Source organism: Triturus cristatus, chromosome 6 (genome assembly GCF_964204655.1).
Source record: "Triturus cristatus chromosome 6, aTriCri1.1, whole genome shotgun sequence".
Taxonomy (NCBI): Eukaryota; Metazoa; Chordata; class Amphibia; order Caudata; family Salamandridae; genus Triturus; species Triturus cristatus.
The window spans coordinates 552,897,911-552,969,999 of NC_140589.1; the positions used below are offsets into that span (position 1 = coordinate 552,897,911).

At 44.9% G+C, this 72,089-nt stretch overlaps 1 protein-coding gene across 1 annotated transcript; it reads left to right on the top strand.

The window, feature by feature from the left end:
- The first annotated feature begins 20,066 nt into the window (after positions 1–20,066).
- Positions 20,067–47,821, top strand: LOC146817388 (uncharacterized). The gene is made up of 4 exons (XM_085609205.1): positions 20,067–20,196; positions 21,784–21,927; positions 35,753–35,930; positions 46,740–47,821. Exons 2-4 carry the CDS (start codon positions 21,872–21,874, stop codon positions 46,815–46,817), a joined length of 312 nt encoding a protein of 103 aa, XP_085465331.1. The 5' UTR covers positions 20,067–20,196; positions 21,784–21,871; the 3' UTR covers positions 46,818–47,821.
- Positions 47,822–72,089: the final 24,268 nt, after the last annotated feature.

Genomic DNA, 72,089 nt, shown 5'->3' on the forward strand with positions numbered 1-72,089 from the left:
AAGAAGGGATCCAGAAATGCAAAAAATACCTAATGGTAAATGCAGGATAATACCTTTCTTCAGTGGGTACCTTCGGTATGCCTAAAAACAAGTGGATTGTGTCTGGATACAATGGTCTCACCATCCGTCATCAGCCAACATGTTTTTGACTTTAGATTTGCCAGTACTGGTGAGGGGCATTCTTCAGGGCCAATGGGGATCCCTATCTCTATAGCTCAGGCTACGATAGTGAGTAAGAAGAATACAGGTGTCAACAAGAGTCCTACATTGACACCTCAAGATAAAGTTCCTAAAATGTATTAGAACAAAACAAAAGCAAAGTACTTTTATGCAGAATTATTTGACTTACAATTGGCACTCAAGTTGAACATTACATACAGGGTGCTAATGTACATCTGTGAAATACAATTAGTGACACTGCACTGGAGACAGGGAAACACACATGTAGGTCTAGGTGGAAATAGAATCCTCTGTAGTCACACACTGTAGTTATATAAAATAGTTACATAAAGGTAATCATTTTCTCCACTAAAGGAAATACACGAAGCAAAACCCCTGAGTAGGTTCATTATTCTGATAAGACATCTCTAGTTTATAAGGGTCATTGTTGTTATAGGTCCTCAACATCTTTGCTGAAAATTCCATAACAACAAGGAAGCTAGTGGTGACAAGATGGGAGAACTCTATGTTACATTGTCAGGACCTGTGTATTTTTGGTATATAGACAAAAGAGTGCCCTTAAAATATATGTTGTGGCTCACACAACAAGTGATAGTGACACCTCCAAACAATCAAATTTATGGCAACCGATGATGAGATCATTAGTGGCAGTGGGAGGATCCACCCTCCCATTTTTCTTACAAAACACATGGCTCACATGGATTAATTACAGTATCCTTCACATTCACTCCTCAGCAACAAATAATACTTTAATATTTCACCCCCTGATAGTGCTGTGTACAACAAATCTGACTTCTTCAAGAGGCATTCCATATGGGAAGCCTAGAAGTGCTCCCGTAACCTAGCCACTCATTGTCCGTTTATGGAGCCGGCATCGGTATATAGGTAAATACCATCTGACGTCATGGATGTGATGCACGCCCCAATGTGGCTGATGAGAAATGTAGTTTTTTCGGCACGTAAACTTCAATTAATTCAGTTTTATATTCTGCACACGACCTACCTGTTAGACCTGGCACCTTGGTGTGAGTCTCCCTTCCACTTTTTGTCGCTGTGCCTCATGTGTTTTGCTGGTGTTGGCTGCTCAGAGCACTGTGCCACTGCCAACCAGTGCCACAGTGCAAGTGCTCCCTATGTAAAATGTATATGTTGGTTGGATTCCATGATTGGCTTATTTGGTTTACTGTCAGACCCCAGTACAGTGCATCAGGAGTGCCAGGGCTTGTAAATACAAATGCCGCTGGTGGGCTTGCAGCACTGGTTGTGCCACCCCCAGACGCGGCCTGGTAAAATATGTCTAAGGTCTGCCATTGCAGAACCTGAGTGCAGTCTGGTACTGTCATGCTGACTGGCAAGTGCACCCACTTGCCAGTCCCTAAACCTTCCCTTAACTTCATGTTAGTCACCCCTATGGTAGGCCCATGGGCAGGGTGCATTGTAAGCATAAGGTAGGACAAGCCCTGATGTGTGTGGCATGTCCTAATAGTGAATTACAGCCATTTTCATTTTTCACTATTGTAAGGCTACCCTGTTCTCATAGGCCAGAATGGGCTGTTAAGATTATTACATCCTATGATCCTAACAGGCCCAAGGAACATGGTAGAAAATCGAGAGTAGTATGCCTGAAGTCAGAATAATAAGGTACATCTTTTAGTAAGGTTTATTTTAATATTCTGCGTTTGCAAATACCACTTTTAGAAAGTTGGCATTTGCTTGCCAAACCATTTCAGCCCGCCTCTGCGCTGATGTGTATCTGCTGTCTGGCTTGTGTGAGTGACAGGGCTGGGGGATCCCAGAGGGGCAGGGCTAGGTAGCCTGGTGGTGAATAGAAAGATTGACCTATAGATGGGTGGGAGGAGTACACCTGGACGCTGAATAGGGCTGTGCTCTGCCACCACAATGCTGGCTCCACCCCCTGTGGTGCGTCTGATGACTCTGCCCTGCACCCTGAAAGAAGAAGTCTGCATCGCGTCAACAGAGTGCTCCAGAACTGGACTGAACTAGGCAAGGGCCCCCCTGGCCTGGGAGAACAAAAGATTTGCGGTATAAATGTGGAAGCCCTGCTCCTAAGAAACTACATCCTATCCTGCCAAGAAGAAACCTCTGTCCGACGAGGAGGAACCGGGAAAGCTGCATGGAGGAGTACTGTCCCTGACCTGGGGGATTGGCCTGCAGTGGTTGCCTTGCTGCTGAAGAAGAGGAAGAAAAGACCCAAGAAACTTTTATTTGACTTGTGCTAAAAGATCTCCAAGGGCTTGTGAGCGAGCTTACCCCCTGAACGAAGTCCCAGGACCAGTGGACTTCACCGCCATGAGAGAGCGTGGGAAAACGGACCGTTTTCCCTGTGATCTTGAAGAGAACTGCTGTCTACGCCTCGCCGATCGAAGCGTAATCCCCCTGGAAGCCTGCACCCGCTGTCCGGCCCGAACAAAGTGACTAAGGTCCAAAGAGCCGTAGCTCGCACCGCAAAGGAAGGTACCATCCGGCCTGAGCAACGTGACTATCTGGCCCCCTACGAGCAGTAGCTCGCACCGTAACGGAAGGACTGCAACCTGTATTGCTTCTATCCCCCTACGAACTGTACTGCCAGCGTACGCTGCTTCCCCAGCTTTCGGGAAGGCTGCGGCGCGTGTGGTGGTCGTGTACGTCTCCCCTGTGCGGAGCGTATGGTTGTTTGTATCCAGCGCTTCGACCCAAGATTGCCGATCTCACGGTACGGCACGAACGCCGCGATGAGCTGTAAGCACCGTATCTACGCACCGTCCCCTGATCCCTGCACACCCAAGGTCTAACGTACCGTAGTACACAACGCCCAGGAGGACAACGCACCGTATATTGCACTTGATGCCCGCGCAACCTTCGTGACGACCTCACCCGAGACAAAGGTACTGTGCCTGTTCGCACTGTAGGGTGTACGCTCCAGTCCGGAGCGCCTACAGTGTGTGTAAGACCCATTCCCCAAGCCTCTTTTTAACACGTGTGAAGCACATCGAGGGAACGAAGCGCACAGAACCCTGACGCTACGCTAAAGTAAAGAACTCTTTTGCTACCAAGTATTGTGGGCCAGTTAAACGCTATCTGGTCTTGTGCTAAACCTGAATCTATATATAAAGTACTATTTTTGCATATATCCCAGTGTGGAGTCCATTTGTGGGGTTGTCGCTGACTTACTGTCTGTGTGTTCATAAATGCTCAACCATTACGCCTGAGATAACACCTTGTCTGCTCGCGCCAAGCTACCTAGAGGGTGAGCAGGGGTTATTGTTAGAGTGTACACCCCCTTACCATGACTAGAGGAAAGGTTCCCTGCTTGACACAAGCACCTACCTGTGCCAACCAGAGAACCTAGATTCTAACATTGGTGGTCAGCGGTAAGGATTTACGAATTTGCATTTGTGATACATATACAGTGATTGGTGAACGCCACATAGTGAAAGCAGACCAATAGCGCAACCGCATACTTTTTAATTTTCGTTTTGCTTGAAATCGCCATTGTTTGAAGAAATCATGCCTGATTCAGTCATTGTGGAGAGAGCAGCATCTGTCGTCTCTGAAATTGAAGATGTTGAATGGGAAGAGGAGAGACTAGAGAGCTACACCAAGGCCCAGCTGAAGGGCTTCTGTAAAAAGTACAAAGTCCCCATTGTTGGATGTAAGCTCAAGGCAGATCTACTCAAGGCGCTGAAGGCCTGGATTGAGTCAAGGGCACCTGGAGATGTGGTAGTTGTTGAACCAGCAGAAAGTGTCCAGAGCTTTGGCAGAGGCCTGTCGCCAGGAGAGTTGGAAGACAGAAAAGAAACCAGGATGCATTAAATGGAGATGGCAAAACTTAAATTGAATGGGCAACTGGAGCTGGAAAGCAAAAAGCTGGCTCTGGAAGAGAGAAGAATCCAAATGGAGCATGAAATGAAGTTGAGGGAATTAGATCTGAAAGCTAAAAGTTTAGAGTCTACTCCCTCTGGTGGCAGCACACCGTCAGTGCAGGCAGAATCAAGAGTGTACATACCCAAGGATGTGGTAAAGGAATTTTTTAAGAATGATGACATAGGGCAGTGGTTCAAGGCCTGTGAGGTAGCCATGTCTTCCCACCGGGTCCCTGAGAAAGATTGGGGTGCGGGGTTGTGGGGACGGTTCCTTAGTGAGGGGCGGGACACACTGCTAGACTAACCTTCAGATGTTTATAATTCTTATCCTCATATGAAGGCCGCATTGATGACTAGGTATGGGTTGACCCCTGAGTTGTGTAGGCAAAGGTTCAGGGGTTGCACCAAGATTCCTAACAGTACGTATGTGGAGTATGTAACTTTTTTTGCAGAGCACTGGATGGTTGGGTGAAGGGTAGCAAGGTTGATGATTTTCAAGGGCTTCCTGATTTAATGGCATGGGAGCACTTGTCCAGTAATTGTTTTCCTGAGCTACGCCAGCACCTGATTGATAGTAGGCTGACTAACCCTAGAAAGCTTGCTGAGGAGGCGGACCGCTGGGTCAGTACCAGGGTCCACAAGGGTCACGTGGGAGATTCCGCCAAAGGTGGGCAGGGTCCCCAGCAGAAGAGTGGGAGGGACAGGGGTAACCAGAGGGAGTTCCCAAAAAGGCCCCAAAGTAATCCCTAAGGGAACCAAGGGAAAGGTTCTCAGCCTCCCCCACCCCAGAAACCGACCGGTGCCCCGACAGGTCCTCCTGTTCAGAAGGGGCCCATCAAATGTTACAGGTGTGGTAACATAGGGCATTTTGCCTCTGATGTAAAGTGTCCTTCCTATGGTAAACCAGCATCCACTAGTGCTCCACCCCGGCAGATGGCTAGTGTAGCCTTGGGGGAGGAGAGGGCAGTCCAAGGTGGGTGGGGTCCCGCAGAGATGTCCCTTATCTCATTAGGAGACTGTGAGATGGTCCCCCAAACCCAGCTGCCTGATAACACTAAGAAATACAGGCAGTGGGTGACCATCAATGGCTGTAGGGCGGAAGCTCTAAGAGATACAGGAGCCAGTTTGACAGCTCTTAAGTGCCACCTGGTGTCTCAAGAGCAGGTTGTCCCAGGAGCATTCTATCCAGTTGTTGCAGCTGACAACACAGAGAGTCACTGCAAGGTGGCTCAGGTTCCCTTTGAGTGGGGGGGGTCTCTGGTACTCTTCAGGTAGCTGTGAGGCCCGCCATGCCTGTAGACTGTCTGTTAGATAAAGATTTGGAGAGCTCACCTTGGGCTAAGGTGGAGCGAAGTGCTCACCTGGAGATGTTGGGTATGCCGGATTGGGCGTCTGTCACCACATGGTCCATGGCAGCCAGTAGAGGTGCTCAAGAGGTCCTGGAGCCTGAGAGGGAGGCCCAGGGACCGGCTTTAGAGCTTAGGAGAAGGGGGCGTGGGAAACCGGCCCCTGAGATTCCCACGGTCCAGGAGGGAGCAGACCTTGAGGGGGATGCCCTGGAGCCTACAGGGGAGTAGATAACTGAACTGGGGGACCTGCCTGAGCTGACCCATTGGCAGCAGGAAGGAGGCCCCTCCAGGGAGGACTTTTGTATGGCACAGAAAGAATGCCCTTCTCTCGTGGGTATGCGGCAGCAGGCTGCAGACCAGGCCGCAGGTGATCAGTCTGGGTCACATTTCATTTACTGGGAGAAAGACCTCCTATATACAGAGCCTAAGGTTACTGAGCCTGGGTCAGCCCGTGCACTGGTGGTACCCCAGGACTTCAGAGCCTTCCTACTGGGGCTGGCTCACGATGTGCCATTGGCAGGACATTTGGGACAGGACAAGACCTTTGAAAGGCTTGTCACCCACTTTTATTGGCCTCAAATGCACAGGAGTTCAGACACTCACTGCAGGACCTGTCAGACTTGCCAGGCAAGTGGAAAGAGTGGGAGGAAGCAGAAGGCTCCTCTCTAGCCATTCCCTGTGGTCAGTACCCATTCCAGCGAGTGGGGATTGACATTGTGGGGCCACTGGACCCCAGGACAGCCATGGGCAACAGGTTTATCCTGGTCCTGGTGGACCATGCCACCCGGTACCCGGAAGCCATCCCTCTGAGGACAGTGACGGCCCCCGTGGTGGGACGTGCACTGATGGGAATTTTCTCCAGAGTGGGATTCCCTCTAGAGCTGGTGTCTGACCGAGGTACCAATTTCATATCCAAGTATATGAAATCCCTTTGGCAAGAGTGTGGTGTAACCTACAAGTTCACCACATCTTACCACCCCCAAGGAAATGGGTTGGTTGAGAGATTCAACCGTACCCTCAAGGGCATGATAATGGGTCTGGAAGAACCCATGAGGCGTAAGTGGGATGTCCTCTTGCCATGCCTTCTCTTTGCGTACCGTGAGGTGCCACAGAAGTCTCTAGGGTTCAGCCCCTTTGAGCTCCTGTATGGCCACCCAGTGAGAGAACCTCTAAGTCTGGTCAAGGAAGGCTGGGATCAATCTCCCAGGAATCCTCCCCAGAATGTATATAGCTACATGCTGGCCTTCAGGAATCAGACTAGGCGATTCAGGCAACTTGATGAGGCAAATCTGGAAGCCAGCCAGGAGGAGATGAAGCGGTGGTACGACCAGAATGCCCCTCTGGTAGAGCTTCAGCCTGGACAGAAGGTGTGGGTCTTGGTCCCCGTGGAGCCTTGTGCGCTCCAGGATCAGTGGACCGGTCCCTTTGCGGTTGTGGAGTCCAAGAGTCCTGTTACCTATTTGGTGGACTTGAGGTCTCCAAGGAACCCCTTAAGGGTCCTTCATGTCAACCGCCTCAAGCACCACTTGGAGAGGTCCCAAGTGGGCATGCTCTTGGCAACAGATGCTGGGATTGAAGAGGAGACCGAGCCTCTTCCTAACCTCCTGTCAGCCCAGGAGCAAGATGGGTCAGTGGATGGTATCATCCTCTCTTCTGCCCTGACCCCTGAGCAACAGAATGATGGTCGCCAGCTGCTGGGACAATTTTCGGATCTATTTTCCCTGGTTCCCGGTGTCACTGATTGGTGCGTCCATGATGTGGACACTGGGGATAGTACACCTGTGATTCACAAGGCCTACAAGGGGACTGACAGGGTGAGGGCATGCATCAAGGAGGAGGTCTCCAAGATGTTTGCACTCGGGGTAATTGAGTCCTCCAGCAGTCCTTGGGCCAGCCCAGTGGTCTTGGTCCCAAAGGCTGCAGCGCCGGGAGCCACACCCGAACTCCGGTTCTGTGTGGACTACAGAGGACTCAATTCGGTCACCAGGACTGATGCACAGCCCATCCCCAGAGCTGATGAGCTCCTAGATCGGCTAGGGGCTGCCAACTACCTCAGCACGTTTGATTTAACGTCTGGGTACTGGCAGATCGCCTTGACCGATGGGGCCAAAGAGAGGTCAGCATTTTCCACCCAGATGGGCACTACCAGTTCCGGGTTATGCCCTTTGGGATGAAGAATGCCCCTGCCACCTTCCAGAGGTTGGTCAACCAGGTGTTGGCTGGACTGGATTCGTTCAGTGCTGCCTACCTGGATGACATCGCAGTGTTCAGCTCCACTTGGGAAGAACACCTGCGCCACCTCTGGGAAGTGTTGAAGGCGCTGCGGAGGGCAGGGCTCACGATCAAGGCGAGTAAGTGCCAGATCGGGCAGGGTTCCATGGTGTACTTGGGGCACCAGGTTGGGAGCGGCCAGGTGGCGCCCCTTCAACCCAAGATAGAAACCATCCTGAATTGGGAGTCGCCCAAAACCCAGACAGAGGTGAGAGCCTTCCTCGGTCTCACCGGGTACTACAGGAGGTTTGTCAAGGGGTATGGCAACATTGTTGCCCCCTTGACAGCGCTGACTTCTAGGAAGCAGCCCAGGAAAGTGATTTGGACTGACACCTGTCAGAAAGCTTTTGAGGCCCTGAAAGCTGCTATGTGCACGGCGCCCGTGCCCTTGGCTCCCAACTTCTCCAAAGAGTTTATCGTTCAGACAGACGCTTCAGAGCATGGTGTGGGGGCTGTTCTTTCACAGATTAATGAGGAGGACCTAGATCAACCTGTAGCCTTCCTTAGAAGGAGGTTACTTCCACGGGAACAGAGATGGAGTGCTATTGAGCATGAGGCATTTGCTGTGATCTGGGCACTGAAGAAGCTAAGACCCTACCTGTTTGGGTCTCACTTCCGGGTTCAGACAGACCACAGGCCCCCTCAGATGGTTGATGCATATGAGAGGTGAGAATCCAAAGCTGTTGAGGTGGTCCATTTCCGTACAGGGTATGGACTTCATGGTCGAACATCGCCCTGGTACAGATCACGCCAATGCTGATGGTCTGTCCAGATTTTTCTGCCTTAGTGATGAGGCACTCCCTGGGGTAGGTAAGTTCTCCCCACTTTTCAGCTGGAGAGGACACGTGTTAGACCTGGCACCTTGGCGTGAGTCTCCCTTCCACTTTTTGTCGCTGTGCCTCATGTGATTTGATTTGATTTTAAACTTGTAGAGCGCACGAATGCCCAAAGGCGTCTTGGCGCTATTGTTAGATACAGATCAGTTTACTGCAGAGATGCTTAACAGGGATATAGCCAGTTTTGCTGGTGTTGGCTGCTCATAGCACTGTGCCACTGCCAACCAGTGCCACAGTGCAAGTGCTCCCTATGTAAAATGTATATGTTGGTTGGATTCCATGATTGGCTTATTTGGTTTACTGTCAGACCCCAGTACAGTGCACCAGGAGTGCCAGGGCTTGTACATACAAATGCCACTGGTGGGCTTGCAGCACTGGTTGTGTCACCCCCAGACGCCGCCTGGTAAAATATGTCTAAGGTCTGCCATTGCAGAACCTGCGTGCAGTCTGGTACTGTCATGCTGACTGGCAAGTGCACCCACTTGCCAGTCCCTAAACCTTCCCTTAACTTCATGTTAGTCACCCCTATGGTAGGCCCAAGGGCAGGGTGCATTGTAAGCATAAGGTAGGACAAGCCCTGATGTGTGTGGCATGTCCTAATAGTGAATTACAGCCATTTTCGTTTTTCACTATTGTAAGGCTACCCTGTTCTCATAGGCCCGAATGGGCTGTTAAGATTATTACGTCCTATGATGCTAACAGGCCCAGGGAACATGGTAGAAAATCGAGAGTAGTATGCCTGAAGTCAGAATAATAAGGTACATCTTTTAGTAAGGTTTATTTTAATATTCTGCGTTTGCAAATACCACTTTTAGAAAGTTGGCATTTGCTTGCCTAACCATTTCAGCCCGCCTCTGCACTGATGTGTATCTGCTGTCTGGCTTGTCTGAGTGACAGGGCTGGGGAATCCCAGAGGGGCAGGGCTAGGTAGCCTGGTGGTGAATAGAAAGATTGACCTATAGATGGGTGGGAGGAGTACACCTGGACTCTGAATAGGGCTGTGCTCTGCCACCACAATGCTGGCTCCACCCCCTGTGGAGCGTCTGATGACTCTGCCCTGCACTCTGAAAGAAGAAGCCTGCATTGCGTCAACAGAGTGCTCCAGAACTGGACTGAACTAGGCAAGGGCCCCGCTGGCCTGGGAGAACATAAGATGGGTGGTATAAATGTAGGAGCCCTGCTCCTAAGAAACTAGTTCCTATCCTGCCAAGAAGAAACCTCTTTCCAACGAGGAGGAACCGGGAAAGCTGCAAGGAGGAGTACTGTCCCTGACCTGGGGATTGGCTTGCAGTGGTTGCCTTGCTGCTGCATATTTGCGCCATTAATGAACTTTTGACTTTCAGGAAGGCCGTCAAGACCTTCCTGTTTTCTTTGGTTGCCTAGCACTGTCATGGCTCGTCCACTGACTGTTTATGTGCCGTTCCCTTGTCTGGAAGCGCCGGGACGACCCTTTGCTGGGGCAGCTGTGCGCTATATAAATTTGGTTAACATAACATAACAAAAGACCCAAGAAACTTTTATTTGACTTGTGCTAAAAGATCTCCAAGGGCTTGTGAGCGAGCTTGCCCCCTGAACGAAGTCCCAGGACCAGTGGACTTCACCGCCGTGAGAGAGCGCTGGAAAACAGACCGCTTTCCCTGTGATCTTGAAGAGAACTTCTGTGTACGCCTCTCCGATCGAAGCGTAATCCCCCTGGAAGCCTGCACCCGCTGTCCGGCCCGAACAAAGTGACTAAGGCCCTACGAGCCATAACTCTCACCACAAAGGAAGGTACCATCCGGCCTGAGCAACGTGACTATCTGGCCACCTACGAGCCATAGCTCGCACCGTAACGGAAGGACTGCAACCTGTATTGTTTCTATCCCCCTACGAACCGTACTGCCAGTGTACGCTCCTTCCCCAGCTTTCGGGAAGGTTGCGGCGCGTGTGGTGGTCGCGTACGTCTCCCCTGTGCGGAGCGTACGGTTGTTTGTATCCAGCGCTTCGACCCAAGATTGCCGATCTCACGGTACAGCACGAACGCTGCGACGAGCGGTAAGCACCGTATCTACGCACCGTCCCCTGAGCCCTGCACACCCAAGGTCTAACGTACCATAGTACGCAACGCCCAGGAGGACAACGCACCGAACATCGCGCTTGATGCCCGCGCAACCTTCGTGATGACCTCACCCAAGACAAATGTACTGTGCCTGTTCGCACCGTAGGGTGTACGCTCCAGTCTGGAGCGCCTACAGTGCGTGTAATACCCGTTCCCCAAGCCTCTTTTTTAACGCGTGTGAAGTGCACTGAGGGAACGAAGCGCACAGAACCCTGACGCTACGCTAAAGTAAAGAACTCTTTTGCTACCAAGTGTTGTGGGCCAGTTAAACGCTATCTGGTCTTGTGCTAAACCTGAATCTATTTATAAAGTACTATTTTTGCATATATCCCAGTGTGGAGTCCATTTGTGGGGTTGTCGCTGACTTACTGTGTGTGTGTTCACAAATGCTCAACCATTATGCCAGAGATAACGCCTTGTCTGCTCACGCCAAGCTACCTAGAGGGTGAGCAGGGGTTAGTGTTAGAGTGTACACCCCCTTACCCTGACTAGAGGAAAGGTTCCCTGCTTGACACAAGCACCTATCTGTGCCAACCAGAGAACCCGGATTCTAACACTACCTATCCCCCAAGTGAGTAGCCGAATCTTCCCGAGAACACTGAATGAGCATGCCTGCTGCAACGCTTCAGGATCTGTTGTAAAAGATATGTTATGGGATTGACCTCAGATGAGATCATATTAGACTACTGTTCTTTACCAGCTGGATCACATCACAGTAGTTCCTGACGTCTCCTCCTGGGAGTGGGGTCATTGGGAATTTATGCAAGGCTGGGTAGGTGTAGAGCTGCAGCTTGCTTCTTAGGCCTGGCTCTTACCCTGGCTACGAAAACCATTACAGTATGCTGGAAGTCGCCTACCCCCCCTGAGTCTTGACTGTTGGTGGATGATAATCACCTATTGGACCACTGCTGAGATTAAGGCATTGCATCAAGAGGATGCCAGGAGAGGTCTGTCACTGTCCGATGGTCTTGGCATGAAAAAGCTGCTTTCCAGACTTACTGAGTCATTAAGCTCATTCTCTAAATGAACCGCACCCACGGGCCCGTAACTCACGTGACCATGGAACATTTCAGACGAACATAGGTGGACTATGCATTGGCCAGCTTAGATGTGAATATATAGTTGTTCACGGTGAACTAGACATTTGTGCACAAGACATTTGAGAAATATGTTCTAGGAGAAGAAGTATTGTAATGGATGGCCCTTGTGTATAATATTAGTGTGACCCATCTGGGAACTGGGAAACAAGTCTCTGACAAATAGGAGAACCAGCGGGAAACTAGACAAGGGTGCCAATGCCCTTCCTCCACCACCCCAATATTTGTATTGTAAATATGAACTCCTTCTGCAAATAATTCAATTTATACATATAGAGCTCGGAATATTGCTTAAGACCAAAATGATGATAATATCACCCTATACAGACGGCAAACTGCTAACAGAAGGAGACCCAGAAGAGACAATGCACCAAGTACACAATATATTGTGGGAGGTAGAAACATAATCAGGTTTAATTTATATTTAAATATGTCAACAGTGTACACTCTGAGTGGCATATAACTGGGGAAAGAAGTTAATATGCCCCTTCAAGTGCATCATCTCTATTTCAATATTTAGGGATCATGATGAGGAGAATGTGAGATTGTAAATACATATAATGAAGGGGCAATGCTCACAGCAATGGAAGTTATTATAACCAAATGGCTGAGATTCCCAATGTCCTTAATGAGGAGCGTTGGACTAAGTAATGATGGTTACTCCTAGAAAGCTGTAAATACTGCAGCACATGCCTGTGAGCATCATTAAACCATGCTTCCATAAACTGGATGAATTACCGCAGCTACTATACTAGGAAAAAGGAAAGGAGAGGATAGCGCTGGATGTACTTGAGCTACTGTGGGAAGAAGGCTCTATGTTTATTCCCATTTTCAGTGCATATTTTTGGCTACCCAGTTGCAGTATGTAATACCTTAGCTGAATAGGGTGAGTAAAAGACCAAGAGCCAAGTGTACAACCTTTTTCTGCGGTCGCAAAAGAGGTGGTCTCCCATTTGCAACCGCAAAAACAGTCCTGGCATGTACAAATGCTATTTTGTGAGTCACTGACTCACAAAATAGTGTTTGCGACTCTTGCTAGTAGGAAGGGGCGTCACTTCCTAATAGCGAGTCTCAATGCAATGTACTAATTGTTTGCGACTGCATCTGCGGCCGCAAAACACTCGCAATTTACCACCTACTTCAAGTAGGTGGTTAATCATTTGCAAACGGGAAGGGGTCTCCAGCAATATTGGCTCACAATATTTCAAAACCAAAAAAGCCAGACAGAAGTTAATTAACTATAAAGATGTACACAAAGCATATGTGAACCCAAAACTGTTGCTTAGTACGAATCAGACGTATGCTGACACATGTCCTAAGTGTAAAATTGATGTAAGTACATAGATAAATATGTAGTAGGGGTGCCCAGGAGTGCGCAGTTTGAAGGGGATAAACAGGTGACTCTGGCTTTCCTAAGACCCATTCAACTATATTTTTAGGGTTAGTACCAACACGTAGGAACATGAAATCGATCTCCAAAAAAGTGTAATTGGTGATAGTGGTGGTAGGTAGTTAAAAACACGGATTAAGGCTATGACTGATGATTAAACACTGGGGAAAAGACAGGATTTAATGGCTAACCGCTAGATGTGGGATGTGCAAGACAATTCATTATAGAATCAAGGGGAATGATGACGTGGAAATAGATACTGGTAGAGCTGGAACAAAGCATCTTTGAAGAAGATGAAGAGTGAGCAGAACAGCGTAAATGACACTTAATGAATACATATTGGAGTACAGAATAGATGTTGATTAGAACAAAACGGAAGGTGATTGCCAAATAATATATAGCACTTGATTGGTGATGAATGTGTAAAGGGACTGGGAAGTGAGCTCCTCAGAGTAATTGGCGGGGGAAGAATGGGAATGAGGGCATTCATTGTATGTTGGTGAAATTCAATAAATAATTAAAAAAAAAGACCGTTAGGTACCCTTTGTAAAAACAATACCATCAATTAAATAATTGTTTTAAGGATCATTTAGATGGAAATATATACGATTTACATTTACCACATCACAGGCAACTGACTGTCACAAATAATTTTCAGTGCACTATTTCAGGTTAATCTGTTTTGATGTTCTCCCTTTTTGCATTAAGTTTCACATTTCTACATACTCTGGGGTTCACACTACAAGTGAGATTAAAGAACAGCAGGCATATTTTGAAAACATAAAAGCAATTTCTCACATTGATTCTTGTATTCCATTTTAAGGGAAAGTGACAAAAAATGGACATATTCTAAGTCAGTGGCATGTTCATAAAAAAGCATTAAATATAGCCACATACTGGTAGGTACATATCACAGATGAACTGCCATAAGGGAAGAGGAATCATGACAAGCAATATTTGGCTGTTTCACCGCCATTTAATTAATTCTTTTTTATATTACATGATACTGCACACATAGCATTGTGACGTGTTCCTATGCGAGGAAGAAAACATATATTGATATTTTTCCAAAATATAAATTTAAATGTAAATGCCTTCGAGCCAGATGTTTATGAAATGTCAGTAGTAAGCACATTTTCCGGCTCTTTTACACTGAAGAAAATAAATGCAACTGCACCCAGTTTAGATTCATCTATGAGATGATAGGCCAGGATTATTTGCTGACTTAAGTATCAAAATAAAGCTTTCACTACTCTTTCAATATATTTCAACAAGTGAAGCCCATAGAAAAGCCAGACTGTCATCCACAAATAATATTTATGCAATTGCAACTTAAATCGAATCATTGTCACTACCCAGTGTATCCTATTATTATTATTATTATTATTAGTAGTAGTAGTAGAAGTAAGTACCACCACTACTATTAATACTACTACTACCAATAATAATAATATTAATAATAACAGAAGATAAAGTAGCACCCTTGAACAAAAAAACAATATTAACTTAGGGCATGACCTGATCCTCCACATCCTTTCAGCTGTGCTTGTTTCACTTCGCCCACTTGTAGGACTTCCCTGCTTGGTGTCTTGCATTCTCACAGAGAAGCCCAGATTTAGTGAGCAATTTCATTTCATAAGTCAATGGTAATTACATTTCCAAATGCAGAAATGGCCCGCAGGGATGTAAAATGAAATACAAAACTTCACATTCACAGACCGCCACTGCAATGCAAATTTCTATTGCATATTGCTTTTTCAGGAAATTCAGTTTTGTAAATTGCTAGAAGTCATCTGCAGATTGAAAATTACAAAAACTTTTAACACAAAAAAAGAGCAAAAAAGAATGGCATTGGCAACGATCTTGAGGCAAAGAAGGAGGGAGATACTTTTAAGACAAAGGAGAACTATTTGGGGAGCATAGAAAGCAACGTGGATTGTAGATTTAACAGGACGATTATCTTTGGGATCATTGGTGAACTTGATCCTAGACAAAAACGACAATTCTTTCCTGACAACCCATGTGTAGTTGTATACTGTACTTCCTGACCTTTGTCAGATCTCATACGACAGTTGCCATAGCAAGTGTAATTATTTTCTGATGTTGTGCTACAGATCTTCAGCATACACATGCCTTCCACAAAAAAAACAGCAGCTTTGCATCATACCAAGGTGACCTTTTGACATAGCACATTTTTCATATGTATTTGAATGTAAAAATGGGACCCACATACTTACCCATTTCTCAGCAAAAGATGACTATACGTTATGGAATGAGACAGGAAATCTCTCACTGAACATCCAGGTGGTTTCTGTAAATATCATCACTGATTTAGTGGGGCATTATTATGGTAGTGCACATGATTCAGGAATGCTACACTAGTGTCCTGCAAGTCATCTTTGCTGAAGATTGTGTCCTAAAAGTGCAGCTAGAGTTAGACTTAAGATCAACGTTGGGTTCGGGGCTGACTTAGGTTTAGAGTTTAGGTTATGCTTAGGGATACTGTGAGGATTAGGGCTAGGTTTACATTTGGATTTTAAAAATAGGGATACGTTTAGAAGTAGGGTATGTTGAGGGTTTATGGAAGTTGCAGAGCTGGAGCTAGGTTTAGGAATAGGCATGGAATTGTGTATGTGGTTATGTTTTTAGCACGGCCTGTCTATTTTGTCTTTATATTTCCTATGATTTATGTGGTCTGTCTTTACAAGCAATATTTTGACACACAACATAAATTGAGAAGCTGTTATGGTAAAATTAATATTTTTGTAGGCGACATTTTATAAAGCACACTGATATCCCCAGAAGGGATCTCCTAGTGTTGAAACAAAAGCCAACAAGTTATGGACCTGGAAAACCAGCAAAGTAAATTGGTGTAATCTGTAACTAATTCCAAAGGAAGACCATGCTATAGTTTGCAGCAAGTACATCAACTTGCACCTCTAATTACCCCACATATTACATCACTCACAACATGTTCTATACCATCATTGATAACATTATTGAAACACTTGAAATTACATTATTGATGACACCACTGTGCATGGCAGGGGCATTAGTTATCTTTGCTTTAGGGGATGAGTTATAGCTACTTGAGATAAGTACTAAAACATAATGTTGTCACTGACATTTTCACCTATAATGTCACTTTAACCTTTTTTTTCAGCGATTTGTTTTTTCACCGAAATAATTAAGGTTAATGTTTACGAATGAATGTTATAGTTAGGTGTTGTATTGAGTTAAAACTTTTATTTTGAAAATGAAAAAACACTGAGCTTCACCAGTTACAGTGTGATGAGCTAAATATAACTTGTGCCCCCATCATCCACCGCTACTGACCTCACATATTACTTCACTCATGACATGCTAAATTACATCATTGATGGCATCACTAATGACATCATCCAAGCTACTGCTGCTCAAATTACTCAATATAACACTAGATTAGAACACAAAGTAGTGGCTACCAACAACATAGGTTGACTGTTTGTATGTGTGTGAATGTAGCACACAGAAATAGTGTAGTCCTGGAAACAAATATGATTCAGTATGGTAAAAGTGATATGGTGCACAGTTTAACCACCCGTAAATTTAAAAATGCAAATAATGCTTTATTTAAAAACAAGGTAGAGACTGTGCGTAACTATGTGAATTGCAGATGTTCACTGCAAACAGATTGCAGTTTTAATCAAAGTCCTGTTGCCAAAATGTGTGATTAAACACTAAAGCTTATCCTTTCAATATATTTTTCACCTGGGGATTTCTGTGCAGATGCTGACGTCAAAGAGTTGCCATGTTGTGATATTAACAATTTATATCTAAACTGTATATTTATTAGGCGCAGATATTTATTTCCAGATGTTCAGTGAACATTTTGAGACATAATACATTGTTGAAGAATGCATAGTGTGTGACTGTGTCACAAACGACTCAAGTTGCAGTTGGATTGTAAATGTTGTTCTAATGATGACTTCCATTCTGCTCATGTCAGAACTATGTTTCAGCAGTTTTTGCAAAAAACAGAAGGTTGTGCATTAGACCTAAATGTGCATGCTTTATCAGTAGCTAATGCATAGAAGTGAAGCCATTGATCCAAAATGAAGATTAAGTATTTAACAGGCACATCTCATTAAGTAACAAAGTGACCAAACACTCTTTTGACCAATATTTAAGGTGAAATAAATTGCTAATCACATTAATGCATACAGTGAGATTACATTTCTTATGTACCTGGATTCTAATAAAAATTAGAATGATATCAATGAAATGAAGTGATTTCACAGACAATGCCCATTAGCGCTACAGAAGTAATAGAAAATTGGGTGTATCTGTACCTTGTTGAACGCTTTCCAGTTTGAAAAGCTTATTACAAATAGTGATGTCAATAAAGTGAGTATTTTTAATTAAGTCTAAAAGGTATCAGGCTTATGGAACTAGTAGAAAGCTTTGCTTTAAATGCATTTGCATGATGTTTTTTTTCAGATTACTGTTAGCAAAATGTTTTAAGTGCTGGGTATGACTGTGCGAATTGTGAATCCTTGCAACCTCTGGTTTAAGTCAAGAGTCACGTTTTTCACTGTTTAAAAGTCTCCACGTTTAGCATGGCTCTGTGTCAGAATGACATTTTTTACAAAATCTTTTAGCTTGCTTATATGTTATCAAAAGCTACATTAAAGAACGGTCATTAGTCGAGTCAGTTCTTCATAATTGCTGCTATTTTACTTCCCGTTAGCCTTCTGAGCATGAGCTGTTTGCAAACTATTTGCCCTATTCACCGTATTTCTAATCTTGGTGTTCTCTTTACTCATTCCAGCCTCCTTCTTCTCCCCTTAAATATCTCCCATCTCTGTCTGACTCCCTTCACTTCAGTACTTGCACTTTGAGTCTATGCTGGGGCTTGTGGTTACCTCCATTAGAGTCACAGCTCTCCTTCTGGATTCCAACAGCTTTATGGACCTTGCTTCAAGAATCACAATTCTCACAAGACAACCAGAGACCTTTAAAGGACCTTATTATACTATGCTCGACCATAGCAATCAAGATCTTTGAAGTCAGGTTTCTTAATGAATATTTGTGCAACTAACTTGGGCTTCAGCCGAGGTGGTACTCGCCTGTAAAGCTTCTCCTGTCTTGCTTCTCATCTTGGCTTTTACAACTTGTATTCATCAGCTAGATATTCCAGTTAAATCGAAACCCACAACCTGGAAGTAAGTCTTACTGCACAAAACACATAATACCGCTACTATTTGTAAATACAAGAGCACTGTGCGTTAAAGACTAAAAACATGTCTACAAAGGTTCAATGTATGGAGGCATATGGCTGTTTTATGTCCATCTATTCTGAATGTAACATGGAAGACCAACTGGAGGAAATGCAGGGAGACAGTTGCCTGAATAACACTGATAGCCCCATTATTCTTCTCTTATTTGGAGCTTGCATTTCCACAAGATAGTTTGGATACAACACTAACACAGTGCAAAGCTTAGACCTTTCTATTGTAAGGTGGCTTTGTTATCTGTGTTAGAGTTTTGAATGCTAGAAGTTAAGAAGTAAGACATTCATAGATTAACCACTAAGGGGAGTGGTCTTGTTTCCATCTATTCCTGATCCAGACTCACAGTGTGGTGTAGAGTTAGCATCCCCGAGTTATTGGTTGAGAGATTGCTGCCTGAACCCATCTCTTGCCCTTTCGTATTTGGTCCCAGGCAGCCCACTTTTATTTTACTAATGAGAGAGGGTTGGGAATACACATCACTTACACAAAGACATGAATAGCACAAATTCATCTTGACAAGATCCACAGCATTTGCTTCAGGATATGTAATTTAGTTTCCAACCTCAAAGTTGAGAGACTAATACAGGACAGAACATGGAACTGTTTATTCAGCAGGATTTAGGATTCCAGTGGTATAGATACGTATTGATCCCCTTGGTCGGCTTTGACTTCAGACGACTGCCAGCATGGTGAGGCCAGGATAGGGAGTGGGTGTGGAGTGTTTCATGCAAAGAATCAATGTGTGGTGCAGGCGCACTAAGATTTGAACAAATGTGGTTTTAGTATGTAATGTTTTTGTAATGGCAATTAATGTGATAAAATAAATGAGATCGTTTTTTGTGACACCTTTGCAGGGGTATATTTCACATTTAGGCACTCGATAGATATATTCTTTCTGTATAATATTCAAATAAGGGTCAATTTTAGTACTATGAGGTATAGTGTCCTCAACCCTTGAGAGGTTCCAGGCATACAATCCCTAAATAAAGGGGATTGATACTTTGCACAATTGCTGTGATCGTGCTGAGTACTTCATTGGAAAAGAAGCATGTGTTCTGCTGTATGCGCCAGTACTGTGTAACAAAGATCTTCAAGGCCCTAATGCAAGGGAGGAAAAAGGGTCCATCATCTTCATGTCAGACATCAAAAAACCCTAATTCAATGCATGGGGGCTCACAACTCTTGTCCCCAGAGCCACTGCACCTGCCGCATCATAATAGCTTTGCCACTGAATCCTTTTGGCCTATGATAAACTGTAACAAAAGAGGCTTGAAATTAGATTTCTCAAATGCAAGGACTAAGAAAATTAACATCATGCGCACTTTGAACACTAAAAACATTACACAGTTGCAGTGGTGGCTCCTCCATTTGGGGCGTGGTGGCGTCGTCTCACTGCTTTCTCGCAGTGCTAGAAGGCAGAAATATAACATGGTAAAACTACCATTTTATGTTTCTGCTTCTTGCACGGCGAGAAAGCAGAAGTGCCTGGAGTGCCTGGTTGGGGGCCGGCGAGTGGGCGGTCCTGCTCGAGGGCAGGGGGGAGTGGCTTTGCCCACTGTTGTGGGTACTGACTGTTTGGTCGGCGCCAGGGCCGAACAAAGCAGTCATGCGCACTCCCCCTTTTTCTCTACATAGGCTGCTGCATGCAGCCTACATAGAGAAAATGGCCCGGCTGGGGAGCTCTCCGCTGCGCCTCACCGATCACAATGCTGCCATTGCAGCTTTGTGATTAGCTTAGGAGAGCAGGAGGAGGGAGGCTGCCTAAAACGCTGCAGGACTCCAGAGCAAACAGGACCTGAGGCGGGGGACCGTGATGCGGTCTCAGAGGAAGCAGGAAAGGTACGTTTTTTATTTTAAATATATATTATTATTATCCCACTTTGCTCCCCCCCCCCCCCCCCCCATGAACCCACCCAACCGTTTTGCCAGCCGCGCCTGCAGGTTACACAATATTTGTTCCAGCAGGTAAATACAGCTCTTTACAGCCTCTTCGTTGATGGCCTAGGTTACTTCTCCGCCTCTGGTACAGACGTGGATCTTTTCATCTCACATAAGGTGGCATCTGGCCTGACGGGCACCGCCTCGGAGCTGGGAGCGGAGGGGGCTTCCTCTTCTCAGGCAGGGAGCTCGGTGGGCCCCATGTGGTAGTACTCACATCCTGCACGCTGCTTCCCCTGGTCTCAGCTGCCATCTCTAAATTGAGACGTCCAGGAGAGAGGCAGGCGGGCACTGGCTTCCAAAGCAGCGGGTTACAAGCGAGTGGCTGTCAGCAGCGCCAGTCTCCCAGGGGGGCACGGGAGGCCATGCTGTGACTGCACGAGTGTGCGGCGCTCCAACCCGAGACCGGCCACAGCCTGAATTTAGCACTAAAAGAGGCTGCAGACAGCACAGCCGGTACCGAGAGAGGCCAGAGCCTGCAGTCAGCACTGAGAGAGGCCACAGACAGAACAGCCGGCAGCAGAAGCTGCAGTTACATTCAGAGATAGGCAGCAGGCATGCACAGAGAGAGGCTCCTGCCATCATGCATACCCAGCATTGAGAGGAGCTACAGGTAGATTTCACAGGCACTAGAAAGGCAACAGCAACACACTGAGAGAGTCAGGAGCACCATGCGCGGGCAGGATGCCCGGGACCAGCCAGAAACTGAGAGGGTGCAGGCGACACAGGCAGCACCATTGAGACAGACCCCAGGCAGCTACCACAGGCAGAAGAAGCCTCAGCCGCATACTACGCATACTATGTGAGGCCGCAGTCTGCACAGGCATCCAGCACTGAGAGAGGCCGCAACCTGCACAGTCACCACTGAGAAAGGCGGCAGGAAACTTCCAAAGGCAGCAGAAGCCGCAGCCACATACTGAGATAGGCCCAGAGAGGCCGCAACCCGTACAGTCAACATTGAGGAAAATGGCAGGTAGCTTTCACAGGCAGCAGCCACATACTAAGCTAGGCCGCAATTATTGAGAGAGGCCGCAGGCCGGCTGCTTCCACAGGCAATCATATACTAAGAGAGGCCGCAGCCTGCGAGAGGCTACAGCCATCATGTTGCAGCCACATGTATGGGGGGGGGGGGGGGCAGCAACAGCCTGCACAGGGAGCACTGATAGAGGTACAGCCAGCACTGAGAGAGGCTGCAGCCATGGTACACAGCCAGCATTGAGACATGCCACAGGCAGCTTCCACAGGCAGCAGACACACAAACGAGAGAATCCAGAGCCAGCCTGCGAAGGCTGTATGCCGCAGCAATAAAATGAGATGTACGTGACAAGTAGGGTCATGTGTGTTTGGAAAAGATGTGAATGGCAGTAACTCCTAACGGTACTGCCACCTGCTTGATGCGTGACTGACTGTGTCCCAATCCGAATGGCGTTTCACTGACATTGGGAGGCCAATGATTATATGGTTATACTGTGCCTTATACTCCGACAGGACTTTGAGAGGCACCAGCCCGACCTCCGACTGTCACTGCCCCAGGCCAACTAGCATCTAAGAAGCACCGATCTGGTCAATGTGACATATGAAGGCCTCAGCCAGAGGCGGCACGGGACCCGGCCCAGTAGCAGAGACGGTCAGGTAAGTTTTTAATTTTATTTTTACGCCCCCCTGCGTCACCCCCCCCCCCCCTCCACTTCCTTCTGCGAGTATTAAGAGCCACGACTGACGCCTCCAGCTGCAAGCACGGATATATTTCTGAATATTAAACCATTGTTCTTGTACCGAACTCATGTTCCCTGTTGAAAGCGAGTCCTAGACGCCGCTATCAGTTGATAGGGGAGAATTCTAAAGGCTAAAGTCTGCCTGAGAGCGGCTGGCAGCGGTCGCGCACTCTGCAGACCACTGTGCAGTGCTGTGTTGTGAATGTAAATGACTTTATTTCACTGTTTTCATCATCCTGTGAGCATTTCATCTTGATTGAAGACACATCAGTGTTTCAGACATTATAGCAATTTAAAGAGCCTGCAAAACTTTTATAGGCATTAACTGCAGCTGCAGGCAGTAGACGTGGGCTTAGCCTGGACCCTATCCGTACATGTGCTGACTGGTGTGTGCGTGTGATGTGAGTTTCTATGAATAGGATTGTACTTTGTGAAAAAATGCTAAACTATCACCTCTGAATCCCGAATATTATCTGTCTTTGATCATGCATGTTTGACAGATGCGGTAGGTCCAGTGTCCGACTCACGGCGCTGGAGCACAGTTGTAGTGTGTTTGCAAATTGTGCTCAGCGATTTTTACAGGGTGGGAAAGAAACAGAACAACCACAGCAGTAAAACGAATCGGAATAATAATACATCCTAATACGAACAGCGAAATCAATAACATTAACTACAACAGAGAGACTCATTATGCTAATAATAGCATTATACCAACAATGCTGTACTGAGTGATAGAAGGCCGTGGGCTCTGTGTTACTTGGCCGAGGGATATGGTCCGCACCTTGTGAGGGTTAATACTTCAGCAAGAGTACCCACGGATTGCTGTAACTTCTTACGAGCGCCATGGCCAATCAGAGCGCAGCCCCGTGGAGCGCATTGCTTGCATTCCGCAGCTAGTTAAATATTACACAAAGCTCAGTCTGGGAGGGAGTGCTGGCCCAGCTCCAGGTCACTTGAGCAGGCACCTGCTGGCATGCACCTGAGAAGAACTGCAGGGGCCACTGGGGCCTTGAGGCGAGGACCAATGCCATTACTAAACATGTTCAATGGTAGAATCTGCAATGGCAATCTTGGTTTTTCTAATCTTAGCAGTGTGGGTGCTGGCTTCATAGCAGTACGTGTAGTTACTGAATGCTAATAATGTGTGAAACAGCGCTGGGAGGCCTTAGGGTAGCCATGTGCTATACAAATAGAATTTCATTCATTCATTCAACTGGAACCTGTATATTTGGTTACCTGCACCTGTCATTGCATCACACACTGCAAAGCAGGCAGCTTCAGTGGCTGATTGGCACATTGAGCTGTCTTCTGTCGCAATGAGCATCAGTGAACGTTCGGTCTGTGATGTCACATGGGCTGTTCTGTGGTATGCTGGTGTATCATCATACTATTAAAAGCAAACCACGTTATTAATGCACATGCAAAATGTTGGGCATTAGATACTGACACAAAGTTTCCAACTTTTGAGATGCAACTAGGCTGACTGTATTAGCATTCTCACTGGCATTTTCTGTGGCACCAATGCTCCACCACTTTGCATCCATTTTTGTATTTGGCACAACATTTTTATAAGCAGATGATTTTCCGCTTTGGAAATATATAGCTCCTAGGTAATGTGGCAGACCCTGAATTATTGCAATATTACATGCTGTCCCCCATAGACCTGACTGAATATTGTATGGCTTCAAGCCAATATATTTGAATAATTGTGCTATAATTTTCACCAATTAGACCCATTTTTATAAAACCAACTTTGTGGCAGTATCTATCTGTTGGTATATGGCATCCCCTTATTAATGTAATAACTGCACTTTTACAATTGCTTTATTAACCTTTTTGCTTCTCAAATTTGCTTGAAAATGCACCATTTACCCTCTCTTTTTTCAAAATTGTCTCGACTCAGAGAACCCCCCCCCCCCCAACCACCCTTGAGATGTTTGTGCTCGCTCGCTGCGCTCGCTCACCACAGTGCACTCCGACAGAACGTTTACACCCCACCACTGTCAAATGTCACAAGCCACAACTGCACATTTGTCCCCTGTCTTAAAGCCTTCAGTTGGCTGCTGGATGACTAAAGGAGTGAAAAGAGTTAATAAGTGGAAAAGGTAACTGAGCGCCTAGAGGCCCATTTTACTGATTGTTCTTACTGCAGCCTTCAGCGCTACTTAAAGCAGGCATAGCATTGTCAATTCCGAGGGTGGTAGATACTATGCTGCCCTGCCTCTAACTTTAGTTCACGCCTGCAGTTATTCCACTTTCTATATAGTCATAAAAGCATCCACGTTTTATCGAGATTGCTCATACAATAAAATTGGCTTAATCCTCGGAAACAGTCAATGGCATGTTATTAATGTCTGAGTACCAACCTGAATTCTTACCTGGGTCATCTTAATACCTGATGACAGCTAGGAACACGATTCTTGCCAAAGTAAGCAGTGCTGCTCCATGCATTTATATAAATGAAGGAGGAAGATACCAAAAGAAGGGAACTCGAATCCTTAGGTGAACAAATCAAAGGAGTGGTCATCTGAAAGCTGGAAAATGAAAGGCACTTTGATGTCCACCAGGCCTACACTGGCTTTGACTAAAATAGAATAACAATAAGCTGCAAACTTTAAGACCCCGTTCTGTACTTTCTAGCAATGCAGCACGCCTTTTATATTCTGTGGTGGTCCGATACAGGCAGGGCCCAGACCGGTGCACCATCTGCATTCATTATAGAATGCGCTCCAAAAAGAAAGGGAAGTATGTCAAGATACATTTTTTTTATATCGCCACTAGTAACAACATTGTTTACCTACTAACTTTCAAGCCGAAATCGGTACTTTTCTTCATTTGGAAGCAGGAAACATAACTGAGAACATATGCTCAAAAAAATTAGTAATAAAGCATTTGACTTTTTCATATTTTAAAAGCACTGTGATCAGGTACTTGGCGTTATTTTCACATGAAGATATATCAAGTGGGCTATTAAAACTCAGCATCAATACAGACCAATGATTGGAATTTTAAAAGGGGGATAATTATCTGTTAGAAAGATATGTGTAGGTTGCTTACAAAATGCTTTTTCAAAAACAAGGAAGAAATAATTGCGATGGTTTATCATTTTAAATTCTCTATGGTGAGTCATACAATTACTTACATGGGTTTATGGAAACTATTTTCAATTGCAATAATTAAAACTAGCTTCTGTAAAACATTAGCAAAATCATCGTATTAAAAGTATGATTTATTAAGGTGATTAGGGATAAGGTATTGAGTGGCTGCTTACAAGTAGGCCTGGGCGGAATTTTAATTTCGCTAGAGTGATCGGAGCAGTTTTGATAATTCTGGGTTATTCTTTGATGTGGAATTACCAATAATAATGCAATTCCGACCTGTCGCTTAATTAAGAATAATTTGCCGGGAAAAGTCCTACTACAAAAGCACATTAAGGGCCTTATTACGAGGTTGACAGGCCGACCTCCAGAGGACCGTGTCCATCTACTTCATGCCGCCGCTGCTCCGGCAGACAGCCACCCATCATATTAAGAGTTAAGCAGTCCCGAACACACACATCGCTGGATCGCCACTACATGGGATTATCTCTGGATTTCTTTTCCGATTTGGATTTTAATACCTGCTGAAGTTAATGTGCATATAAAATCGCTGACTGTTTCATTACAGAATACGATGATTAGCCTTGAGAAAGCCCTGGCATATGTCGCCACGGAGGGCAAAACACGTTGTCGGCTGCTCTATCTCTCCAACAAAAATGGATTCTTTTGCATATATGAAATGATAAAGTGACTGTTGCCAATAAAATACTACCTCTTCAATTCAAAACGTCAATGGTCACTCTTTGTGTTGCCAAACTGGAATGAATCCTTTTTTATTGACTGCGAGGGAAGGAGAAACACATGCTCATTCTTTCATTTTCACAGTCCCAAACACACACCACCACCCTGGAGATCCTGTCAGTGGTTCTGCTGTGGAGTAGACAGCCAATGCCAGTTAGTCAAAGATGGTCTATAGCTGATGTGCGAAGAACCAAATAAAAAAAAATCCAGAAAAATACTAGTGGCTGGATCTAGATACCACACCTCTGAAATCTCCTTACAAGTGACCACACCTACAAACCACACTATAAACCACACCCCTAACTTGACCTACATCCTTTGCCATTTCAGACCGAACAGCCATCTTCATCACAACCATAAATACTCTTTCATCAATAATTTCGAATGTTTCACTCATTAAGCACCACCACCACCCCCCTTTAAGTCCATATGCACAATCTAAGCCATTAAATATAATTTTGAACTCACTACCCTAACATTTTTTTTCCCCTTACTATGGTCCCCAAAAAAACAGCCTTCAGTGGAGTGGAATTAACAAGCACAGTGGATGAAATCCTTCAAGTTGAGCCCCAAATATTTGGTACCCAAGTCCAGCCTATTCCTCACATCACAAGATCGGAAATGTGGGAGAGGATAGTCATATACTATGAATGCTCTCACATGCACACACAGAACAACTTTAGGAAGAGGTGGAACCACTTCCAGAGAAGGTTCATAAGACGTACAGTCACCACCTTCTGGAGGCATGGAGAACTGGTAGAGAGCCTCCTTGTGCACCATTACGACTCATGCTCTGGAAGGAGAAGGTCTTGGCCATCCTACACCCTGGGGGCTTGGAAGGAATACAGGGGGGAATGGACTCTGGTAAGCCATACTACAAGAACTGACACAATATCACAAAGTCCTGTCTGCAATCAAATAGGCGTTTACTGTCAACATTTACATCCACTCTGTGAACATAGCACGTATATTACATCTCAAAAATTGTTGCAAACTACACTACAGATATTAATTGCAAAAATTGTATCATATTTCAATTGGGTGTGTAAGTGGAGCATCAATTACTACAAGAATTGAAGAATGTAATGTGGGATCATGTAAATGTGTGTTCAATCAAAGATCTGTTCAATATACGGCTTTGGTACAATACTCATCACAAAAGTTACGAATTACTACATCTACAAAGAGGTATTCTCTCTTCACTACCTCAAAGCATGCTACACTCCTCACCCCCTTTCTCACCTGGCAGCCATCTTGCAACTGAACTAACTCCACTCAAGGAGCTGAACTTTTCCCAGCATCATCTAAAGGTATATTCCCTTTAACACGTCAACCATGAGGCCTTGTCTCTTCACACCAACCAGCATGCTACACTCAGCACCCCACTTCTCACCTGGCAGCCATCTTGCTACTGAACTAACGCCACTCAAGGAGCACAACTCTTCTCTGCCTCAGCTAAAGTTACATCCCCTTCAACACATCTACCATGAAGCCTTGTCTCTTCACCACCACACAGCATGCAACACTCATCACCCCCTTCCCACCTGGCAGCCATCTTGTTACTGAAGTAACTCAAATCAAGGAGCAAAACTCTTCTCCTTCTCAGCTAAAGGTCCATTCCCTTCAACACATCTTCCGCAAGGCCCTGTCTCTTCACTACCACAACATGCTACACCCCTCACCTCCCTTTTCACCTGGCAGCCATCTTGCTACTGAACTAACTCCTTTCAAGGAGAGTAACTTTTATCTGCCTCAGCTATGGGTACATCCCCTTAAACCCATCTACTATGAGGCCTTGTCTCTTTACCACCACCCAGCATGCGACACTCATCACCCCCCTTCTCACTTGGCAGCCCTCTTGCAACTGAACTAATTCCACTCACGGAGCACAACTTTTTTGTTCCTCAGCTAAAGGTACATTCCCTTCAACACATCCACCATCAGGTATATTCTCTTCACCACCACCCAGCATTCTACTCTCATCATCCCCTTCACACCTGGCAGCCATCTTGCTACTGAATTAACTCCACTCAAGGAGTAAAATTATTTTCCTTCGCAACTAAAGGTACATCTCCCTCAACACATCTACCACAAGGCCCTGTCTCTTCAGTACCACACAGCATGCTACACTTCTCACCCCATTTCTCACCTAGCAGCCATCTTGCTACTGAACTAACTCGACTTAAGGAGCAAAACTCTTCTCCTCCTCAGCTAAAGGTATAACCCCTTCAAAACATCTACCACAAGGCCCTGTCTCTTCATTACCACACATCATGCTGCACTTCTCCCTCCCTTTCTCACCTGGAAGCCATCTTGCTACTGAAATAACTCATCTCAAGGAGCGTAACTTTTATTTGCCTCAGCTAAAGGTACATCTCTGTAAAGATTACACGAAGTGTAGTTTGATCTTCAAAAGGATTTATTATCCAGCAACAACCCAGCTGAGCTTCCAGCTCAACAGTCTCTCTAATTCAACCCCAAACATTCCACCTTAGGCTGACATCATACATTCCATGATGTCATCCAGCAATCTCTCTACAATCTCCTTCAACCCATCTACCACGAAGCCTTGTCTCTTTACCACCACCCAGCATGCTACACTCATCACCCCCTTTCTCACCTGACAGCCATCCTGCTACAGAACTAACTTCACTCAAGGAGCACAAATCTCATCCATTAACAAAGTCTCATACAAGTGACTGCATCTGCCATAAGGCCTTGTCTCTTCACCAGCACCTGGCATGCTGCACTCCTCACCCCTTGTCACCTGGTAGCCATCTTGCTAATGAAGGAACTCCACTCAAGGAGTAAAACTCTCCTTCTCCTCAGCTAAAGGTACATCCCCTTCAACACATCTACCACAAGGGCCTGTGTCTTCACTACCACACAGTATGCTACACTTCTCATCCCCTTTCTCACCTGGCAGCCATCTTGCTACTGAACTAAGTCCTCTCAAGGAGCATAACTGTTATCTGCCTCAGCTAAAGGTGCATCCCCTTTAACCCATCTACCATGATGCCTTGTTTCTTTACCACCACCCAGCATGGTACACTCATCAACCCCTTCTCACCTGGCGGCCATCTTGCAACTGAACTAACTCCACTCATGGAGCACAACTTTTCTGTGCCTCAGCTAAAGGTACATTCCCTTCAACACATGCACCATCAGATCTTGTCTCTTCACCACCACCCAGCATGCTGCACTCATCATCCCCTTCTCACCTGGCAGCCATCTTGCTACTTAAGTAACTCCACCTAAGGAGTAAAACTCTTCTCCTCCTCAGCTAAAGGTACATCCCCTTTAACACATCTACCACAAGGCCCTGCCTCTTTACTACCACACAGCATGCTACACGTCTCACCCGCTTTCTCACCCGGCAGCCATTTTGCTACTGAACTAACTCCTCTCAAGGAGCGTACATTTTATCTGCCTCAGCTAAAGGTACATCCCCTTCAACCCATCTACCATGAGGCCTTGTCTCTTTACCGCCACCCAGCATGCTACACCTGGCAGCCATATTTCTACTGAAAGAACTTCACTCAAGGAGCAAAACTCTTCTTATCTAATAACAAAGTCTTATCCAAGTGACCACATCTACCATGAGGCCTTGTCTCTTCACCATCACCCAGCGTGCTACTCTCCTCACCCCCCTTCTCACCTGGCAGCCATCTTGCTACTCAAATATCCAACATGAAATTTGGCACATTGAGAAATTTACAGAAATGCAATCTGAGGTAGCCATCTTAGGTCGTTGCTGTGTCATGCACACAAACCCAGAGTTATGTTTTCCTGAGCTACACAATAACCCAACCATACAACTAAGAAATGTGTGCCAAACAAGACCCTCTGATATCCTTCACTGTCAAATGAGCCCATGCTCAAAAGTCTAAACATTAATTGAGGACAAACTAAGTCATCAAAGCTCAATTTTGACAGCCTAGCAAACAATATGCCACATTGCATGTACAGATATCCCTTGGAACCATACCCTGTCAGTGTAGGTATTTGTTGAAGACTCACTGAGGAAACTGCAAAATCAAGGGAACAAGATTTTCACCTTTGTAAAATTATGAGAAGAAATATTAGCAGATTGACATTATTAACGTTGAAGATGATTTATGTCACTAGTTTCAGATATCAGTTCTTTCGCACTTTAATGGACTGGACACATATGTCCTAGGTGTACTCATATTAATGTTGCCATTAACTTTAATCTCCATTTGAATCCATTGCTGACCCAGCAACTGCTGCGGAGCAGATGGAGGATAGTCAGCAGAGTCCCTCCCAATTTCAAGACACAGATAACAACAAATCCCTCAGTGACTAACATGCTCCTGAAGCATTGGACGTCGACGAACAGCCTAACACATTTGGGCAGTCTGGGCAGACCTCAACAGCTGGCCACTCTGGGACCACTCCTCCCAACACAGTGGAAACAACTCTGACAACATCTGTCCCAACAACCGCTGTGCCTAGCACAGAGATCACCCTTTCCTTCGCCCCATTTATGGCTTCTCAGACAGCCACCATCACCCCAGTCAGTCAGGAGCCGGGACCCAGTTGGAGTGTACAGTCTGTGTGTAGGCCAGAGGGCAGTGGGGCTAGAAGTCAGAGGAGGGCCAATGTGGATCCCCAGCATGAGTCCACTGATGAGATGGGTGCCCAGGATGCCATAACACAGGTCCTGGCTCTGTACCAGGGCTCTCAAGTTGCATTGGGCCAGGTTGTCACCAAAGTCAGAGAAAAGATGGAGTTGCATCAGTCTACATACCAGGAGGTCACGGCCATCCGGGGTCATATGGCTGACCTCAACGAGATAGCAGGCCTATGCACTGAGGTGGCAGTGGTCTGCACTGAAGTGGTCGGCCTACGTTCCGAGGTGACCTCCATGGTAGGGGTGCTGAGGGATATCAACAGCACCTTCGGCAGGGATTTCCCCAACAGCTCCTTCTCCCTGTGTGCCAAGCTCATCATCACCAACAACCTCTGCAGCTGCCACAGGAAGGGAGGCCCTGACAGAGGAGTTTACGCCCGCAGACATGCCAAGCTCAGCAGCTCCTAATCTCCTCTCACCCAGAAAGAGGGGACGTCATTGTAAGACTTCAGGAGGGAAGGGTGGCAAGACCAGAACCACCGGCAGAGAATCATCTCGCCACTAATGTCGTTGCTGTGTGTGCCACAAATTCATGTTGTTGACTCGACCTACCTGTATTTCCCACTCTGATGAAGTCATTTGGACTTTCGCACCCAGAATTTAGGGACCCTACTTGAATGTTTTCATCCACCATGATTGTATCCTCCACTTCAAATATTTGTCACACTCCTATCACCGTTATTCTCAAAATCACTTGATATTTCTGATACTTGTATTCTCATTCAAATAAATTGAGATATGCCCCAATAATCATACTGTCCATGGTATTCTTACTAACATTGTTGTATGTGATGAATCATCCATGGTCAAATAACATGTATATTTGTAAAGAAATAATTTCTTACTCCTGGAAATATAGTTGGGTCTGCATAACAACCATGCTATCCCCTCTGTACAGTGGTAGCTCAGATGAGGATAGACACACTTGTTTCACTATCTACATCATTGAATCTGTACAAACACAGACTGTCTAAATGTGTGTCAAGTCAGCTATACATCTTCAGCAGGACTTGCTGCAAAAGCTAAAATCTGTATTGGCACTAGTTTAACATCTTTGTATCGGAATACCAAAGTAGTCACAAACTCACTTCATGCCAAGAACAATTCATTAATTAAAAAACATTTGACATGCACATGTGGTTTGCCTCGAAGATCATTTAATCAAAATAACAGATAGAAATTAAGTACACAGACACATGTCTGCACTACCGTCCTTGACCCCAGGAACTTAACAAATATGTGTTGCCTACATCTGGTGGGATAACACATTGTCATTGTCAGTCATCTGTGAAAAGAACACTTAACACATTATGATAGGACACAGAAACAGTCACATGCAGGTCATAAGCAATGAGTAATGAGGCCATCTCCTCAGACAATCCACAGAGATCCCTTTACACAAAATCTGAACAGGAAAACTCCCCAGAGAATCTTGGTTAATTTCAAAATTTATACACTAAAATAACGAGTGTTATCTGAAGCCTTAAAGCTGGTAGTTTCACAAAAGGGAATTGGGCCTTTCCGATCAGGTCAGACCTTTCGAGAATTACACAGGATAGACAGTGGGAGCTGGGGATATTTATGCCAATTTTAAGACCTTTGGGTGCAACAGTACAGTTGAGATTCCCAGCCTCACTTAGGGTTATGTGGAAAAATAAATTGTCTAATTTTAGAGACCCGAAGGAGGTTGGGATTTTCATTGATCAAATTAAAGCTCAGGTATAACTGTTTGTTTGTTTATTGCAAACCGCAGAGGGGGAAGTGAGCTCTTCAGGGTAACATTTCCATCATACCAAAATGTCATAAGGGAGGGTTCCCTGGGGGGGTCGGGGGGGGGTCACATGAGAAGCAAATTAAGGTTGTATTTCACTGGGTGGGGAGCATATTAGGGGGGGAAAGTCCTAATATTTCTACCATTTTAAAGTAAGTTGTAAACAAGAGGGGCTTAGGCCATGAACAAGTTTTCTTTTTTGGTGGACCTAGACGTTGGATTTGATATACCTAAATGCCTGTTTTGACTCCAATTAGAATTTTTACATTGAACGTTAATGGGCTCAGAGTGGTGGGTAGGCAAAGAAGAATCCTCCAATACCTTTGCCAATCAAATTACGATATTATTATATTACAGGAAACACATCTCGCTATTGATGAATGGAGGCGGGTGTTTCCAAACATGGATTGATGGTTCACTTCATACCACCCAAACATGTTGTATAAGAGGAGTAGCCTTTATTTTTAAAAAAGCGTCTAAAGTAACTCTTGGGCCTTTTAAGGTAGATAATAAGGGGCGTTGGATTATCACTGATATCAAAATTCAGAATGATTGAGTGGTTTTAGTGGAGTACTATGGACCAAACATTGATGATGATTCAGCCTTAAAAACTATCTATAACCAATTAATGCAGTCTAATCTGCCGGTCATCATCGGCGGTGATTTCAATATCCTCCTAAATCCCTCACTTGATAGGTCTAATGGGGCAGGATTAGTATCCACTAAAATGGGCTCTTTAATTAGAGCCTTGATAGATGATCTCAGCCTCATAGATATTTGGAGAGTAACGAATGGGGGTGTAAGCGGCCCCTTAAGCTATACATTTCATAATAAAAAACATGGCCATCATTCAAGAATTGATTTGTTTTTAGTAGACACCAGGCTGACAAATAGTGTTAGGTCAGTAACACATATCCCAGAACACCTCTCAGATCATTCAGAGGTGTTGCTGGTACTACAAATAGTAAGACATTCGGCAACAGGAAGATGGACCTTTGATAGAGCCCTTCTCTCTGATGCTTCAGCGATCGACCAACTAAAGAGCGACAATCTGTCTTTTTTTTAAATTAATGAACTCTCGGCTCCTTTACAGGTAATATGAGATGCCTATAAGGCATGCATCAGAGGCAGAGTGATAAGTCTTTCAGCCAAAATACATAAGGAGACCAAAGAAACGTTAAAATCACTGGAAGCCGATATTGCCAGAGTGCTGAATAAGCAAGCTTCCAACCAAGATAATGCAGAGTAGAGGGAGGAAAATTCTGAGGTTATATTCAAGAGGCATGCTCTGGTTGATTACTTAGATAATATTACTAGAAGGAGATGGGAGGCTAGCAAGCTAGCTAATTATGAATATGGAGAATGGTACGGGAAACTCCTCGCCTGGAAATCTCATACCAATCAAACAAAGAATATAATTAAGCATATACTAAACCTAGACTCAGGAGCGGTGTTGTCAGATAATACTAAAATGGAAAAAGCATTTGAGTCTTATTTCCAAGCACTATATATAGAAGATCAGGTGGTTTCTGAATCTCGAATAAAAAATTCTTTGGATAGAATAACTCTACCCTCTTTGTCTGGAGATCAGGCCTAACAGTTGAATGAAAACATCTCGTTAAAAGAAATAAAGGCTACAATAAAACACCTAAAAAGATGTGGAGCAGCAGGGTTGGATGCTATACCTAATGAGTTTTATATCGCCCTTAACGAGACCCTAGCTCCTATTCTGGAGAAGTTATGCGATAGTATTTTCTCCAAAGATACTCCAATTCCTAACTCCGGGGATGAGGCAGCCGTTACTTTTGATTCTGAAGCCTAATAAAGACCCCAAAAAAGTGAGTCCTATAGGCCCATCTCCCTGCTGAATTGCGATTATAAAATCTTTGCGCAAATTGAATTGAACACCATGATGGGCTATCTGGTCCATCCTGACCAGAAAGGGTTTATTAGGGGCCACCAGCACCATGATTTAACCCATGAGCTGATTGGCGCAATTGACATTGCTTCAGTCAACAAGATTCCTCTTACTATCTTTGCATTTGATGCAGCCAAAGCCTTTGATAGGGTGAGCTGGCCTTGCCTACGCCACACAGCTCAGTCCCACAGCAAGGATAGTAGTTAATGAAAATGTAACTAATTTAGTTAGGCTGGAGCAAGGAACTAGACAGGTATGTCCTCTTACCCCATACTTTTCGATCTTTACATTGAACCATTGGCCTGTAACATCAGGGCAAGTGAAATCTTTGCTCCAATTGAATATGAGGGATGGGTGAAAAAACTAGCACTCTATGCCGATGATTTGATGATTTTTACAGGGGAAAGTCCAACCATCTGCCAAAATTGGAGCAGCTTTTGTTGGATTTTGGGAAGATTTCTGTGTATACAATTAACTCACAAAAAACAGAAATAATGTCTTGGAAATTACAATCTAGTTTCCCATTAGTTAAACAGCAAATAAGATACTTAGGTATACAAATCACACAGGACATTAAGAGACTGGCCCAGGTTAACCTTGAGTTAAAAAGGAAAGAGACAGGAACCTTATTAAGATCATGGGATAGTATCCCACTGTCAATTTTTGGTCGTTCCAACCTAGTTAAAATGTCCATTTTGCCAAAATGTACTTTTATTTTTGACGCAATTCCGTTATTATTTAGTTTGAAAACATTAAAGGATATACAAAGTGATATAAATTGCTTCCTCTGGTCCAATAAAAGGTTAGGATTGCGTGGAGGAAACTAAGATGCCCAAAGCAGGATTGGGGTATAGCTAGCCCCGATCTCTGTGTTTACTGTTGGGCATTCCATTTTAAGAATGTGAGACATCTCTTGTTTGACTCCTCTTGTTTTCCCCCCTTTCTATTAGCCATGTCCAAAAATATTCCCCGGGGGAGGGATTGGCTTCTCTTTAAATTTGGGCATCCCAAATACTTTAAAAAAGTGAAATTAAAGGTTTTGAGGTCGGCCTGTGAACTATGGTATCAGCTGAGGAAGATGCTCAGAATTCTGTACTACTGTTCAAGCGGTCCTATTTTGAACTCTCCGGGTAAGCCTGTGTGCCTCAAGGATAGGTTGTCAGTCTCACTTTTGGAAGAAGGCATTGTCAAATGGGGTCAATTACTGCAAGACAAAAAATTACTCCCATGGGACTTCCTCAGTAATTTTACGAATCAAAGGTTGTCCAGATTGAAATGTTATCAATTGCCTAGCTGGCCGATAAACTTGGGCAAGGATGGAGTTGCGAATGAAGTACTTGAGAACAAGTTGCTAGCCCCACTTAACCAATGTTAAGAAGTATCTAAAAGGTACTGGCTCTTAGTTAAAGGACAACCCCTATTAATACCTATGGACGAACCCTGGAGAAGAGACCTGCCTCTCAGCAACGTTACATCTTATTGGCAAGTATCAATATGCACTTTATGGAGTGTTGTTAAAGCTGCCCCATTGAGAAGAAACCATCTCTTTACACTTCATAGAGCTTATTGGACCCCGAAGAAGCTTACCAAGATAGGAGGTGGAGGAGTAAAGGTCTGCTTGAAGTGTACCTCGGGGTGTGTAGACGACGTGCACATGTTTCAACAGTGTCTTCAGATCCAGAGCTTCTGGCACCACGTGGGTAAGATGATCGCAGAGGTACTTGGCCAAGAAATTAAGGTAAGCTTGGTTTTGGTCATCTTTGGTATCGGGCCTGAGGAGAGTATTAGTTGCAAGCTCTCGCAACTCCAAGCCTCACTTTTATCTGTCTTAATTCTCTTGGCCAGAAGAGAAATTTGTTTAAAATGGGTATCCCCCAATCCCCCATTATTATTGGACTGAGTTGTATCTGTTAAAAGAACCCATAAATGGGACTTGGGATGTAGGTCAAGGAAAATAACTACATTTTTTTGGGCCTGGGAGGAGTGGATCAGCAAATTTGATACTTCAACTTCCTAAAAAAAGAAAAAGTCCAATGATTATGAAATAAGTGAGTTTAAGGGACGGAGGTTACATTTAGGGAAGGAGGTCATGCTCTTAACCGCTATATTCCCAGGAGTCTTGTGGTCGGCTATTCCAGGAGTCCTTGAGGAGATAAGAGTTTCACAAGGTGGTATTTCCCTTCTGTTTGGACCTAGGAATGTGCCATTGACTGCTTTAAGACAACTTACTTATTTATGAATGAGGATAAAAAAAAAGAAAATGAGTAATGAGGCCATGTTAAGTCAGATTTACATTATCTTGCCTTAACCCAAACATTTGTTGTGACACATGATGGCACACATATTGCTTTGGGAACAGCACACCATGAGACAAAATACCATGAAAAACAAGGTCCTTGCCCAACCATTGTAGTACAAGCTGTCCTTATGAAGATGTGACACATCCATCATCTATGACACAGTCCCAGGAAAAATCTGTGGCCACTCCGTTTCCTCAGAAACAGAAAACCATTTCAGCTGAATTCACAAATAGATTATGAACATATGAAGACGATGTGGTGCACAGACCTACATGTGAACAATACTGTGATCAGTTGTGTAATAAATATATACACATACCCTGTTGGAAACCGGGCAACCGGGTTAGCAGTCACCAGGTTCCCAGCACAATGGTAGCTTGGCTCGAGCGGTTGGGGATCAGGCACCGTGTTAAGCGTACGTCACACCCTCACAATAACCATGCGTTCATCCGTTCCAAAAACGACACTACACCGTAAAAATTATGGAAGACAAGATGAAAATATATATGTCTTTATCTTATTTTCTCTTAGTTGCAGGTTTCATAACATAAATACAATACAATAGGATTTTCCTTTAAAAGAGCAGGTCAAATAAACAATGCTTCTTTGGGATTTCAATAAATAGGTTCAGGGCCTCATTAAGCAAAGAATAAATAGATGTGCAATAAATACAGACGGCAAATAAATACAGTCAGACAATAAATACAGTGCAAGAATAAATTAGTGTGAAGACAATAAATAAAGCACCCTCAATAAATAAGGAAAAGCAATCAATGACAGTTACAGATCAGATCACTTTCATGAGGTAACTTGGTCTTACTTTGCCCATACACAGCTCGTGGTCATTTGGGTGGCATGGGGGTGTCCCACCTAGATTGGTCAAGGCTGGGGCCTAAGCTGAGGCAGAACAAGGGTAACCTAAAGATCTGGCCCTCTAAACTGCACAGCCCCTCACAGATGTCACTGCACCAGTCTTAGTTCACCCCTGGCACTCCCAGGCTGGTTCTAACACCCCTCTAGCCCCTAGAATGGTCTTTTAGGGCTCCGCGGGGCCTCAGACGCCCCCTCTACCACTTACTGCCCTTTTCACGATGATCGGCTCCGCTCGGCACCGTGTCGACGCCGTGAGGCGGCTCCAGATCGATGTCGCTGGGCGGCCTCGACTCGATGTCGCTGGGCGGTCTCGACTCGATGTCGCTGGGCGGTCTCGACTCGATGTCGCTGGACGGTCTCGACTCGATGTCGCTGGACGGTCTCGACTCGATGTCGCCTTCCGGCGTCGCAGTGACACGGTCTCCCCGCTTCCGGGTGTCTCCGGAGTGCGATCTCCACTCCCGACCTCCGGCGCGCTTCACCTCGGTTTCCGGCGACTCCGGTGGGCGGACTTCACTCCCCCGTCGACGCCTCACCTCGACCTCGGGTGAATCTCCACTCGACCTCCGGAGCCTCTCCACGACCTCCGTCGGCGCCCTTACCTCGACCTCGGGTGAATCTCCACTCGACCTCCGGCGCCTCTCCACGACCTCCGTCGGCGCCCTCACCTCGACCTCGGGTGAATCTCCACTGGACCTCCGGCGCCTCTCCACGACCTCCGTCGGCGCCCTCACTCGACCTCTGGCGGCTCCGGGTACGACGTCTGCTTTCTGTCAGCGCCGCTTCTCTACCTCAGGCCCCAGGTCTCCAGGCTTCTCGACGTCAGGACTCCAGGACGACACCACTGAACAGGTCAGGAACTTGCTGTTCTTCCTCTTTAAGGCCTGTTTCAAATGTTCAGTTCCTTAAGATGGTTCTTCTGGTCTTGGTCCCACACAGGGCTTTAGGCTGGGCTTGGTCAGTAGGGACTAGCATCAAGGGTGGGTTTCTGGACCCCACTCCAAGCACTGGTTTCCACCCCTGCTGCCTTACTCCGACCTCCTTCTATATCTGTCCTCTCTCTTCTCCAGTCAGTTGCCAACTGCCACTCTGAGATAGCCTCCCAACATTCTAAACTGCCTCCCACTGTCACAGGGTTCTAGAATGTTACAGAAGGTTCTAGAAACATCCAGTGGGTTCTGGTGATGTCACAGGTGACAATGGGTGGCCACCATTTTGTGTCTCAGGCCCTCAGACAGAAGTTCCAGGGGTAGGTAAAATGGCTCCCTGACCCTGCATCAACACTAAAAAGTCTAGTGGTTCCCAAAAAGGAAAAATTATAACAGGGTTTGAGGCAAAAGTGGGACAAAATAAATAATGATGAGGAGGGACCACCCAAAGGGCTGACAGGTCTAACACGCGTCCCCCCAGCTGAAAGTGGGGAGAGCTACCCAACCCCTTGGGAGTTCTCATCACTAAGGCGGAAATACCTTGAGAGACCGTCTGCATTGGCATGGTCCACTCCAGGCCGATGTTCCACCTGAAAGTCCATTCCCTGTAGGGAGATAGACCACCTTAGCAACTTGGGATTCTCCCCCTTCATCTGCATCAGCCACCGAAGGGGTCTGTGGTCGGTCTGAACTAGGAAGTGCGAGCCAAACAGGTATGGCCGCAACTTCTTCAGAGCCCATACCACTGCAAAGGCTTCACGCTCTATTGCACTCCACTTCTGTTCCCTAGGAAGTAGTCTCCGGGATAGGAAGACCACGGGTTGATCCAGACCCTCTTCATTGAGTTGCGATAACACTGCCCCAATGCCATGTTCCGATGCATCCGTCTGGACAATGAACTCCTTGGAAAAGTCTGGGGCCCTTAAGACCGGGGCCTCGCACATGGCTTGCTTCAGTTTCACAAAGGCCTGCTGACAAGCCTCCGTCCAGACTACCCGTCGAGGTTGCTTCTTGGATGTAAGCTCCGTGAGGGGGGCCACAATGGTACCATACCCCTTCACAAAGCGGCGGTAATATCCGGTGAGGCCCAGAAAAGCTCGGACCTCAGTCTGAGTCTTGGGGGGTTCCCAGGCCATGATGGCCTCGATTTTCGCCTGGAGGGGTTGCACCGCTCCACTACCCACCAAGTGTCCAAGGTACACTACCGAACCCTGCCCGATCTGGCATTTACTGGCCTTGATCGTTAACCCAGCTTGCTTCAGGGCCTGGAGAACAGTTTGCAGGTGACGCAAGTGATCCTCCCAGCTGTTACTGAAGACGGCAATGTCGTCCAGATAAGCAGCAGAGAAACTCTCCATTCCAGTGAGGATCTGGTTCACCAGACGCTGAAACGTGGCAGGTGCGTTCTTGAGCCCAAAGGGCATCACGCAGAACTGGTAGTGGCCCTTGGGCGTGGAGAAGGCTGACCTTTCCTTAGCTCCATCAGTCAGAGAGATCTGCCAGTACCCGGAAGTAAGGTCAAAGGTACTCAAATATTGGGCAGCTCCCAGCCGGTCAATCAGTTCATCCGCCCTCGGAATCGGATGAGCATCAGTCTTGGTTACTGAGTTCAGTCCCCGGTAGTCCACACAGAACCTCAGTTCCGGTTGGGCACCCGGTGGTACAGCTTTTGGTACTAATACCACCGGACTGGACCAGGGGCTGCTGGAAGGTTCAATCACTCCTAGCTCCAGCATCTTAGTGACTTCACTGTGAATGCTGGCCTTCACCTTGTCTGTCATCCGGTAGATCTTTGACTTCACAGGTGGGCTGTCTCCTGTGTCCACGTCATGGACGCACAGGTGAGTCCTACCCGGAACAAGGGAGAACAACGAAGAGTACTGCCCCAGGACCTGGCGGCAGTCCTCCCGCTGTTCAGGAGTTAGGGACGGGGAGAGAATCACTCCCTCCACCAACCCATCCTTCTCTTGAGACGCAAATAAGTTGGGGAGAGGCTCGCTTTCCACGTCCTCTGCTCCGTCAGTCACCATCAGCAATATGACTTCGGGCCTCTCATGGTGGGGTTTGAGGCGGTTGGCATGCAGCACCCGTAGGGGCTGGCGAGGGGTCTTCAGATCCACCAAGTAGGTAGCCTTACCCTTCTTCTCCAACACCTCAAAGGGTCCTGACCAGCGATCCTGGAGGGCGCTAAGCTCTCCTGGTTCGATCACCCACACCTTCTGGCCAGGCTCCAATTCCACCGGGTGAGCATTGTGGTCCTACCACGCCTTCATTACTGCTTGGCTGGCTTCCAAGTTGTCAGAAGCTTGCTTCCACAACTTAGCCATTTGGCTCCGGAAGGCCAGCATGTAGCTCACCACATCCTGGGGAAGCTTTCTGGGAGTTCTTTCCCATCCATCTCTCACCAGGCTGAGAGGTCCACGCACAGGGTGCACATACAAAAGCTCGAAGGGGCTGAAGCCCACTCCCTTCTGTGGCACTTCCCTGTAAGAAAACAATAGACAGGGTAGGAGGACGTCCCATTTCCTCCGCAGGCTTTCAGGCAGACTTCTGATCATGCCTTTCAAGGTTTTATTGAACCTCTCCACCAGACCATTGGTCTGGGGGTGGTAAGGAGTGGTGAACCGGTAGGTCACTCCACACTCCTACCACATCGCCCGCATGTATGCTGACATGAAGTTGGTCCCCCTGTCAGACACAACTTCCTTGGGAAAACCCACTCGGGTAAAGATTCGCATCAGGGCCCTAGCCACAACAGGTGCAGTAATGGTCCTCAGAGGTATAGCCTCTGGGTACCGTGTGGCATGATCCACCAGAACCAGGATAAACCTGTGACCAGCTGTAGTAGGCGGATCTAATGGACCCAGAATGTCGATGCCCACCCTTTCAAAGGGGGTGCTAACGACAGGAAGTGGTTCAAGGGGAGCTTTCAGCTTCACCCCTGTTTTCCCACTGGCTTGACAAGACACGCACGTCCGGCAGTAGGTGTCGGACGACACTTTCATTTGAGGCCAATAAAAGTGCGGGACAAGCCGGGCAAAGGTCTTGTCTTGCCCCAGGTGTCCTGCCAAGGGGATCTCATGAGCCAATTCCAGGAGAAAGGCTCGGTAATGTTGAGGGACAACCAAGGCTCGTGACGATCCGTGCATGGGTGCCTTGGGTTCACTGTAGAAGAGGCCATCCTCCCAGTAAATGTGATAGTTCCCCTCAACGTTCCCTGCTGCCTGGGCTTCGGCCTGTCGCCTCAGTCCCTCAAGGTTAGGACACTCCTTCTGGCCCTTGCAGAATTCCTCCCTGGTCGGCCCTCCCTCCACGTGCCACTCGGCCGGGATGGGTAGGTTCTCCAGTTCGGTAACATCCCCCTCCGCGGACTCCTGGTCCACCACCTCCGGTGGCCTATCCGTCACACGGGGCGCGGATGCCGAGGCAGGCTCCTCCTGCCCTCGGTTCTTCCCTTGGTCGGCAGCCGGCGGTGCCTTTATTCCAGGCTCCCGCCTAAACGAACTCCCCCTCCGGGTAGTCGCAGACCCTGTGCTGACACAGGCCCAGTCAGGTGTACCCAGCATCTCAGCATGAGTCCGGTATTCCACCTCCTTCCAAGCATTATGCTCCATGTCATTCCCCAGCAGACAATCGACTGGCACGGCAGGGCTTACGGCAACTCGAAGCAACCCTGCAACCCCTTCCCATTCAAATGGAACCTCGGCCACCGGATAGTGGCCCATTCTGCCGTCAGCCATCGCGGCAGGGTGGAGTAAATGGGGAATCACCTGCTCTGGAGACACCAGTTGGCTACGTACCATAGTCATACTGGCTCCTGTGTCTCTCAGAGCCTCCCCTCTTTGGCTGTTGATGGTGACCCACTGCCCATACTTCGTGGTATTTGCGGGCACCTGGATCTTAGGAACCATTTTCCGTTCTCCCAGGGACACTAAAGTGACACCCGCCCACTCCCTTCCCTTATCTAAAGGCATCTCCTCCCCGAGCACTACACTAGCTACTCCGGGGGCCTTTCCTCCGATGGGAGGGGGTGGTCTTTTCGGGCACTTCACATCTCCCTTATAGTGTCCAACACCACCACACTCGAAGCAATGGACAACCCTTGGCTGCTGACTCTGGCCAGGATTAGGGTTTCTGGGTGGGTTAGCCCTAGGGGTGAATCCTGTTCCCTTCCCTTGGAAACTATTTTGGGGGCCTTTAGAGAACTCCGTTTTCTTTTCCCCTCCCTCTTTCTTCTGGGGGGCGCCCTGTCCGGTCTTTTGAAAGTCCCCTCCAGTCCCCCTTGTGGACACTCGGGTACTAGCCCAAATGTCCGCCTCCTCAGCAAGCTTCCGGGGATTGGTCAGCTTGCTATCCACCAGGTGCTGACGCAGTTCAGGGAAACATTTCTCGAGCAGGTGTTCCTTCAACATCAAATCAAACAACCCCTCGTAGTCCCTCACCTCACTGCCCTGTATCCAACCCTCTAATGCCTTCTTTGCATAGTCCAGGAAATCCACCCAATTCTGTGTGCCCAGTTTGTGGCTACCCCGGAACTTCTGTCGGTACTTCTCAGGTGTTAGTCCAAACTTCCTCACGAGCGCCACTTTCATGGGGTAGTGGGTCTGCTCATCCTGCTCTAGGGCCAATAATGTATCCCTGCCAGCTGGAGGCATGTATTTGTACAATCCCCCTCCCCAATATTTCTCTGGAACCCCATGGACTCTTAAAGAGACCTCATAGGCCGCTAGCCACTTGGCGATGTCATCTCCCGCACTATAGCTGGCTACTATGTCTTTTGGCAAATAAGGTTTGGGTTCCCTGGTGATTTCTCTTTCTTCGCTGCCACCATTAGGAACAGTGTGTGCCCCGACCCGTAGGATCTGGAGATCTATCTCCCTGAGCCTCAACTCGTGAGCCATCCTCCGTTCCTCCTTTTCTTTCTCCAGCTTCGCCAACTCCCATGTGAGCTGTCTTTTCTCCCTCCGGTCAGTTAACTCTGCTTCTAATAAGCCGTTGCTAGAGACACTGCTGCCCTTCCTTGAAAGTGTTCCGGGCCCCGCTACTAGGTTCCCCACCTCAGGTTGGTACAAACCAGCCTCCTCGCTGTCAGGCTCTCCATCCCTGTCCTCCTTCTCAACCTTACTTTCTCGTCGTGCCTCCCCCCAAGACCTTAACATGGTCTGGAGCTCACCCTTCTTTGCACCTTGGGGACAAAACACCCCCTCTCGCTCACAAAACTCTCTGAGTTGGGCCACAGTGTAAGTTTCCACATCCTCCAATACAAACTCCATTTTGCCCACTCAGGATAGAAGACAGTTGCTTACAGAAGCTATGCAGGGGGGTACCTTTTGTAATACCTCCTCCCACCACCAGAAGTAAATTTGGAAAAAACAAAACTCGAAATTAGGAAGTCCGCTTGGAGAAAACTCCCAGTGTAGGCCTATGGACTACCCAAAGTTATTGTCGAGTAGACGCAAGCACAGCTCTATCCCACCGCTGAACACCAACCTTATGTTGGAAACCGGGCAACCGGGTTAGCAGTCACCAGGTTCCCAGCACAATGGTAGCTTGGCTCGAGCGGTTGGGGATCAGGCACCGTGTTAAGCGTACGTCACACCCTCACAATAACCATGCGTTCATCCGTTCCAAAAACGACACTACACCGTAAAAATTATGGAAGACAAGATGAAAATATATATGTCTTTATCTCATTTTCTCTTAGTTGCAGGTTTCATAACATAAATACAATACAATAGGATTTTCCTTTAAAAGAGCAGGTCAAATAAACAATGCTACTTTGGGATTTCAATAAATAGGTTCAGGTCCTCATTAAGCAAAGAATAAATAGATGTGCAATAAATACAGACGGCAAATAAATACAGTCAGACAATAAATACAGTGCAAGAATAAATTAGTGGAAGACAATAAATAAAGCACCCTCAATAAATAAGGAAAAGCAATCAATGACAGTTACAGATCAGATCACTTTCATGAGGTAACTTGGTCTTACTTTGCCCATACACAGCTCGTGGTCATTTGGGTGGCATGGGGGTGTCCCACCTAGATTGGTCAAGGCTGGGGCCTAAGCTGAGGCAGAACAAGGGTAACCTAAAGATCTGGCCCTCCAAACTGCACAGCCCCTCACAGATGTCACTGCATCAGTCTTAGTTCACCCCTGGCACTCCCAGGCTGGTTCTAACACCCCTCTAGCCCCTAGAATGGTCTTTTCAGGGCTCCACGGGGCCTGAGACGCCCCCTCTACCACTTTCTGCCCTTTTCACGATGATCGGCTCCGCTCGGCACCGTGTCGACGCCGTGAGGCGGCTCCGGATCGATGTCGCTGGGCGGCCTCGACTCGATGTCGCTGGGCGGTCTCGACTCGATGTCGCTGGGCGGTCTCGACTCGATGTCACTGGACGGTCTCGACTCGATGTCGCTGGACGGTCTCGACTCGATGTCGCCTTCCGGCGTCGCAGGGACACGGTCTCCCCGCTTCCGGGTGTCTCCGGAGTGCGATCTCCACTCCCGACCTCCGGCGCGCTTCACCTCGGTTTCCGGCGACTCCGGTGGGCGGACTTCACTCCCCCGTCGACGCCTCACCTCGACCTCGGGTGAATCTCCACTCGACCTCCGGCGCCTCTCCACGACCTCCGTCGGCGCCCTCACCTCGACCTCGGGTGAATCTCCACTCGACCTCCGGCGCCTCTCCACGACCTCCGTCAGCGCCCTCACCTCGACCTCGGGTGAATCTCCACTCGACCTCCGACGCCTCTCCACGACCTCCGTCGGCGCCCTCACTCGACCTCTGGCGGCTCCGGGTACGACGTCTGCTTTCTGTCAGCGCCGCTTCTCTACCTCAGGCCCCAGGTCTCCAGGCTTCTCGACGTCAGGACTCCAGGAGGACACCACTGAACAGGTCAGGAACTTGCTGTTCTTCCTCTTTAAGGCCTGTTTCAAATGTTCAGTTCCTTAAGATGGTTCTTCTGGTCTTGGTCCCACACAGGGCTTTAGGCTGGGCTTGGTCAGTAGGGACTAGCATCAAGGGTGGGTTTCTGGACCCCACTCCAAGCACTGGTTTCCACCCCTGCTGCCTTACTCCGACCTCCTTCTATATCTGTCCTCTCTCTTCTCCAGTCAGTTGCCAACTGCCACTCTGAGATAGCCTCCCAACATTCTAAACTGCCTCCCACTGTCACAGGGTTCTAGAATGTTACAGAAGGTTCTAGAAACATCCAGTGGGTTCTGGTGATGTCACAGGTGACAATGGGTGGCCACCATTTTGTGTCTCAGGCCCTCAGACAGAAGTTCCAGGGGTAGGGAAAATGGCTCCCTGACCCTGCATCAACACTAAAAAGTCTGGTGGTTCCCAAAAAGGAAAAATTATAACAGGGTTTGAGGCAAAAGTGGGACAAAATAAATAATGATGAGGAGGGACCACCCAAAGGGCTGACAGGTCTAACATACCCCATGTCTGCTTTTTCAGAGGCTCAACATTTTTAAACAATGACACTACACACTAGCATCTTTAATCTCAATAAAAAGGTCATACTACAGCACTTGCACTTGCCTCAACATTGTTTTATTCACTCAAAACATTTCCACAGTCTGTACTATGGGTCCTATTGCAACTGTGAACAACACATTTTACAGATACACTTACCTTCAGGAGAAGTAGTCGCGGATGAGTTCTGGACACAGATCTGCACCTTCATCTTTACCACTATTGTTTTCATCACTTGGCATTTCCCAGCGCCCTGCAGCTGGGTTTCCATTCGCTGCATCCCCTGGGATATACAGTATCTCCTGTCTCAGGGAAATGTTGAGGATGTTGCAGCAGGCCACTGTTATTTGGCATATCTTCCCTGTGAGTATTGGAGGGCTTCACCAGTCCTGTCTAGGCACCGGAACCTGGATTTTAGGAGACCAAAATTCAGCTCCACTGGCCGTCTTGTCCTTCTTTGTACGTCACTGAAGCATTGTTCAGCAGCCATTGTCGGATTTCGGAGAGGCATCAACAACCATGGCCGGTTGGGGTATCCTGAGTCTCCTAAATTTGAAATATGTAGAATGAAAATATTAATTCACACACTCAAATCAATTTGCATGATATCCATGAGTAATCAAGCTACCGCACATCACACTTACCCACAAGCCGTGCACTCTCTGGTTGGAAATGTGACATCAACCTTTGTATGTTACTGTTGTAATGTAACCAATGTCTTGAGAGTTTCCCAATCATTTGTGAATCTGACACATTCACAGAGGTTAAAAACAGATCCAGCTACAGACATGGATTAGGAGGAGAGGAAACTTTATGCTTTCAATTATCAGATCCTGTGTTCAATGCCACCATGAGTGGAGGGACTACTAGCTCATGTTGTAGACATGCATGTGCTCTTGACATTTCTGTATCACAAATTTCATACCAATTTGTACCATAACAAAGCTATTCTTCTATTTCAGCATCTACAGAACCAAACAGAGGAGACATGGGCCGAGATGTTGGGGACTAGCTGGTCAAAGTGCTTCCAGTCGGGATAGTGACAGACCCAGAGGCCAAGAGGGCAAGGGGAATGCCATGGGTGATCCTGACTGGATGAATACATTAAGCAAGTTGGACTCCAGAGCCTCTCCCTTGGTGGTGTTGGTCACCACCGAATCTGGTGCAGTGTCATCAATGTCTGCTACTCCGCCATCTCCCCCCTCCCTTCTGCTCCCCAACCAGTTGCACAGACACACACCCTTCCTGGGTTCCCCATTTCCTCTGCTGGAGGCACCTCTACCCCTGCATCCTGAGCTGCCCTTGGTGAGGCTATTGACCTCCTGAAAAAGATCTCTGTTGGGCAGACTGCACTGTTGAATGTCATCCAGGGTCTGGGCAGCCAACGTTCACAGATGGCTGCCCACCTAGGTGGAATTTACAGTGGGGTGTGAGCCCTACAGGGGTCAGTTCAGGCTCTGGCCTCCTCATAGATGGCGGCTTTACCCCTACCCCAGCCTTCCATACAACAGCCTTCATCAACCCCAATGCCTTGCCCATCCCCGTCCCCAAATCCTTCACCTCCGCCTGCTCCAATCACACACACACCTTTGCATGCACCCACACAAACACACATGTGGCACACAGCCAGCAACATCCCCAGCAATCACTACACACAATACACCTGCAGACATACAGGGAGCAACACCACCACCTATCAGCACAGACCCTACACCTCCATCCACATCACCTTTACAATCAGCTGACACCTCAATTCCCTCTTCCTCCCAAACTGACCTAAGCTCTGATTTACCCTCAAATTCTACCTATGACAATTTCTTCTTGTCCCTTGGACTTTGCTCTGTTAGACGACTCACACTTCTCCACCATCCAAGAACCACTTTTTCCATACCTATCCCCTATTCTTTGCCATTACGACCTACCCATCCAAAATCTACTTCCAGGAAGAGACGCAAGACCCATTTCACCCATGGAAAGCACACTCTTAGAGCAAAGTTCACCCGCTAACCCAAATCCACCCTAATTTAGCCCAAGCCCAGTCATTTCAAACCCTAGCCCACATGTCACTATTCTTCACAGAGGTGCTTGCCCAACCCATATGATGCCCCTCCAGGGAAGTGTGTTCACAGTGCTTGTTTGGCAAGTGAACTGGCATGTCTCCTGTTGAGCTGCCACAAGGCCTTATTGTCATTTAAGAATGTCATACGAGACATGTTATTGTATATAGTAGTGCTGTTATAAATGTATCTTCAAATGTGTAACTAGTCAAGTGTGATGTCTTGGTTATTCTTCAGAAATTTTGCCAGCCTGGATCTCTGTGATGTTTTTTGGCATCTCAGGTTTGTATATTTGTGTTCTTGCATCAGAAAACATAGATAGGGGACTGAATCCGTAAACGGCAACCATGAATGGAAACAGTTTGAGAAATCCACGAGTTACGCGGATTGAGATGCTGCCACACATGCAATGAGGGTGCTCTGAATGATGTTAGTCATGCATAATGGTCCTCATGACAATGAGGACCTGTTTGAAAGTGATACTCTGGTTATGGTCCGTTGTCATATTTTGCAGATGTTAGTGGTTGACAAACATCACAGTTACAAGTGCTAGATACATTGTTATTAGACATGTTGACAAAGTACTACCATCCGCATGTGCACTGTCTGTGTCACAGATCCAATATTTGCATGGTTTGACGAGTCATGACCACTGTCCACATTTACATGACTTGCATGTCAAATAGGAAAGCATAGAGCTCTCAACATGTGAATTGGCTGCACAATGCAACTGTACACATTATTTGTCAGTAGTATATGCAACAGTCTCTGTATGCAGAGACAGGTATCCATATAGTGGCCTGATTGGAAACAATCAATGTCTCACGTTAATATTGTGCTTAAGTCTCATATTTGACACATTTTCCCCTGTACTGTGAATGTTTTGGACAGTACTAGATATCCTCTGCATACTGTACAATGTTCGCACAAGTGTTTATTACAGTTGTCTTGACATAGATCACAGTGATGGTGTAACGGATATGGAGCTTAAATACTACACCTGTAAGACACCCTTTCTGCCCAAGAACTCACAGTTTTTACCAAATAATTGGGTTTTGGTACACACATGAAATTTATAACTTCATATCACAACACAAGCATCAGACGTCTTCCTCAGTGAATTTGCATGTGAAACATTGGATACTGACTCAAAAATGTATGAATACACCAATGTGTCACATGGTTGCCCCGTTTAAACAAAGAGCTGCCAGTGTAATCGGGGTTTGACACACTGATGATTTAAATTAAATGTCATGTATGATTTTGTCAGTTGGAAGACCCAGCATTGCTCCCCCAATCAATAAGCTGTATCTCCTGTGTATCCATGTCAGAACATGTTTTTCCTCTCAGGGCAGCGAGTACTGAAATGCCTGAGGGGATAGCAGTCCCAATCCAAATCTGGCTGTTTTAACACACTCTGGGGCAGATGTATGACCCGCCAATTAGCGAGTCGCAATTTTCATCGCATATGCTACTCGCAAGTTGCCACTCGCTAATTGGGATGCACAACAGTGTCTGAGACACTGTTTGCGATTCCCAATGGGGTTACAAATTGCATGCCTCCTGCATATTAATGAGGCTGTTGCAATTTGCAACTCCATTGGGAATGGCTGGCACTCCCAGGGACTGTGGCCTGATGGGGTCAGCAGACCTCCATGTCTGGGACTGCTTTTAAATAAAGCAGTTTAAAAAAAATGCAGCCATTTTCCTGAAAGGAAAACGGGATGCATTTAAAAAATAAAAATGAAACTTTTCAGTTTCATTTTTTAAGGGCAGGCAGTGGTCCCTGGGACCACTGCCTGCCCTTAAAAAATGTGTGCGCATGCCCTGTGGACCCCTTCCCATTTGCGAGTGCTTTACTACCCTTCTGAGAAGGGGGGTGAACTGCAAGTGTTTTGTGACCGCAATTGTGGTAGTAAAACATTCTTACATAGCTTAAGGAGTCGCTATTAGAAAGGGATGCCGCAATTATGGTAGCAAAACATTCTTACATAGCTTAAGGAGTCGCTATTAGAAAGGGATGTCCTTGGAATGCCCCATCCTAATAGCGAGTCGCAAATCCTACTTTGCGAATCGCAAATTGATTTGCGACTCGCAAAATGGGATTAGTACATGGGCCACAGATTTTTTGCAGGCCAAATGATTCTAAACCCCATTTGCACACGCAAAACACCTTTGTACATCTGGCCCTCTGCCTCTTACACATGGGTGACTATGTTCCTTGGTGCCATCGCACACAGTCTCTGTGGTGTATTCTCTGAGAACTCAGTGATTCCAGACCCTGTTTATTCATGTGCCTTCTGTCGTAGTTTTTGTATGAAGATAATTGCAACAGACAAGTTCATGTGTTAGTATTTTACATTTCTGTACAATTGACATCGAGAATAAATGTAGTTACCAAACTCCTATGGTCACAAATTGATCCATAAGAATTTCCATGTTGAAATGTCACTCAGCAATGAACAAACGTGTTGTCACACTATAGTAGTCATTCATGATTACATATGGTAGTCAGATGGGAAACCAGGATCTTAACCCTGTCAGCCATGCCCCTTTCATGAAATTTTCCAGCTCATTTTTGAGAAATATTACACATAAAAGAGGTTGGACTGCAAGCCTTAATTAAGCATTTGTAATTTGCCTGGTGTTGGTACACAGACATTCGAAAAACAACAAACTCCACTGGATATTCTCTCACATCCCTGTCATCTCTGTCTTATCTGATTTTATGTCTGAATTGACGTGCCGAGCAACAGCGATGGAGTTGCCTGCAATCAATATTTGCCTTCCACATCTTCAGAATTACAGTGTCTTAGTCATTATTATATTTTGAGGCTTCTTTTCTTTTCAGGTTGTATGTGTGTTTCAGTAATTTCTGTGTCAGTGTATGTCTGAATGCAGACATAAAGCTGTTCACTCTTCATTGATAATCCACAGGTCATGAAAATCCATATAGACATCTTGTGTAAAGATTTCCTTGCCATCTGTATTTTCAATGACAGCACTTTCCACAGGTATGAGTTTGAAAGCATAGAACTTGTTGTCTCAAGCCCATTTCACCACTGTCGTTTGGGATGGCAGATGTCACATACTGTTCTATGAAAGACAAGACAGACTAATCATGGTCTGTTCATCATTTTGATGCATCCGTTATCCATTGCGGCATGTGAATTAGAGAAGCACCTCTTGCTTGGTACTCTTTTATCCAAAATAAATAAGTTACTTCACCTAGAGGAGGATTTATTTTGTTGCAGATGAAAGACATCACAGTTTGAAGCCTGTGGTTAAAAAATCTGCAAACATTAGTGGGATGCAAAAAGCAAAGTTCTCTAGCTGTCTTCACTTGGATATCTTTAATGTTCGAGTTTGCATCTCTCAGAAATTCAAGCAGGTCATCCCATTCAGTGACAGAAACCAAGTAGGTGCACCTAGATTTCTCTAAACACATTTCAGTTCTCCATGACGGTACCAATACTCATTAGTGCTTTGTTGGCACGCCATCAAATTAATCAAGTCGTATTCTATGTTTTCATCCTTGTTATGAACCTTTTCAATGAATTCCTTTGCAGAGAGATTTTGAAGATTAACTCCTGTCTTCAGAATATGGTTAGCAGCATATGAAAGTCCAGACATGTCACTCCCAAACAGAAGATGAAAAATGTAGGGAATACACTGCAAAATTCTTGGATCCTCTGAGTATAATCTTGTTGACTGGTATCTGTACAGGGCAGTCATAATATCGGCCATCTTCGTTGGGAACCAGTTGTAGAAAATATCGAACTTTTAAATTTTTCTTCTGCCCATGCTCTGTTCGCTTCCTTCATTTGAAAGTGATCAATAGCAGCACCAGTGTCCTCTTTAGAATACAGAGGATGGATGCTGTAGTGTTCATAAATCTTTTCTGATCCGGATTAATATCCACTTTTTCCATCAGTCTACTTGATGGTAATGTTTCTTCTTCTGTATGTGCTACATCTCAAACAACATCAACATTTTCATGATAAATATTATTTTCTACCAGGTATAATTTTGCTTTTTTACTTTAGTAACATCCACTAACTCTTGTTGCATGTACACCAACAGTTGCAATATTCTGTTTAAAATCTAAAGGTCAGTAAACAACTCTTCTATTAAGACCTTTCTGAAGGTCATTTGGTGGCGGCAGCTTCCCTGTCTTAGGATTCATAAGAGCTGTAGCATGAAATAGATGTACACATTGTATAAGAATCGATCCATAAACATTGAAATCACATAGATCCTCTGGAATAGGTATTATTTCTAACTTGTTTGTACTGCTCTTGCTGGCATTTTGTTCTCCTCTAAGGTATCATAGCAGTGCTTACGTATAATTCACTGAATAGACAACTCAAACCATTCTACTACAAAAAATAAACCATTAATTTCTTACCACTTATCTCTGTTCTCCTGTTCAGTTTTGAGAATACAACTACATAGTGAGTTTGGCATCTGTAATGAGTGTGTCAACAACAAATACAAACAAGGTTTGTTTTCTCTGAAGAAACAGTGTTAAACTTCCTAATCTCTTTTGTAAAGTTATCAACACTATGCCAACTCCTCATTATCCTCAGAACCCTGTATAGAACCAAAGAAAGACAACTGGACATCTTTACCCATTTTTTCTACCTCTGCTACTGCCCCATGCAAAAGAGCTCTTTTCATTTCTCCTAAATACAGGGTAGGAGTTTATGCATAGTAAATTCTCCGATCTAATTTTTGCATTTTAAAGTGGTGAACAACTAAGAGCTAACATTATGAAGTGATGAAAGTTGCTTTGGCACACTTTCTTTAATAGACATGCTAGAGAATGTTCTTGCACATTTGTATACTTCCTTACTTTGCATGTATCAAATCCTTGCAAAATCCCTTTTTTAATTTCAGACTTTTGCATATCAATAGATTGCTGCTGAACACTGCAAATACTGCTACAGTTCAATTTGTATACAAGGACCTGTCTACAACTTCCATGTACCGCTTCAGCTATCACTTCAACATTCCTAGCTACCATCTCCTCTTTTGAAATGTGAGTTCCATCCTTCATCTCATAAAATTGACCAGTTGTTTCAACTGCATGCGCTAATGTGTACTCTTCCAGAGAACATTCTTCATTAAAGAATGGCTCAGTATTGGAAGTATGCTTCCATTCGTTATTCAAAAGTTTACAGAAATTACTTCTATTCACTAATCTTTTCTTTTGGCTTCTTCTCCTCATACATAACACTGTTTTATCCAGTGTTCTCATTCTTCTCAATATAAAAATAAAATAGCTTTCTTTTCAGGGAAAACACCTTAGCAACCACAGCCTCAACATATTCCTTTTGTTTCACTGCTTCTCTTCTCCTTTTATACAGTTTCATGGTATGTGTCAGATTCTGAGTAAACCTACTACAGAACATCCTGACTCTAATTTCTTTAACATGCCCCTGTATCTTTTTTCGTACATGATTTATTAGACTTGCTGTCACTTAGTTTTTTTCCCGTGTTAGCCGGTTTGAGACTTCCCATTTAATATAGTTGGTTTTACTGACTTTCTAGTTTTCCTCAAACTATTTTAAGCAAATTTGTATCTTTCTTTCTCGCAGCTCTTTTCTCTACGAACCTCATTGTTCACATTTGGCCAATTATCTAACTTTATTATAAGTATCGTTTCCTCTGCTTCTTTCTTCTTTGTGTTTTATTTGGCATTTTAAGTATCTGTTTTAAAGTAGAAGTAGAAGTAGAAATATACAAAGAAAAAATAAATATATATATATTTAACGTTTTATTATATATTATACAATTACATAATTTAACCATTCAACTTCTCATATAACACTCATAACACCATATAATAGCCACTGAAAGTCTATTACTCACATGTAGTACAAGAGTAGTTTATGGCCTGAAAAAAGCTTAAAAATGCCAAGTCAACATGTCTTTAAGAGTACACACACAGCCTCTGCAGTAGCAGGCCTGTGAAGTGTGCAAATTACTACTTGTCTGGTTGGTTGACTTGTCAGTGTCAGTTCTTTAATACATATCTGAATGAATGTCTCAGTCCCTATGTCAATGTGTCACTGGATATGTAAGGAACTATGTTGCTATATGACTGTCTTAGTGACTCTATGGGTATCTAATTATGTATGTATGGGGCTGTATGGATTGCTTACTGGCAGTGTTAGTGAGTATTGGGGTATGTAACTGTGTATGCAAGTGCCTCCATGACTGCTGGATATGGAACAGCTGCATGTGTGTGTGAATGAGTGAATCCTTAACTGTGTGTGCAACTCTCTCCATTACTAGAGGATACATAGCGGCTGTATGTGTGTGTGAGTGAATGTCTAAGTTCCTGTTTCACTGTCTAAATGGGTGTATTAGTGGCTAAATCCTTGTATACATAGGTAAGTGAGTTTTAGTATGAGTGGGACACTGGATATATGGGTTTTTAAGTGCAGATCTAACACAAAGAAATTTCAAATAACATGTCTTACCTTTTAAGCTCATAGCTCTTTCCCCTATGGTCTACATACAGCCTCCCACAGTGTTGACATATGAAATAGAATATTGTTTTAAGGCTTAGCAATGTGTTTTGATTGTTAAGTCAGTCTAGAAGTGAAACTGTAGACACAGGCTCTACAGTAGCAAACAGAGACATATTTAAAGGCATATTTGTCTGGATGGGTGACTTGTTATTGTCAGGTTTTTAGTACATATCTGAAAGAGTGCCTCAGTCTCTGTGTGGGTGTGTCATTCAATATGTAAATAAGTATGTTGGTCTTTCCCTGGTTCTCTTAGTTATTCTATGGGTCTCTAAATGTGTATGCAAGGGGCAACATGGATTGCTTACTGGCTGTGTTAGCGAGTTGTGTGTGCAACTCCCTCCATTGCCACTGGACATATTGGAACAATATGTTTGTAAGAGTGAGTGTTTAAGAGCCCCTGGTACTGTCTCACTGGGTGTATTAGTGGCTCTGTGGTTTTCGAAATAGGCATCTCAGTGAGAACATAGATAGGCAAGTGCATGTATAACTGCGTATATTGAGCTGTACGTTTGATTCTAACTCACAAAAATTCAAAATACATGTTTTACCTTTTAAACACATATCTTCCTCTCCTATTAGCTCCTACAGCTAAACCTAGGGAGGATTTCTATTTAATTCAAGGAAAGCTTTAGACTTTGCAAAGCATTTTAAATATCAGTTCAATACCAGTGTAAAATGCAGAAACTGGTTCTGCAGTAGCATACCTTACACATATTTGAATAATTTCTTCTCTGTGTAGCACAATCAGAAGTAGGATAAGTCCACTAGTACATAATTTACAGGCCCTAACACAGCTACAACACTGACCTACAGCCTCCTTATAAATAAATTAAATATAACTATTGTGGATAAGGTAACAAAATTATGTGTAGGACAGGAAAATATTGACTTGACTACTAAAAGAGTTTTAAGTCACCTAATTCCAACTGCATGATTCAGTAAATAAGTACATTTGATAGTGAATGTTTCATTATCGAAACACTTATATATCTGACTATTTACATGTATATATAAGTTACTATCCAATTGGTTGACTAATTCCAGAAACACTTCAATTCATATATAATGAATGATTTTAGTCTCTTTAAAGGTATGCAATGTCTCCAATATTAACATATCTGAGAATTTGCTTTGTAGATCCTCAAATTGTAACACACTTTCACTTTAATTTTCTTATCACACAAACTTATAAGTACCACTCTCTGTAAAAAGAACCAGTAATGGCAATTTCTTTGTCTCTTTTTCCAGTAATATTGATGTAGTCAACAAATAAAAATGTTCCATTAATTTTATTTTATTTTGTTATTCCATTTGTATTGGTCAGATTTATTAACCCTTTATTAGATTTCTGATGACAAGCCCAATCTTGCAGTGTCTGTGGTAGAATTTGTGACTCAGGTGAGATGCCAAGCTCAACCCCCCCGAGTAGCTTTACGACAGTTGTGAATTCATACGGGAGACCGTTAAAGCATTTACAATAATAGTACTATAATGTTTTAACTACATTTGAAATCCTATGATAGTCCTGAATTCGAAAATTCGTATTTCACAATATATATTATCTCTAAAGTACTCTGCTTTGTGGTTTCAAACTAAAGTGTATTTACCTTTCCCCCACACTGCTTTACCTCAGTTCCCATAGCAAACTCCTTTGAAACACTCTGCTGCACCCATACGTCAAAAGTCCACACTGTTTTCTAACAGGAGCAGTTGACTGCTTGAAAATGCAAGCATATCCACAATAGCATAACTTATCCTAAATGTACTCAGAGCCAATCACAGATCTACTTACGTTACATGTTAAATGACTGCCTGTTTTTACTTACTAAATTGTTTGCAGTCAATCAAATATATCCTTTTCTTAAACCAGATCCACTCCTCTATTTTCACTGCCTTTCATTCTTCCTTTGTGCTACTGCTTCTACCTTCGAATGGTTAGAGTGTGGGTTGTAGATCACAGCTATGCTTTAAGGGCCAGAAAGTGTGCTAGAAAGAGTGGCATTGAAATGCACTTGGGTTTACCTAATGTGGACATTAAGTGGATTGGCCAGAGAGAGTTAAAGTGGCAGCAATTTCTGTCTTTTGTTAAGAGCATTGCAGAGTATCAACATCCAGACCTCTTAATTGTGCACTGTGGTGGCAATGACCTACTGCTCCTTCCTTCAAAATGGTTAGAGTGTGGATTGTAGGTCACAGCTCTGTTTTAAGGGCCAGAGAGTGTGCTAGAAAGAATGGCATTGACATACACTTGGGTTTGCTTATGTGGGCATTGCGTAGATTGCCAAAATTCAGGTGGAGAGTGGATCACTAGTCCTGAAAAAAACCGGGTTTGCAGTGTCAGTACCGTGTACCGTGTACCGTTAAGAAACCCTCATTCACGTTTAACAGGTGGATTAAAGCGGTATGTTTCGATTCTCCACTCTGTTGTTATCAACGTGACAGCATCATCATTGGGTTAATCATATGCTTCCTCCACCCGGAGGTTATCCCACCGGTTATTTCAGTAGTGATCTTAAAAATTGGTGATTGTGTATGGTGTGGTGACGTGAAAAGATATATTCTAAAAATCTCGTAAAACCAGTACGCACTTTTTATTATACTGGGTTCGAGATAGTTAAAAAAAATTATTTGGCGTGCACAAAATAGACTAATTATGGTCTAGTGCACTGTGGAGTGCCCATAAAAAGGTCGACATGTTTCAGCCCTCTGTAATGCCCCTAAGGGTCAAGTGGGCTTTCTTCAGGACCTAGCAAAGTGAAGGGGGCCCTTATCTTAGTAGGGTCTCCAGTGAGTAGGTGGGATGATTATTCCACCTGTCTTCATTCAATTTGAACCTACGTTGATGAAAAAAAGGGGGTGGGGGAAGTGAGAAAGGACAAACTTACTTTAGTTTGTAAATTTGCTGTATTAATGCTAAAAATAAAATAAAATAAAATAAAAGCATCAAACGCTGCAACAACTAGAGAATGGCAACTTTTTAACAGTAATCATTTTGCTCTGTTATGGTAAATCAAAAAATGGCAATTCTTTAACACCACTCATTTTCAGTTGATCATGGCAAACTCAACCCTCATTTAAGCAAGTACAAATCTGACAATACATCCATTTTGTCATATTAGAACTGCTAATTGCGAGTAATCGTTATATAGTGTAATCTTCATTTGAGAAAACCTCATTGAAAAAACTCAGAATGATCGTGTGTCTATATTCTTTCATTCCAGTTCCAGACAAGTAGCTATTCATGAAAAGTGGGGATAACATTACACAGAAAATGTAAGGTACTGGATGAGTCAAAAGAAAGGGAAGACTAAAAGGAGTTCCCCATCCTTGATTCTTACAACACTGGTAGCAAGAGTGTATCGGTATCATTAAACATGTTTGGTAGGCCTCATTCTATGATCTCTTGTGTGGGCCACCATTTAGAATGTGCTAGAGAGAGTAACTCGATATTTATATTAATCGGTATAACCTATCTTCGAGCTTCACTATGTGTGATACAAATCCTGATGTTGATATTAGTAGGAAGTTCAAAAAGAAGAGATTACGTATTTGTAAAAAGGGGAAGATTACATGTTTGTAAGATGGCCCTTTTATCTTTTTCCTCCCGACTAAAAAATTAAAAAATTTATGGCGCTATATTGCGCAAGTCAAAACAATGCCGGTACGTACTTCCTTGTTAGTAAATTCAACGGTTACTGTTGAAATTGTATAGTCGCGCAATGTTGTACAAGTCAGTATGGTCTATCTACAAGCTTCGTTATACAATAAATATTAACATCATTGTTAAGAAGTTGTGTTAAATTGTATGTGAAAACCGTAAGAAGACTACAATACATGGCGCCAAAATTCATAGCAACGGGTAAAGACTACTTTGTGGGCACAATCATGCAAGTCATAGCTGTACCTTGTATCCCTGGATTCAGGCTACATCGGGTGTTAGGGAGGCCGTTTCTGCTCTTTAAATAATAAGAAAGAACATACATTAGGGGCACTGCTGAGTAATACGTTACGGTTTTGTAGCGACGTCCTCGTGTGCTTCTTTGTATACCTTTGCGGCAGAAGTGTATAACCAGTGCTGGCTCTACCTCTTGTGACCCGGTACTGATCCGGGTACTGCTTCATGAGGTTAAATGGAAAAAAACATGAAGATCTAAAGAGGACTGGCAGTTCACTTCGAGCAACCATGTACTAATTCTAATCAACCCCGTTCCCTTGGTGAAGATGAAATCCATAACTTTTATCAATTACTGTGAGTAGCAATATATGGATATCAGAAAGAAGTTCTACATTGGAGAAGGGGTAAATTCAGAGATACACGTCGTGTTCATGTCATTAAATAAAATTGCACTGACAAAGTTATTATTTAATGCTGAGCCACGGAATATTATCGGTCAGCCCATGTATATGTGTTTGTAGACGGTAAACCCATCTTTGCTCCTTTTCATAAAGTATGTGTTCTGCGTTGTGATTTTTGGCCGTCAAGGTCTCGAGGATTATCCATTGTAAGTCATTGACTGTATGTCCTTTCTCCATATAGTGATTGCTCATTTTAGTAGTACTCCTCTTACACTTGACATTACTCCTGTGTTCACAAAGTCTTTGTTTGACTTTGCGACAAGTCATTCCTATGTAGCGTAAATCGCAGGGACAGGTAATCATGTAGATTACATGAGTGGTGTTACAATTGGTGTGAGCTCTGATTGTCCATTTCAAATTTGGCAATAGTTGTAATGTTTTCGTCGCCGTTGAGAGATGGCAAACAGAACAGGAACCGCATGGGAAGTGTCCGGTCACAGGTGTGTTGTTCCAAAGTCTTGCGTAGATTGGCCAGAGAGGGTTTAAGTGGCAGAAATTGCTGTCTTTTGTTGAGAGCATTGCAGAATGTCAACTAAGTCTGGGAGGTGAACTCCGCTCTGCTTGCGGAGTTTGCAGAGTTTTCCACAACCCACGTTACGCGGAGTTCTAAAAAACTCCCCTGCCCATAGCGGAGTGGAGTTTTTTTCCTTGTTCGTGTTCGTCAACGTAAAGTTGGTGAGCGTGAGAAAGGAAAATTCACCTCCCGGTGAGATTTTTCCTCGTTCAGGATCATCAACATCCAGTTGGAGAGTGCGAGTGTGGAAAATCAACCTTCCGGCGAGATTTCTCAATGTTGGCGGTCAGATTTCTCATTGCTAGTGGTCGCGTATGCTTGCGAGCACTTGCGTTGAGAAACTGTTCGTTTGCGTTGATAAAGCTGCAGCTCGAGCAAAAATCTACTCGAGTGGCAAAAAGGAAGCAGCGCCCGCTTGCGCTGTGCATATTGGCGTTCGCGATAGCACAGTGCGGACAAGGAAATCACAGTCAATAGCATTTATCTAACGAACTCCACTGCTCGCGGAGCTCCGCGTAGTGTGGCAGATTTTCTTTGCACTTTGCGGAGTTCTGCGTAGCGGAACTCAGTGAATTCCACCCAGGCTTAGTGTTAACATCCAGACCTCTGCATTGTGCACTATGTTGGCAATGACCAATGCACTCTTACTGGGGTAGGATTGGAAATTGCAATGAAGGATACCTTTGGCCAATTAATGGAACTTTTCCCTCATGATGCTTGGTGTACTCTAACATTTGCCAAAGGCAGAAATGGAAATAGTTAGGCAAATTCTGTCCACAAATAGATAAAGCCAGGAAACATGTTAATAAAACTGCTTCTGCATTCCTTAGAGACCACAATATAGGCTCCATTTACAACAACTTGCGCTTTGACATGGAGCATTTATATAGGAGTGATAGAGTAAATTTCTTTGAGGAAGGCAACAGAATATTCCTTAACAACTTGAAAGACTGCATCCTGTTTTATGTATAGTGAACAACTACATACAATAAACCCAAAGGCTCTTCTAAGAACCACCCTGTTACCAAACACTAAATAGTTTTCAGAGTCATAACTCAGTCATGGTTCCACAAAGCAAAAGCACAAATTCAATGCACAACAGCACATATAAGATTTATAACTGCATGTGACAATGGCTCTGTGAGTTGTTTTGTGAGTGTTTCAGTGTGTGTGCAAGTGGGTGCATAATTCTCTCAGTGGGTCAGTGAGTGCATATATCACTTTCTGAGTGGATGTGTAAGTGAGCACATCAGTGTCTCAGTGGGTCTGAGAGTGGGTGTGTCAGTGTCTCAGTAGATGTGCAACTGGATGCATGAGTGTCTGAGTTGGACTGTGACTGGGTGCATGATTCACTGAGTGGGTGTGTGAGTGGATGCATAAGTGTCTGAGTGGGGTCTATGAGGGGAAACATGATTATCTGGGTTCATGAATGGGTGTGTAAATGTCTGAGTGGGTCTGTGAGTGGGTGTCTGAGTCTCAAATGGGTCTGTAACTGGATATATGAATTTCTAATTGGGACTGTGAATGGGTGCATAAGTTAGTGAGTGGATCTGTGAGTTGGCACATAAGTGTCTAAGTAGGTCTGTGTGTGGGTGCATGAGTGTCTGACTGGGTCTGTGAGTATCTGCAAGAGCCTCTCAGTGGGTGAGTGAATGGGTGCATGAGTGTCTGAGTGGGTCTCTGAATGGATGTGTGAGTGTCTCAGTGAGTCTTTGACTAGGTGCATGAGTCTCTGAGTAGCTCTGTGAGTGGGTGTATGAAAGTCTGAGTGGATCTGTGACTGGTGCATTAGTGTCTGAGTTGGTCTGTGAGTTTGGGGTTGGAGTCTCCAAGTAGGTCTGTGAGCAGGTGCATGAGTGCCTGAGTACATCTGTGAGGGTATGATTGAGTGTCTGTGTGTGGGTCTCGCAGAGGGGGGATGAGTCTCTGAATGGGTCTGTAAGTGGGTGCATGATTTCCTGAGTGGGTATGTAAGTGGGTGTGGTAGTCTCTGAATGAGTCTGTGAGTGTGTACATGAGTGTCTGAGTGGTTCTGTGAGTGGGTGCATGAGTATCTGACTGTCTGTGAGTGGATGTCTGAGTGTCTGAGTTGGTCTGTGAGTAGGTGCATGAGTATCTGAGTGGGTCTTTAACTGGGTGTGTGAGTGTCTGACCTGGTGAGTGATGGGTGAGTCTTTAAGTAGGTCTGTGAGCAGCTGCATTGCCATCTTAGTGGGTATGTGAGTTTTATGTGTGAGTGTCAGAGTGGGGCTGTGAATAGATGCGTCAGTGTCTTGTGGGTCTCTCTGTGGCTGCATAAGTCTCTGAGTGGGTTGGTTAGTTAGTGCATGAGCGTTTGAGTAGGTCTGTGAGTGGGTTCCTAAGTGTCTGCTTGGATCTCTGAGTGGATGTGTGAGTGCCTGTGATGGTCTCTCGGTGGCTGCGTGAGTCTCTAGGTAGGTCAGTAAATGTGTGCATGAGTGTCTGAGTGGGTCTGTAAGTGGGAGTGGGAGTCTCTGAGTGGGTCTGTGAGTTGGTCTGTGAGACTACGGGTGGGTCTGTGAGCAAGTCCATGAGTGTCTAAGTGAGTCTGTTATTGGGAGCATGAGTCTCTGAGTAGGTCTGTGAATGTGTGTATGAGAATATGAATGGGTCTCTGAGTAGGTGCATGAAAGTCTGAATTGGTCTGTGACTGGGTGTGTGAGTAGGTCTGTGAGTGCATGCATTAATGTACGTTTGAGTGTATGAATGAATATATTGTCTTATTTTTTCAGCAAGGTTCATGGCTCTTCCACAATGCTATACAGGGGGGCCACACTGAGCATCGCATTTCTTCAGTGACTCCAAACAAGTGAAAAAGTAACTCATGGCAAAATATTAATACTCATAAGGGGTCCCTGGGAAACCCCTACACTACACACATGGGGTCAGGGTATTCCAGTGCACCAAAGGATAGTTTGAAGTATGACAAACTCAATTTGCTTCAAGTGTGGTAGGGAAAGCTAAAGTTACTGCAGCATTTGATTAAGATGAAAATTACAATGGGAGTCTTGAATCAGGTTGTCTGGAGTCAGAACAAGAAGGTGGAAATTACAACTTAATTCTAAGCTGTTCCCAGTACGTATGAGCTGCTAACAATGAGATGAGATACTGGTAATGTGATTACACATGCTTTGAGATTCTAATATTTTAAGTAATCAGCAATCAGTGCCGGTCTTTTAGTTTCTATAACAGCCTAATATAAATTAAATTAGGGCCATACTCAGTCCCACCTAAATACAGTAAAGCCAAAATATAGATTTTGCTTTATGCGTCTGCAAGCATAATGGTGTTCATTCAAGTTAGTTTAGAATTGTAATCTACGCTCCAACAGTGACTGCTTGACTTGGATAAAGGCAGGAGGTCTCAGACAATTCTTATGATGAGTGACATCAAGAACGTGCCAAATTGTACACTCTAGAAATGCACACCTCCTTATGAAGCACAGACACAAAGCCTTTGTTAAAGTAACCTTTAAAATGAAAAAGTGCTCTTTCAGCTTGTTGTGCCCCTGTAGTCACACTGTAAGTCAGCCAACTCACTGTAAATTCTATGGAAATGAACTGGGAGAGCTAACCCCCAGTGTCTGCAATTTAGGCTAAGGCTGCTGCTATGCAGCTACAGCAAAGAGGCTCTGGACTGGTTACACATGAACATATGAGCACGCTTGTGTGCAGACATGTGGACTGAGTGTGGGAGACTATCATCTTAGTCAGCCTGTTATCTACGCACAGGTAGCCTGTCACAGAAGAGGCCCTACAGGGATTGGTGCTGACTGCTGACCTGATGTTGGCCTTATAATGGTAGTGGGAATTCATTGATATGAGTTTGTACTGCTATACTAAAAAGGCTGTATGCTCACTGCAATTTATCTTATAGGCTAAATAGGCACCGCTGCACAGTTTTGCCTTATTGAGGTTCAGTATCAATTTTAGGATAAGCAAATACAAAGAGTGCAAATTCTCTGCCACTTTTGTGATATCTGTACTTTTTATAGCACTTAAAGAATAATCATATTTCCCTGGTTCAACCATCTTCAGATTCCAGGCCTTTTGTCTCACTACTGGGCCAAGTTAATTACACAGCAGAAGGATCACAGGCCTTCCTATACTATAGAGCCATTTCATAGTGCTTGGTTCAGTTCATGGGAAAGGTAGGGATGAGAAAGAAACCTTCATGTGTTAATTAACTACTCAGACTGCAGTGGGCGTGGTCTGCCAAGCTGCGGAATGGCCGGTAGCTAAGCGAGCTCCGCCGGCTGAGAATAAATCCTGCATTTATCCGTGCTCTCAGAGAGGCACTGCAGTGCGGAAAATATCCCTAGACGCTTTCTGGCAATCAGCGATCCAGGCGATCTGCATGCCGAGCATGGATCCGACTCAACGACGAGCAGATAGCCCTGGCGGATGAGAGTGAGGCGGGGCCTCTCTAAGCCCCTGGAGAGCAGATCAGCAGGGTGTGAAAGTCGAGCCCGAGGCTCCGCAGGCGGTGTGGGCCGCAGTGTTTCAGAGGACTGGCAGGACATACCCTTGGCATATAAGGTACGGCTGCGGGGTGCGGGGACCCCGGAAAGGAGGTGCCACCAGGCTGTTGAGCAGCAGAAGACACGGGGAAGAGTGCGCGCAAATTAACCAGCAAACTATGGCTGCTGTGTGCGGTGCAAATTTGGAGTGAACGTGGAGCATAGGCGGTGACGCTGCGGAACCGTATGAAGTCCAGCGAGTCAACCTGAGGCCAAGCGAGGATTAGTGCACGTGTGGTGTCCCCGCCAGTGGTTTTACGGACACGGGCAGCTCCCCGCTGGTCAAGACGTTCCTGAGCATGAGTCCCTGGTGCCAGATTGGGGTCAGGCAAGTAGGCCTCTGGTAGAAGGAGGGTCTGTAAAGACAGTTTGAAAGGGGTAGGAGTGCCTGGAGGCTGGGAGAGACCTCATATTCACCACAGCGGGTGTTGGCTTGGCCCTCCTAAGTGTGTACAAGTGGTGGGACACAAACTGGAGTGCATATTGGTGCAATAGCCGGAGTCAGCCCGAGTTGGCCCACTGCTGCCGGTACGACGGTTCGGCTCATCTGATTCTGTGGTGCATGAGATAGGCACAAACAAAGGACAGCCGTTGGATATAGCGGTTAATTAAGAGACTCGGTGGGCACGAGCTGGCAGTGAAGTGGCCATTGTAACAACACATGCATCATTCAGGACCCGGCATGCATCCATAAGTGGCCAGATCTCATCCCAAGTGGGGTGCATGTGGAGAAGTGACATACACATAAAGTGCCAGATACTGAACTGTGCTGCAAGGTGCGCCAACACTAGATACAGCGGGGAGATTCGTATATACAGCGTACACTGCCTGAGTTGGGAATATGGGCAAGCAGGATGCAAAACAGCCGAAGCTGAACTTCGACAACAGAAGAACCACGAGGCTCACGGAATAGGATCCGGAAGCCACCTCGGAGAGACCACCCAAGTCACAGACATAGGACCGAGGAGAAGACCTAAGATCCCTAATGCTGGAAATGAGGTCGAGCCTGCGTAATATTGATACTAAACTGGATGCGCTTACTACTCAACTGGACGCCGTAAAAAAACAAGTGGGATCACATGAGACCCATTTGGACGTGCTGGAAAATCGCAGCTTGGACTTCCACGAATTCCAAGTCGAAACAAAGCAACAGTTATTACACATGGACAAAGTGTTGGGCATCATCCAAGCAAAGAGCGGGGACTTGGAAGCAAGGTCCCATCGAAATAATTTGGGCATTACCGGAATACCGGAAACAACAGCCATCTCCAAGATGAAGACTTATATCTCAGACCTGCTCCACGAGGTCTTTGATCCCCATTTATCTGCAGTGTTCGCGGTTGAAAGAGCGCATCGCTCCCTGGGTCCCAAAACCCCCGTTGGAGCCACACCCAGGCCCATCCTAGCTAAAATCCTGAACTGCCAATATCGCGATCTCATCCTGTGGCTGGCCAGGGAAAAGGGGACTGTTTCACACAAGGGAAACACCATCTCCTTTTGTCCAGACTTTACACCGGCTGTGCAGGCGGCAAGGCGGGAGTTCCTTTCCGCAAAGCGCGTCCTGCTTCAAGCCCAGATCCCCTACTCCCTGCTATACCCCGCCAAGCTAAAAGTGATACATGATGGCACAGCCCACTTCTTCACAGACGCGAAGTCTGCCAAGCACATTGGAGGGAAGAGGAGTAAACAAGGCCCTAGCTCTACGGACTCACCTGCTGATTGTCTGAGCGATAATGACTGACATGGGTATCGTACTGACATGTGATCTGTATAATTTGTTATATAATGGGCTGGATTGGAGCACTACAGTACCTTGTTGTATTAGGTTTCAGTGGACATTCTCTGCTCCAGACCTGGTTGCCATGGCGTGTTATTCATCATCTATATTAGTAGTTAGATAAGAATAACTCTCCGCAGTTTTCTTGGTCACCCTGTTCATTGCAGAGGTGTAAGCCGGCGTTAATGCGCCCTCATGGGAGAGCCCCTATCAAAGAAATTTCTATTTAAGTTGTTCGGGATGGGATTTCTCCAACCTGATTGGGGGATTGGAGTGGGAGGTTGAATCGAAGGAGGGTTGTTATGTTTGAAGCCAGTAATATGCTATGCAGACTAAAATACTTCCACCGTGACGTATGTCCCACTGAAACGTGCTCTGTTCCCCCTGCAACTCTATATAATGCTGGGCTGTCCACCATATGACTAGGTTACATTTTTTAACGTGGAACATTCGTGGGTTGAACGACTGTAGAAAGTCAAGATTAGTACACTCATATCTAATACGCCATCAGATAGATATATGCATGTTATCGGAGAGACACTTAAACGTTGCACCATCTCCCAGACTAAAGCACAGTAGATGTGTACTCATCCATTTATTCAAATTACTCAAGGGGGTTGGCTGTGTTGGTCAGAAAAGGACTAGACTGGAAGGACAGTGAAATACAAGTCGATCCGGAAGGCAGATTCATTATAATCCTTGGCACTTTGGACAGGTTGCAGGTTGTACTCGTTGCAGTATATGGTCCGAATGTTGACTCTCCAAGTTTTTTCCAAGACATATGGGCTAGAGTGAGGGCGACAAATTGTGAAACCATTATCTGGGGAGGTGACTTCAATGCCATACTGGATGATGAACCGGACAGGAAGGGGTTATCTAGGTCACTACACCCCGCAGCCAGTGCTGCGCTGAATGCTATTATCTTAGATGGTAACTTAATTGATATTAAGAGACATAATCACCCACTGGTCAGGGAAGGGACGTGTATTTCTGAGCCCATCCCTCCATCCTCTATGCCCCATCAATACCTTTGGCACACAATCCAATGTTACCAACGATGGAATAGGGCAGTAGTAGAACACTAGCACTAAAAATGGGTATCCGTACATTTGCAGACCTATATCCAGAAGAGATGTTTAGACCCCTACCGGTAGCTGTGGAAGGTAAGGCTATACCATTCTCTGAACTTTTTTTGTATTACAAGCTTATGGATACATATAGGTCTTTGTACGACACTTTCCCGAGCCCCCCACTCACTCTACTTTCATTAGAAAATGTGATTAGTCGGACTCGCCGTGCAGATTAATCACACGCATCTACAATCACACGCAAAACTCAGCCCTATTGACCCAGACACGGGTGCTCCATGCATGGAATGAGGAGCTGCAAACTCCACTCACGGAAGAACAGTGGGCCTACTGTTGTAGCCAACTCACGGCCCTGTTGCCCACTAATACACTGATCAAAACAAGAGATTCAATCTTTTGAGGGGCCCCAAGTTGTATATAAGAGAGCAGATTAAATGGTTACCAACAGAAACAGATAGATGAAATTAACTCTCCAGGGCCACTCCTCAAGAGTAGTGATGGTCTGCCCCTCAAAAGATCGAATCTCCTGTTTTGATCAGTGTATTATTGTGTACATGTGGAGTGAATGAGTGAGAATGTCTTGGATTCGATGAGAGGAGGCTGTGGGGTGATTGTATAATTGCATTTTTGTATTTATATCCATGAATAATTTTGTTGTCAGTGTAATTTTGATAAAGATTTATAAGTTTTGTATTCAATTAATTTTTGTATAAAGTTTTATTGACATGTATTGAAAAAAGATATAAAAATAACCATAAGATAAAAAAGTTTTTTATGCTCGAAGAAAATTTTGTGACAAATAGAATTACGTAAGAAATAAAATTAGCTTAGTGTAATCAAGTGTGGGGTACTGGCGTGTTAGAACCTTCTGGTCAATCTTAAAGTCAATAGGTCGGAATAGATGTATTATACTAGTTATTATGGTTTCTTCCCCCCTCCTCAGGACCTAAAAGTATTTTAGGGGGGCCTTTCTCTTTAATAGTTATCCCTTAATCTTCTTCACAAAAGCCAGACATGAGAAAAAGAAAGAGTGAAAACGAAATTAGAGGGAGAAAAATAATGTAGATAAATTATTTTAAAAAAGGTAAAATTATAACCTGTTAAGAATTCTAAATAGTTTATAGAGTGTGTTTCATCCGCGTTACTGGTTGCATGTGGATTATACTATAGTGTACATACTGCCTTTAGAATTGACTTCATGAAGCTGTAATTTCTTAGTCTGGAGTGAGGCTATATTGTTCTATGAAGGTGAGCATACACAGTTGTAAAAATGTAAATTTCAGCAAACGGACGATTTCAGGTAAGTAACGAAAAAAAAAAACGAATTTCGTTGCGCTTGCTGCATCGCCAAATGCGATGCAGTGCGTGCAACAAAATTCCTTTTTTTTTTCGTTACTTACCTGAAATCGTCTGTTTGCCGTGGCTGGAATTAGGGACATGCCAGTAGTAGTCAACAGCAACTTGAGTGCCATGACTGGAGACAAAAGGAACATTAAAATGAGGGCTCTCGGTTTTATGGTATTTTTTTCATTTTTTACATTTCCGTCTGTATTTATCCATATATTTTTTGGTCAATTTTTTAGTCATTTATCCATGTTTCTTTTATATTTTGGGAATAAATTAAGTTGCAAAATGGTATATATCCAGTTATTTAACTGATAAACATGCACTCATACTTTGATGTCTTTCACATTTTAGCAAATTAAGCTAGAAAATATAACAAAACAATACTCCGGTAAATATTAGCAATATACACAAATATATGTTAAAATATGTCTGTATTTAATAGAATCTCATTCTGTTTTTAAAAACACCTGGGGGCAGATCTATATTGGAGATGCGCCACTTTTACGCCGCCGCTGCGTCACTTTTGTGACGCAGCGGCGGTGTAAACCCTGCGCCACGTTGCGCCATATTTACATCGTGACGCATATATGGAGATGCGTCACGATGTAAAGCCCTGCGCCACGTAAAACCTGCGTCAGGTTTCACGTGGGTGTGTCGACAGAGGAGGGGGCGTTCCGTCGCAGGAACGCCCCTGATAAGTGACTCAGTCAAATCTATAAGATTTGACTGAGTCACTTTCCCAACGCTGATGCGCCAAAACCCTGCGCCTGCTTGAAGCAGGCGTAAGGCTTGACGCACCATGTTAGGGATAGGGTAGGTTGGAACAGTGCTGGAGTTGCGTTGCGCTTGTGACGCAACTGAAGCACTGCGCCAACCTTACGCCATCGGATGCATCACGCATCTGTTTATTCCTGCGCCATGATGCGCCGCATTGTAAATGCGGCGCATCATGTGTGGCGCAAGGGTAAACTTGCGTGACGCATCATTCCTGGCGCATCCTTGCTGATTTGCAGGGATGCGCCAGGAAACATAAATCTGCCCCCTAGTGTCTATCTGCTTAGTAGTTGGTAAGGAATTCCTGATGGACAACAAGGAAAGTCACTCACAAGAAGCACAGTTTTCTGTATTATTCGGCTTGTAAAGGTAAATACAGACAGGAAATAGATTGTTTTTGTCTGTATTTACCTGTAAAAATCAGTAAAAAACGAAAACTGGAAGCCTTAAATATAATCACCAGTGTCACACGAATGTAGGGCATGAACCTTGCAAACGTGATTGAAATAAGGTGTTGTCTTCCTGGGATCCAAGTTGAATCAGGGCCTGATTTTGGTATGAGACCACAAGATGTTAAAAGAATTTAGATTTCTGAATGTTCTGGAATATGTAACTGCATTTCAGTGGCTGTGTGAAAGACATCCTACAAGAGGATATCAGAAGAAGTATGGAATCGACCAAAACAGGGCTGGCTCAAGGGCGGTGCGGTCCGTGCCACTGCACCAGGTGCTGAATTGGAGTTGGGGCGCCATGTTTATCGTTTTAAATGGCACCTGATACCGTGCTCCTTTTCCCAGCGATATTCAGGCATTAATAAAAATGTGAAGATAACTCCGGTGATTAATCATGTTTCTGGAGAGAGACCTTAGCTTTGTCTAGTGGAAGTTTTGATTCATCATAGTGCAGAGGGTTAATATGCCGGCTGCAAGTAACATGTCCCATTCAGATCACAAAGTGCATTTAAGATAAATAGGTCAATGGGTTACCACTTTTGTCAGAGATCCTTTTGTTAGTTGTAGTTTATAAGTTAAAATCCTAATATAGAGCAGTGAGCTTTTAACTTCCATCAAAGAGATGCATGCAAACTGCAAGGAAAAAATAAGAGCTATATTTTTTTTGCCCAATCTTTCCTTATCCTAATATTGCAAAAAAGGTTAATTTGGGTAGAAACGATTCTTATTATTAACAAAAAACCCTAAAAATGGTGTTACATTTTAAATTCTGAATTTGTGCTTTTCCAGACCAAGGACTCCTAAATTATACTGCCTATCAGTATGGCTGAAATGTGACTCCTAAACCTTGCAGGTCTCTGTCTTATGTAACATTTCTCATACACTGATTTACACACCAATGATGGTCTCTGTGCAATGTGTGTGTGATGTGAAATGTTCTGACACCTTAAACTGGCATGAGTGGCGCTATAAAACTAAATGAATCTTAGAGACAGTGGTTATGACGACTTGAGGGACACTGTCAAATGGTGGTAGTAAGGGAATCCGTGGCGGAGGTGGTCACCGGAAGGGGGCACCAACAAACAATGTTGCACAGGGCGCCACCGGTGCTAACGCCAGCCCTGGATCAAAAAATGAGGGGCTGCTTTCATCCTTACCCCATTTTCAATTACTCCTTCGCCCCACACTACTTCGGTACTAAGTAAACTTGGGGCCTGAATTAGTCTTCTTTAAAAAATATTTCGGGGCATATTAACAAGGGCTTTATCTCCGCTTTCTTGGCTTTAAAAGCCAAAGAAGCGGAGATAAAAATATCGCCCTATCAACAACAGGGTGTAAAAAATGCCAAAATCCCATGTTAGCACCCGTTTTCACTACGCATCCCTTTGCATCTCTAATGAGATCCAAAGTGGGCGTTCCAGAGCAAAATAGTAGGAGAAATGTCACTAAGCGACATTTCTCCTATTATCAAGCTTCACGCTAATCCTGTTAGAGACAAAAAATGCAGCGCTAACCACGGTTAACGCTGCTTTTTTACGTCTGCTAATTTTCAGACTTAGCCATGTAATCCAATGGGAGGTGGATTACATGGCTAAATCCACCATGGGCTATCAACAAGGATAACCCTATCCTTGTAGTTTTATCGCTGCATTTCCAGCGATAACCTCCCAAAATGCCGCTATCGCTGGATTTTTTATCGCCTAGGCGGTTAGCATTGTTAATAACGCGATAACCAGGCGATATTATCCAGCGATAGCGGGCGTTAAAAAAATTTACGCTGAGCGCCCTTAGCGTTTATTTTCCCTGTTCCTTGTTAATATGCCCCTTCTATTGTTACGAACTAATGTTTTAACTCTAAATTTGTACCATGAAAATGTGTGCGCTGATTGCCGAAGGCAGTAATAAATAAATTAAATAAGATCAACATTCTTAAAAAACACAAGCAGCGCTGATTTCTTTCTACGGCATATAGCAATAAGCATTACCTTTTCCATTCATTGTATTTGCAACAAGTCTCTGTTTTGCTATATTAGGTTTCCGGGCAGAGCTGTTTCCCGCCCTTACTGTTTTAATAAATAGTATTGCTTTTTTACAATATCATTTTCTGTTAAAGGATTTTCATTACAGTACAAGAAACTGACAAAGTCCGAGACGGCTGCTTGTGTGCACAGTACAAAATACAAAAAATTTTGACTGCAAAATGGTTCCCAGGATTCGTCGTGTGAGCCGCAATAGCACAGCTGTTGAGTGTCTAAAGAATGTATGTGTTGGAGGCAAAAATATGTGGATCGATATCAAACTTTTTTGCAGCATTGAAGGTATGGCCAGCTTTTCACGCACCTGTTCAGAAAACAGAGTTATCTGGCAATTTCTTTCTTGGCCACTCGATTATATATTAACTTCTCCGCTTGGCATATGTAGCCTAATGTGGGACGGCCGGAATACTCTCTTTGAAAAACACAATACATTACACGTATATTTCTGTCTGTCAAGTAATGACACTGGGGAAGCAAAATATTGCTAAGAAGACTTTTTTTATTGATTGTCTATACTTTTCAATTTCGCAATCATTTTACCTTCGCTTATCATGTAAACCCTGAATGAAAACACACCATGGCAAAATAAAAACAATAGGGATGTCTTAGATGATGGTCCCTTTCTGTACAAGGAGTAGCTCGTGAACAGACTACTGCGGAAAAGAGCAGTGGCTTAAGAAAACTGACAGAAAAATGTGCGTAAAGCTCAACAGCTGCACCCAGTATGCTTTAAGGATGAATAAAATACAGATTTGAACACTAACCTGATAACACAAATTCATACTAGATTCCAGAAAGACCTCACAGACAAATAACATATTAATTTGCACAG

Coding starts and splice junctions, on each gene's coding strand:
- LOC146817388 (XM_085609205.1), top strand. CDS start 21,872: ATGAAGGCCTCAGCCAGAGGCGGCACGGGACCCGGCCCAGTAGCAGAG. Junction 21,928..35,752: donor CCAGTAGCAGAGACGGTCAG/GTAAGTTTTTAA, acceptor TACACTTCATAG/AGCTTATTGGACCCCGAAGA. Junction 35,931..46,739: donor TACTTGGCCAAGAAATTAAG/GTAAGCTTGGTT, acceptor CTTCTATTTCAG/CATCTACAGAACCAAACAGA.